Source organism: Tasmannia lanceolata, unplaced genomic scaffold (assembly GCF_043159265.1).
Source record: "Tasmannia lanceolata isolate RefF3 unplaced genomic scaffold, GAP_Taslan_0.1 ptg000005l, whole genome shotgun sequence".
Lineage (NCBI taxonomy): Eukaryota > Viridiplantae > Streptophyta > Magnoliopsida > Canellales > Winteraceae > Tasmannia > Tasmannia lanceolata.
The window spans coordinates 9904377-9965324 of record NW_027518682.1 but is presented as its reverse complement, the minus strand read 5'-3'; the positions used below and the strand labels follow the sequence as shown (position 1 = coordinate 9965324).

At 38.0% G+C, this 60948-nt stretch overlaps 5 protein-coding genes and 2 long non-coding RNA genes across 7 annotated transcripts in view; 3 read left to right on the top strand and 4 right to left on the bottom strand.

The window, feature by feature from the left end:
- Window positions 1-1972: 1972 nt before the first annotated feature.
- LOC143876595 (uncharacterized) lies at window positions 1973-10246 on the top strand. Its single transcript, XM_077378297.1, has 27 exons — window positions 1973-2708; window positions 3050-3188; window positions 3297-3368; window positions 3465-3536; window positions 3631-3702; window positions 3822-3893; window positions 4103-4174; window positions 4252-4323; window positions 4423-4494; window positions 4602-4670; window positions 4812-4883; window positions 6644-6715; window positions 6838-6909; window positions 6980-7051; window positions 7142-7213; window positions 7285-7356; window positions 7527-7598; window positions 7705-7776; window positions 7879-7950; window positions 8035-8106; window positions 8182-8253; window positions 8340-8411; window positions 8473-8546; window positions 8631-8762; window positions 8830-9168; window positions 9254-9624; window positions 9721-10246. The coding sequence occupies exons 1-27, from the start codon at window positions 2609-2611 to the stop codon at window positions 10063-10065; spliced, it is 2937 nt and encodes a 978-aa protein (XP_077234412.1). The 5' UTR covers window positions 1973-2608; the 3' UTR covers window positions 10066-10246.
- A 1984-nt stretch (window positions 10247-12230) lies between these two features.
- LOC143876594 (guard cell S-type anion channel SLAC1-like) lies at window positions 12231-15934 on the bottom strand. The gene is made up of 3 exons (XM_077378296.1): window positions 15344-15934; window positions 13145-13953; window positions 12231-13000 (listed from the first exon to the last, which is right to left on the bottom strand). The coding sequence occupies exons 1-3, from the start codon at window positions 15818-15820 to the stop codon at window positions 12613-12615; spliced, it is 1674 nt and encodes a 557-aa protein (XP_077234411.1). The 5' UTR covers window positions 15821-15934; the 3' UTR covers window positions 12231-12612.
- A 515-nt stretch (window positions 15935-16449) lies between these two features.
- Window positions 16450-17472, top strand: LOC143877429 (uncharacterized). The gene is made up of 2 exons (XR_013250618.1): window positions 16450-16855; window positions 17074-17472. It is a non-coding gene; the product is annotated as an uncharacterized LOC143877429 (long non-coding RNA).
- A 2623-nt stretch (window positions 17473-20095) lies between these two features.
- LOC143877428 (guard cell S-type anion channel SLAC1-like) lies at window positions 20096-24317 on the bottom strand. Its single transcript, XM_077379470.1, has 2 exons — window positions 23797-24317; window positions 20096-21721 (listed from the first exon to the last, which is right to left on the bottom strand). Exons 1-2 carry the CDS (start codon window positions 24259-24261, stop codon window positions 21017-21019), a joined length of 1170 nt encoding a protein of 389 aa, XP_077235585.1. The 5' UTR covers window positions 24262-24317; the 3' UTR covers window positions 20096-21016.
- A 3244-nt stretch (window positions 24318-27561) lies between these two features.
- Window positions 27562-48458, bottom strand: LOC143877427 (protein TPX2-like). The gene is made up of 18 exons (XM_077379469.1): window positions 48343-48458; window positions 47990-48171; window positions 45098-45253; window positions 42736-42901; window positions 42191-42299; window positions 39087-39137; window positions 38803-38903; window positions 38643-38721; window positions 38471-38533; window positions 38274-38360; window positions 38007-38104; window positions 34400-34478; window positions 34254-34319; window positions 34099-34161; window positions 33464-33541; window positions 33152-33196; window positions 32872-32978; window positions 27562-28004 (listed from the first exon to the last, which is right to left on the bottom strand). The coding sequence occupies exons 2-18, from the start codon at window positions 48153-48155 to the stop codon at window positions 27986-27988; spliced, it is 1533 nt and encodes a 510-aa protein (XP_077235584.1). The 5' UTR covers window positions 48156-48171; window positions 48343-48458; the 3' UTR covers window positions 27562-27985.
- Window positions 48459-55215: 6757 nt separating this feature from the next.
- On the bottom strand, window positions 55216-56453 carry LOC143876593 (uncharacterized). Its single transcript, XR_013250427.1, has 3 exons — window positions 56298-56453; window positions 56141-56182; window positions 55216-56015 (listed from the first exon to the last, which is right to left on the bottom strand). It is a non-coding gene; the product is annotated as an uncharacterized LOC143876593 (long non-coding RNA).
- Window positions 56454-60846: 4393 nt separating this feature from the next.
- The window catches only part of LOC143877425 (putative aminotransferase ACS12), a 10076-nt gene continuing 9974 nt past the window's right edge, over window positions 60847-60948 (top strand). Inside the window, exon 1 of the mRNA XM_077379466.1 lies at window positions 60847-60948. This exon is cut by the window's right edge and continues 556 nt beyond it. The gene's annotated coding sequence lies outside the window, so the exon portion shown is untranslated.

Genomic DNA, 60948 nt, shown 5'->3' with positions numbered 1-60948 from the left:
GCCCTCACAAGCTCCTCCCAAGGGATAGTTTGGAGAGGGAGGGAAGGGCACAGGTTGGCGGAGAAGACTTCCCGCACAGGCACCTTATAAAATCCCCTGATGTACACCTCATGGGGATTTTATATGTTGTCTGCATGTAATCACACGTACTTTTAAAACATTTAGTGGACCTACATGCTTGAATGATGCAAACCATTCTTTTATTTGGCCGTGCCTATAAAATCATCCCCGTAGAATGCTCCTAACCATCTAATATATCCAAGAATGACATTACTGAAATCTCTTCAGATCGGAGGGTTGGTATAATCCTACAGAGCACAACCTATTTAAGACCCAACCGGCTAATGGTTAGGATGATCCAACTACGTGGACCTCACTCCATTTAAAAAAATACGTGCAAGTAGGTGCGGACCGCCTATAATATCTCATGACTCACTATCAACCTCGTATCAAGTTATCGTGGTAGAAGGGGCTCCCCCATTTGAAATTAATAAGGCTTCTCTCAAACCTGTAACTACATTAAAACACAAAGAAGGCAAAAGTTATACCTGATTCATAATATTTTTAAAACACAGCATGGGGACCATACTGTGCAATGATTTCTAACCTTTTTCTTTAATCTTTAAACATGGAGGGAGCCGTCACGGATCATATGATGTGTTCAATCAATTCATTACCTGCAAAATTGAGCTCTATTTATATAGTCACACTGTCACGCACCCTTTTCTTTCTTTCTCTCTATTTCTCTTGCCCTTCTGGCTCTCTTGCCACTCTGGTGTTTCGGTGTGTTGCTCAATGCGTGACCCAGAATGTTCTTTGGGGCACGTGCCATACACACAGACTCTATTACCAATCCTACTTTTCTTTTTTTCCTGCTTGTGTTGGGACTTGAACAATGTCTCTCTTCTTTCAATCATTATCAAGAAACTTTCTCATTAAAAAAAGGTTTATCGAAGCTAAGTGTTAATCAATGTATTTAAACTCAATGTATATTTATATTTTTAAACTCAAATGGGCTCCTCAGAACAGTGAGTGGGGGCCCACGAGAGGACACTGCGGAGGTAGACGGCAAGTGCCGGCGGAGCAATTGCAGGGACGGTGTCAGATGTCATTCTGCGCCATTAATTGGCACAAGGAACTGACACGTGTCCGAGCTCTTTATGAGGCTTTGTAGGTGTCTCGGCTAGCTAAAACCCTGAAAAAGGTTCTGTTGCATTGGGGAGCGAGGGAACTACGCTCTAATCAATGTACGAAAATATCCTTACTTTTTTATTATATATTAATCCAAGGGCATAAACTGATAAACGAATTTGCATGGAGTCTTAGAGGCTATTTTGGTAAATTCAAGCTTTAAGGGTATTTTGGTAAATTACTAGGCTTCGCAAACGTCATGAATCTTCTTTGACTTGAAGTCAACAACATAAAGAGTGTTTGGATTGCATTTCTAAGCCGTTGATTTTGTTGTCCATTAAATACGCGAAGTTAATTTTCTGGGTATCCGTATGCTGTTCTATAATATCAACGGTCTTGATTAAAATACGCGTCCCCTTGTTGGACCCGAAGATTGTCATCCCACCGTTGATCATGAAACTGACTATTTACTCTTATGTCTGTCTCGCCCCCACGCCCCCTCTTGTATCAAAGTTTAAATGAAAACTATCTAAAGGGAGATGATCAATTCGCATCCCTCTAGGATAATTCGCACCCCTTTGCTTTGTTTGGTTGCTTGAACCGTTGGGAAGAAAAAAGTTATTCTTGTGGTTATTTTGGTTCAACGGATTTCGTGCGGGATTATTTTGGTTCCTGGGATCTTTTTTTTCCAGTTTTGGGTTTCATGCGGGGTTATTTTGGTTCATGGGATGCTATTGTGCCCACTATATCACCAGCAACCAAACGTGGGTTTCCTGCATAAGTTCCACAAAAGTCTGAAGAACCAAAAAAATTAAAAATTCCGGCACCAAAAGGAGCATATCGGGCGTATAAAGTTCCAGCGGGCGAATTATCCTACAGGGTGCGAATTTATCATCTACAAGATCTAATTGAAGAGAAAAAGAAATAAAAATCAAACGGAGGATTTGGTTGGTTCTGAGTCGCAGCTCCCAAGGTGGACAGTGTGAAAGCGGCTTCTCCTTACTGCTTAACGTCTTTAAGCAAACATTAATCGTAAAATGGAGCTTTATCCGACTCTACGATTGCTCTGTTTTTAGCTTTCTGCAACAAGCTTCTTTTTTTTCTTTTTTCTTTGGTGGGGGCTTAAAAGTTAAAAGACCTTTCGTTTTTCTATATACAGATTTTGTTAATTCTCTCCAATCTGCCCTAAACCGGCTCTCCCCGTACGGCCGGTTAAATCATTTCGAGAACCGGGAATACGGCCTTTGTCTATTTACACCTTTTCCGCGTCTCATCTCCGTACCCGGTCGCCTCACCGCCGTTTCTCTCCCTCAATAAAATTCATTTTTTTTCTTTTTAAAATACTCTCTTCTCATTTTCGTTTTTGACATACAACTGTCCCTCTGAAGTCTCAAACTCAGGTTTCTTCTATGTGGTAGAGAGGACTGTTTTGAGCATTTTCACCGACGTTTCTTGTTTTTCTTTGTTTTATGCTTCCATGGAGAAGAGATTGCTGCAGAAGAAGAAACTTATCTTCTTTTCGGTAATGGCGGTAGTTTCGTCTCTTATGAATGCCTCTTCTCAGATACCAAATGAAGGTATGTACGTTCGTTTATTCTATTCATCTCCTCGTCACCACTCATACTTTCTTTGAAAAGCTTTACAATCCGAGTAGGTTTCTTTTCTGTTTTGCTTCTTCATTTTTGCCTTGTAATGAAGAGCATGTGTTTCATATCCCTACTGTTTTTGGAAAGATCCTTTGAAGCTGAAACTTTAGAAAGATTTCTATAATTTTTTCGAATCTCTCTGATGTTTAGTAGTCACTGTTTCATATGGATTCCTGTTGATTGTGGCCAACATTATCTTCTTCAGCCTCTTTATACTTTTTTATTGTTGTTTATTATAGTTGAGTGGGATGAATAGATGATTGATTGTGCAGGAAAAGCTCTGATGTCCATGAAGGCTTTCTTTAGCAATGGTGCAGATGAGCTACTTGACTGGAATGACGGTGGGAACGATGATCATTGTTGGTGGCGAGGCGTTAGTTGTGACAATGTCTCATTCTCTGTTCTATCCCTGTAAGTTTAGTTCAGGTTTTCTTTTTTTTCTTTTTTACGTGGTTTCTATAGGTTATTTTTTTTTCAAGTTACCATTTTATATAATATGGACTTGTCTTTTCTGTGAAGGAATCTCTCGAATTTGAATCTTGGTGGGGAGATTTCGCCTGCAATCGGGGATTTGTTGAGCTTGCAATCAGTGTATGGATTTCTTGTAATTATTTTGGCTATGTGCCGTCGTTTATTTCCTGGCTTTTATAAATTTATAAGAAAGTGATTGTTTCTCGTAATGTGCAGAGACTTCAAGGGGAATCGCTTGACAGGGCAAATTCCTGATGAGATTGGGAACTGTGTTTCTCTACAAATCCTGTAATCTTTCTACTCTCTGTTGAAAATAAGAAGGTAGTAGAGATTTTTCTCTTCTTAGATGACTGGATGAATAAGGGTGGTTTTGTGAATGCAGGGATTTATCCATGAATTTGCTCTATGGTGATATTCCATTCTCAATATCCAAGCTTAAACAACTTGAAGAATTGTCAGTTGCTTCTCTAGAATGCTTATTTATGTTGATTGATTATTTAGTCAACCATGGCTTGCAACTATGTTTGGTATTGAAGCTTCTTAACTTGTTTTAAGTGCAAATTTTCAATGCAGGACTTTGAAGAATAATCAGTTAACTGGCCCCATTCCTACAACCTTATCTCAGCTCCCAAATCTGAAACAAATGTGAGTTTTTTTGCCCCTTTTACGATTACTAGCGAACTTCATACATTTTTTTGTGTTAATAGTACGTGTTAACTCGAGAAGTTTTTAATTGTGGAGAATCAATAGGCTATGGGACTATTTGTGTTGGCTTCTTTTAAAAAAAAAAAAAAAACTATTTGGATGTTGGTATTATATAGTTGGTAATGGGTTTTGCTGAAAAAATTGTACAGTGATCTTGCCTCAAATAGGCTTACTGGTGACATACCTAGGCTCATATACTGGAGTGAAGTGTTGCAATACTTGTGAGTTCTTGCTAACTACAATGTCTCCAATTCTGCATTTTTTCGTACTTATTGATCTGTTGCAATGTGTGTTTTAGGGGTTTGCGTGGGAATTCATTGACTGGAACATTGTCTCCCGATATGTGCCAATTGACTGGCTTGTGGTACTTGTGCGTGGTTATTTTCCTATCCCACATCCATCGTTCTCTCTCTAGGTAGCATGACTTATTTGTCCCTTGTTTGAACTACCATCTACTGTTGTGCTGCAGTGATGTAAGGGGCAATAACCTTGCTGGGACAATACCTAGTGCCATTGGAAACTGTACCAGTTTTCAAATATTGTATGTTTCTTCACAAATAGCATCTATTTGTATTGACTGCCATAGTTGTATAGCTTGGATAATCTTTCTTCATTTGCTCATGTTCTGTTGTTTATCATGGATTCCAGGGATATTTCTTACAACCAAATTACTGGAGAAATTCCTTACAATATTGGTTTTCTTCAAGTGGCTACCTTGTATGTACACTTCTCTTTCTGTTCATGTTTTCTTACTTTAGTTTTAAATCTTAAGAAACAAGGGTATACCTTTCTGCTGGTTTTCATTTGCATGCAAATTTAGCATTATTTTTGCATTGTTTAAGACCTTTTTTTTATCAGGTCGCTTCAAGGGAATAGGCTTACTGGGAAGATTCCAGATGTGATTGGTCTGATGCAAGCCCTTGCTGTTTTGTAAGTAATTTACACTTTGATACCGTTCGGATCAAAGATTGTAATCCTTAGGGTTGTTGAAGAAAAACACAAGAAGTAGAACTCTTGCTAAATGCTTAGAAAAGCCTTTTTTTTTTTTTTAAACCAAAAACTATCATCCCCTCTTTGCTCATTCTCATTGATATATTTGGAGATACAAGAAGTAAATGAGATACATGGAAAATGACTTACCAATAACTTCTATACCCCTATTCTCAATACCCTATAATAACTTCTAGGACAATTTTCATGACAATACCATTTCTGAAGTAGTCAAAATACAAACCCAATGAGTCTTAACAAAGTCCCCATAAATCATTAAAGAAAGACTTAACTAACACGTACTAAAAACTAGACATAGTAATTGCTTATCTAAATTCCGATGCAAAACCCAAGACCAAGTTAAACCACATGGATGTGCCACATGGATGCCAAATGACATTATCCTAAAGTGCCACTTGGATATGCCACTGTATCACACTTGGTATTGTCAATACTCGAATTTACCCTTCATGGATTCTTTGGACAATAAGCTGTAGTTTAAAATTTTCTTATATTTGTCATATCACCTAAATCTTCTTGCTAAATGCTATAATGTGAGCCTGAAGACTTTGTGACGTTCAAGGATTTCCTCATATATTAGGCCTTGTAGAAGTACTTCCAGGGTTTGATGGTAATACAATTAAACAGAGAATAAACAAAAACTACAATTTGACAGCACACAAGATTTACGTAGTTCATTAGGTTATGTGACTAATTCCATGGCTCGCTTACACTCTGCATAGTTGTTTTTTTTTTTTTTTTGAAAGTTTTTTTTTGTTTCCACTATATGCATAGTTTACCTGTACAAGATATAGTTTACAACCAAGACCTTGTATAAAATCCCAATCCTGATCTCAGAACAACAGTCCCACCATGGCACATAAACAATGCGATCTTCACATGTTGAAAATCCCTCTAATTTGTATTTCAGGGCTTCGGTAATCCATGAGGGTTGACATTATACAGAGGGCCATTTGGGCATGCATTGTAAATTGTAGGGGGGGCATCGAAATGTAATGGAATAGAAATCGAGACATTAATCTAACATCTTTGGTCTTCCCACACCATTGACAAGTACATTGACAGGGGGCATTTTGCTTTAAAAGGATCCATCTGTTGTATTTTAACTAAGTTTGTGTTGGAAACCAATTATTACATGCTGGTTATAAGGAGCCTTTTGGGGCTGTATTGTAATTATTGCATACTGGTTATAAGGAGCCCTTTTGGGACGTATTTTAATTGTAGGGGGCACAAAAATGTATTGGAATATAATTCATGACATAAATTAATATATTTGGTCTAGCTACATTGACAAGTGCAATTTCCAGGGAGGCCTGCTTTCCAGGGATACATTTTTTATAGTATATTGAAGTTTGTGTAGGAAAATATTTAACGATTCTATTCTTCATCAAGGCCGATGAAGAAAATACATGCTGGTTGTGATTTTAAAATGTAATATTACTGAGCCTCAATGGATAGATCATGTCGGTTTTTTTATAACCTTCGGTTATTGTTGGAAACTTTTTCCACTATTTCATTCTAGGGATTCAAGAACTTTTTCCAGCAGTGTGATAATACACAGCTGATCTGATCTTATATTTTATTCTTTAACATTTTCATCATTTTGTTTCTTCCCATTTTTGTTTGCCACTGCCATTATACTAACATTATAAAGTTTCATGAATTTGCTTCTTGTTCAGGGATTTAAGTGAGAATGAACTTGTTGGGACAATTCCTCCAATACTTGGAAATCTGTCCTACACTGGCAAACTGTGAGTTTTAGTCATACTTCTCATCCAATTACTTTTAGCCTTTTGCACTTCTATTCATTGATTGTATTTTTTTGGGCTCTTGATGTTCTGAAAGCTACTATGGTTGATGGTTCCCTTCCCAGGTACCTACATGGCAATAAGCTTACTGGGTCAATTCCGCGGGAGTTGGGAAACATCTCAAATCTTAGCTATTTGTGAGTGTTCTTTTACACATACTGTTTTTCAGTAGGTTTTCTATATGTAATTGTTCCTTTTCATGTGCAGGCAGCTGAATGATAATCAACTAGTTGGTGGCATTCCAGACGAGCTCGGCAAGCTTGAAGATTTGTTTGAACTGTGAGTTTATGTAGTGACTGTCGATCTCTTTGTTTTGCATCCATTTAACTTGGCCGTATAGAAACAACTTTTGAATCTTGATTATGTTAGGAATCTCGCTAATAACAATTTGGAAGGACCTATTCCACGAAACATCAGCTCTTGCAAAGCTCTAAATCAATTGTGAGTCATTCTGCTCAAGCAACTTTCACTGGATTTGGGTCTAGTTCTGATTTTGTAGCTTCTCGTTTCAGTAATGTGTATGGAAATCGATTGAATGGTCCGATTCCTTCGGAGTTCCAGAAGCTACAGAGTTTAACATATTTGTAAGTATTAATCGACTCCATAATTTCTAGGTAGGTAAATTTAGTTTCTCCTCCTTTGTATGGTCTACTGCGGTATACAAGGTGGTTGTGTTCCAGATCCAACTAAGTCATGAAGTCAATGTAGATATTCAATTTATGTCTTCCTTTGAAGTTCATATTTAAAACTGCAGAAACTTCTCATCAAACAATTTCAAGGGAACGATTCCAGTTGAGTTAGGTCACATAATCAATCTTGATACACTGTAAGTTTGGAGTTTCTTGTTTGATCGAATTGTATAAAGATATTTGTTTATAGATTCTCCATCTTGATTAATGGACCTTGTTTTTACATCATCTTTCATAATCAAGAGATCTCTCCAACAATGATTTCTCGGGACATATTCCAGCTTCTGTGGGTGATCTTGAGCACCTTCTTCAATTGTAAGATTATATTGTGAGATTGTTGACTTTTGCCCATTTTTCTGTTATCTTTCTTGGGCACATCTATTCTGACACTGTTATATACATATATATACGCTGTAGGAATTTCAGTAAGAACCATCTCAACGGACCAATACCTGCCGAATTTGGGAACCTTAGAAGCATTCAAGCTGTGTAAGCTACTTAAGTATACAGTCATGCAAGTGTTACATCTGATTCCTATAACTGATTAACTGAAACTTGGTTTCAACTTGGCAGTGATATATCTTACAACCAGCTCTCTGGTGGGATCCCTGAGGAATTGGGTCAGTTGCAGAATGTTGAGTCTCTGTAAGATCACTACCCCTTGGGAAATTTTCTTTATGTATTTCTAGAATCTAATGTTTAGTAAATCTTGTATTTTAGGATTCTGAACAATAATAATATACATGGGGTGATCCCAGATCAGTTAACCAATTGTTTCAGTCTGCTGACTCTGTAAGTTTATTTGCCTTTTTCTTTTCTAATTATAACTTGACTGAGTTCCTTTTATAGTCCTTAGCTGATCATATACTTGAATTCAGGAACCTCTCCTTCAACAACTTGTCAGGAGATATTCCTTTTTCCAAAAACTTTTCAAGGTTTCCATCAGAAAGGTAGAGAAATTAGTGATATTCTTCACTGTGTTCGTTTTAATTCTAACTCTGTGTTTTTTAGTTTCCTAGGGAATCCTTTTTTATGCGGCAACTGGTCAGGATATTTCTGTGGAATATATCCCAGGGTACCCAAAGGTAGTCCTTGGAAACACTTCATTTCGTGCATTTGTCCTCCTCAACTCATTTAACTTTCCATATCTTGTGTTTTCTCTATTGCAGCCATTATCTCCACAACTGCAATTGTCTGTATAACGCTGGGCTCCGTCACACTACTATTGATGATCATAGTTGCAATTTATAAATCCAACCAACCAAAGCAATTTATAAAGGCTTCTAACAAAACTGTTCAAGGTATGTATACTTAAGCGAAGAGCATCTCTTTACATTGTGTTACTCATTGTTTCTACTGCTTGTTCAGGTCCTCCAAAGTTGGTTATCCTTCATCTGGACATGACTATTCATAATTACCAAGATATAATGAGAATCACTGAGAATTTGAGTGAGAAGTACATAATTGGCTATGGTGCTTCAAGCACGGTATATAAATGTGTACTCAAGAACTCTAAGCCAATTGCCATCAAGAAGCTATACACTCATTATCCTCATAATTTGCGAGAGTTCGAAACTGAGTTGCAGACAATTGGTAGCATCAAGCACAGAAACCTTGTCAGCTTGCTTGGCTACTCACTCTCCCCTCATGGAAATCTTATCTTCTATGATTACATGGAAAATGGCTCCCTCTGGGACCTACTTCACGGTTGGTAGCTTTGACTCACTATTTATTTTCTTCTTGTATCTCCGTCGATCTTAAAACATTGTTATTCTGTAATATCCCCTAACAGGCCAGTCTAAGAAAGTGAAGCTTGATTGGGATACACGTCTGAGAATAGCAATAGGTGCAGCTCAGGGTCTTGCTTACCTTCACCATGATTGCAACCCTCGTATCATTCATAGAGATGTTAAGTCCTCTAATATTCTATTGGATGACGACTTCGAACCTCACCTATCTGACTTTGGGATTGCGAAATGCATCCCATCAGCTAAAACCCATGCTTCTACCTATGTGATGGGCACAATTGGCTATATCGATCCAGAATATGCTCGGACCTCACGACTCACTGAGAAATCTGATGTTTATAGTTTTGGGATTGTTCTACTGGAGCTACTCACTGGAAAGAAGGCTGTAGACAACGAGTCCAATTTGCACCAACTGGTAGGTTTATGCTTTTTTTAAGTTTCAAACCCTTGTTAGTGGTTGTCGGTTTGATGTGTCATCCTTGAGATTGTGATTTCTGTTATCCCATTTCAGATTCTCTCTAAAGCAGATGATAACACAGTTATGGAAACAGTGGATTCGGAGGTATCTGTTACCTGCACTGATCTCAACCTAGTAAGGAAGACCTTCCAGCTTGCATTGCTTTGCACAAAAAAGCACCCTTCCGATAGGCCCAACATGCTCGAAGTTGCACGGGTTTTGATCTCATTACTTCCTGTGGCTCCCTCCAAACAATGTTCGGTGTCTCCGAAGGTTATTAATTATGCCCGATGTGTTGTTGACACAGAAGGAAAGCAACATGTCAAGCCCAACGACAGCTTCTCTGATGAGCAATGGTTTGCGAGGTTTGGAGAAGTTATATCCAAGAGCACCCTTTAAAATTGTGTTCCTACTAAAGGAAGAAAAAGTCCCAAATTTTGTTTTTGGCGGGTTACTAACTGTATACTCGAAAATCTTCTAACATGTTTTTGTAGTTCTCCAGTTGGAGCAGACCTTTTTCTGTAGATCTCCAGTTGGAGCAGGACCTGAGACGCGCTTAATGTGATATCTTTTATACTGATAGTGTTAGCTTATAAATCACCAGTATTGTTATTTTCACCATTTTTATTTCCAATGTTAGTGTTGGTGTTGCAATTTGTGGGATGAAACCAAAGGTTTTATATTTGAGTTTCGGTTTCGGTCATCAGCACATAGGAAGCATTTCGGTGTAGGTATGAAATTTCTTAAAGGAATCTTGTTGTTTTTTCTCGTTTTTACAAGTAGAGTTGTTTTTTCAGGTTTTTTTTATTTCAACCGAAACATGATTAACACTAAACTGGACAGCTAATTTTTTTAAGAAAGTTCTGGTGATATTTTTGCCTCCTGCATGCGTTGAAAATTAGTATGATAATGGGAAATACTTTTTTTAAAGTAGGAAGTAAGATTAATTAAAATTACATAGCGAACTTTAAAAAATGTATTTTAATTGAAACTAGATATAAAATTACATCCTAAACATGGATCGGAGTTAAAAAAAACAAAGAGAAGCTTGTTTGTGTTGAAAAAGGCTAAAATAGTTCGGAAAACATGGAGCGTGTGAGGTTGTGTAGGGATCTTCAAGTTTAATCTTGTGGAATTTTGAACTTGAATTTGCCTCCTGTATGTTCTATGAGGAAAGGATCAGAGCGAAAGGTCTCGGGTTCAAACCTCCTTATAGCAAAAATCCATATGGAATAGTCAGCCCAAAGTGGGCCACATGTGCCACGTGTTTGCGCCTTTCTCCAACAAGCTTAAGCTTTTGGAGAAGATGGTAAGTTAACATGGTATCAGAGCCAAAGGTCTCGGGTTCAAACCTCCCGGATAGCAAAAATCCATATGAAATAGTCAGCCCAAAGTGGGACCACATGTGCCACGTGTTTGCGCCTTTCTCCAACAAGCTTAAGCTATTGGAGAAGTTGGTAAGTTAACAATGGATACGTGTTGGGTTGGTTTCTTCTTATTCTTTGACCGTGAAGATAAAACCAATACAGTTTAATAAGCCTAGTAGGAGGCAACAACGAACCATATCATTCCTAGCCATTTAACATTTACCCACAGTACCTATCCGGAAGAGTGCTATCATATATCTCTATCCTACTTTTGTAATAAGACCCTATCAAATAACAAAAAACTAACTTAGTGTACATTCTAAGTACACAACATAGAGAAAATTCATGTTGTTTCCCTGGTTTTTCGATTCTTTCTTCTATATAATTCTCTTATGTTAAGATAATATAGGATAATACTAGTCTTAAGGATGTTAGCAGTGTCCATTGAGAGTTTGTAGTAAATTTGCTTGTGCTCATTATTGTTATGATCTCACCTTAAGTCTTTGAAAACTTCTGAATTTTGATTAAAAAAAAAATTTGAGATTTTAGTATAAAACTTTATAATAACATAATTGAAAGCGTTGGATCACATCTTGAAACATTCTCCCATTTTTTACCATTTAAAATATTTTAAAGGGTGATTTGGAATAGAAACTCAAGTGTTGAATAAGGGTTGACTAAAGATGTCTTGGACCAAATATGAAGGCTCTTTTTGAAGGGTTATTACAGTTCCATGGTGGAGGACATGAGGGTGATTGGCTCGGCAGCTGTCAGATTTTGGTTTGGATTTGGCATGCCAATCCATGTTTGGTTGCCAAAATGCATTGCTCCTATTTATTCCCTTGGATTTCTCTCATGTAATGATTGCTTGTCTATTTCTTGTCTCCTTATTCCAAAAGCAAAGAATTATGGTTGGATTTTCTATGGAATGATGCTCTCTATCTCTCCCTCATCTCTCTCCATATATTGGTAATGACACAGCTTACTTTTCTCCTAATCTCCCATTATTTGCCGCGCAACGAAACTCTAGTACACAATTTCCAAAAGTAATTCTAGGCAAATCCAAATTCTTGTTTCTTCCCTTTGACTTCCTATTCCACTACTCTCCGAGCCAATCCAAGCAACCAAACGTGGGCTATCACAAGCCAATTAAAGAAGAAAGGATAAGCTGGGTTTGTGCTGTCACTAAATCATGGTTGTGCCGATATTATTTCCCTTTGTGAAAGTGAGCTAAATATACTTTGACAGATTTGAAAGAAAATAACTGATTAGCATAGGAACATAAGGCGTAGAGGTGGTAGGGGTAAATTAGAACTACGTTTCAGTAGGTCCCAAACAGAAGAGCCTGGTAGGGGTAAATTTGAAGGTCCCAAACAGAACACCCTATTTTTCTACAACACAACAGACAAATCCTTTATTTAATACAGTTGGGCAAAATCAGGGCCACTGTTTTGCACAATCCTAAAGGGCTGTTCATCTCACGAAGTATAAAAACCCATGAATTTATTTATATACACACCGCATTCAGCTTCCATTCTGCTTGTGTTTTTTTTTTTTTGACTCTTAGCTTTGTATGCTCTTAAGAAACCTCCTCTTCAGGTCTCTCGGAATCCTTATTGTTCTTTGTTATGGAAGAAACAAAGGAAAGAGAAGACTGTTTGGTCCATCTCCTTATGTCATAAGCGGCCTTCTTGAAGTCCTTCTTCTCCTTGCCATTCATTTTAGCAGCATTATTGTGTCTTTTCTTTGTAATGGCGATGGCAAGATCGTTTGGAAATAATGAATGCCAGACAAATGCGTGAAGGAGGGTAGAGACGAGCAACACGGAGACCATGGTGGAGGACATGAGCGAGAGTGTCACGGCCAGTCCTTTGCTTAGGATACAGGGAACATATTCCGAGTACTTTATAGTGGCCAACGATGCTGTTGTCATCGGAAAGGTGTAAGACCACCACGCTACTGAAAACCTATACAAAATGCACACAACGTTATAAACACCACAGACTCTCTTATAACCTATGTCACCCCATCTGCTCGGCCTGAGTTGCAACCCTACTAATATGGTCATTTCGGCGTGAACAAATTATTTGACATTTTTGTAGGAGTCTTACCTGAAGCCCCAGAAGAAGTTGATGCGAACGACGAGCGAAATGTAGAGAAACAAAGCAGTGAAGTAACAAGTCCTTGACACCCCATCGAACTCTCCATAGATGGCTTCCCAAGCTATGCTAGCTGCCGCCGGGGCAGCGATAAACATGGAATACACGGGGTGCAACTCCTTCGGCAATGCTTCACTCGACGGCAATCTCTGATACAACGTCACAAACACCACAAGATAATGTGCAAATCCAATGGCCCAAAAGAACTTGGCAGCCTCCTTCCACCCCGCCTTGCAAGCCAAGATAGCACCCACAAAGTTTCCCACTACCGAAAGGTGGGATGATGGGTTCGCCACCTTAGAAAGGCGCCGCTTCCCACCGGAAAGCCATTGTCCATAGATCTTGAGCTCAAGAAAGAAGACAGGTGCCATGAAGATGCACCATACAGCAGGGTGAAGTTTTCGGTGGCCTACTATAATGGGTGGTGCACCTATGGCCAGGAACATACAGACAATCCATGGCGCGAAGAAGAAGTTTACTCGGACGGGGTGGTAGTATTCCCTTTTTATGGCTTCGAAGTAGAAGATGCATTTAAGTGCGTAGGTTATGGAGATGGAGAGGATAGCGATGAGGGCGAGGATCCAGAGGAGAAGGTTGACTAGGGGGGTTATGTTAAGGAATTGTGTTGCAGGGCTTGTGGCCAAGGCACCCCACAAGATGGCTTGACTGCTTAGTCCTAGACATATACCAAAGCAACCGATTGGGAATCGAAGGAGGAAGGGCCACTTCTCGTCCTTTGGGAGAAGAATGTCTTCCGAATCCTGCATACAAGATTATAATCGCCAGTTGTTACTCTTGTTGTGATCCACAAATTGGGAACCGTTTGATCAAAATCTCACTTTTTTTTATCTAGTAGCCGGGAGGGAACCTTAAAATTTTATTAAAATGTAAAAAGAATTACAAGAGAGGACATACCACCTGACCTCTATATCCAAGAGAAAAACTCGACTTGCTTACAACGAATGTTAGGACTTAGGAATTCCCAAAATCTCACTGTTGCTTGGATCATTTTCTATTATATATAGACTACATGTTTGGCAAAATAGCCCCAATATAAAAGAGAATATCACAATATTTATAGGGCAATGATAAATTCGCACCCCCTGTTGTATGCAAACGCACCCCTTATACCATGATTTGATGTGAACAGTGCTCAACTTTAATGCTTTTTGACATCAAATCACATTATCAGAGGTGCGTATGCGTACTCAGGGGGTGCGAATTTATCATTGCCCTATTTATACTATGTTATGTTTTTTTATAAAAAAGTTACTAATTTTATTAAGAAACATATAAATGATTACTAGTGCACTTAATTCAGTAAAGATTCCCCTGTATAAAATGAGGCAATAGATGCTCGTAATTTGGCTAGACGATTACCCCAATAGGTGGCATGTCTAGGAATTAGAGAAAAAGAGAAACTACTATCATTAATCTGAACCATGAGACTGGATAGTCTCCACAGACTGTCGCAAATCTCTTTAGCCCACAAAGTTGTGTTAGACGAGTCGCTCTCTACTTCCAAACTACCCTTCACCTACCTGATGAAAATGGTCAATCCTTACGAACCTTGGCTTTTATGGACTTAAGATATGGATTGGGCCTGCAAAGGAGTAAATTATGCCACCCAAAAAAAAGGGAAATGATATATATTTTCCCCTCCGACGGATAAAATACCCCCTTTAACATTATTCGTTAAGTTTTAAAGGCAAAGAAAAACATTAAAGGGGGTGAATTTATCCTCAAGCAGTGAACCATTTTCACAGAAACCGTTAAAGAAGGGGATTTTATCCATTTAGGGGGTGGAAAATATCATTTCCCGAAAAAAAATCCTAAGAACACCTCACCTCCATCTACCTTACATACTCATATTTATATATTAATATAACTTGAAATCAGGGGCCATCGTCTTCTTCAAAGAGAGAAAGAAAAAAGAAAAACGGTTGCATCTATCAAAACAAGGGGTGTGAATACAAGTTCCTAAATCCTTTTTGCAAAATGCATTGAAGGGAATATTTGTGCTTGCATGATTTTCTGGCCAACTGCAAGCAAACCGTACTCATTTTATACTACCTTTTGTGGAAAAAGACAGAGATGAAGAAGACAAAGATTCCAAATTTACAAAAAGAGTTTCAATAGAAGAAACACTACCTTGACTTGGTCGAGTTCAGGACCTCTCAAGGCCGCAAAGTATCTTCCAGCATTTGGAACACTTTGGTTAACACATTCTTCCAACCCTCTTAAGGCATCCAATTTCTGAGAATCCACGTCCGTCTCCTTCACAGGCAAGCTAGAGTTTTGCTTATGAATGCCGGATTTCGTCCTGAAAATGCTGAAATCCCCCTTCCTCCCTTCTCCACTACTGTTGACCGCAGCAAAACCACTCAAACTCCTACCCATTCCATCTTCCCTGTTAGCCTTTGATTCTCTATTCAGTTCCGCAAATCCCGTCTCGAGCGAAACCTGCCTGCTGAAACTCCGCTGCGCTCTCTTCTGATCTCTAAATTTCATGGGTTTGTTCAATAATCTGTGTTGATCATCAGACCTTGTTTCTTCCCTAGTAGGAACTTGATGAATATCTACGAAGAGATCCTCAAGGGAGCTTTGAGAGGTTGGTTTTGTGGTCATTTTTGTCAAACGCTTGAAGAACCTCGAAAAAAGAAGCTTGGAGTAGTTGTAGAGATGGTTCTGTGATAATTAATTTATATATGTTTAAGATTCTTACGTCTGAGCAGAGAGTGTTGTGAGTCACGGGAGATGAAGGAGCACTTGTTTTTTGATGGACGAGAGTGAAGCTTTTAAAAGGGATCGAGAGGTCGTTGAGAAATATCACGAGAATGAATGGGAATCGTGTGGTGTACGGCGGAGAAGCTCAGACCTTTTTTTCCGTTGAATAATATAATGCGAGCAGGAAACAGTAGCTGTTACCACGATGGAGGAAATTAAGAGGCAATTGATGCGGGTTGATTTATATATATGCATTCCAGGAATCAGTTCTGGGAATCATTCCGGGAAATCAGTTCTGGGAATCAAGGTTTCTGGGGTTTCACAAAACTCAATTTCCATGGAAGTAAATTACCAGGGAATTCTCTAAATTACTAGGACCCACAATGAAAAACTTCTAGAGACTTTAGTTTAAACTTCTTCAATTTGCTGTAATTGTTCACAACGACCACAAATAATCAATGGTGGGAGTTAAACAAAGTGGGTGTATCTATCAAAATATTTGGCATGTAAGAGTCAGCCTGTCACGGGCGGGCTCACCCGAGCTACGTGGTTTACGGGTGATTGCGCGCTTCCGTGGGCTTGTTCACTTGCTTTCTCAATGTGGGAAAGGAAAAGAAAATAGCAGTTATTTTCACGAGAATTGCAAAATCGCACCGTTTGATTGTTTTCACGAGAAACTGGAAATACAGACGTGTAAATTGAAAAAAATGAGGTGGATATACTGCTTTCTCGCCAAACCCCGAATTATTTTCTCACCAAATACGTCGGAAAACGATTTTCCTTTTCTCTCGGGAAAATTCATCGGGCCAAAAGCCACAAAACCCTCGTCTCTCCAAACCATCTGAAGAACGACGAACCCTCATCTTCTCCGGCCATACCCCATCTTCTCCGACCATCAGCTCGTCTCCGGCAACCATTGAACATACTCCGGCGAAGGTACCTCTCTCTCTCTCTCTATTCTTTTCTTTCCTTTTTTTGTTTGCTGTTACTAGGGTTGATGTGCTTACTGAGGGTTCGTATGGGGGTTTAAAGGAGGCTTCGTTTGGTGGTTTAAATCTAGGGTTTGGCTTCTTTTTTTTACTAAAGCTGAGGGTCAGACTCTTCGTTTGGGGGTTTTACACAAGCTACTAAACTATATCTTGTTTTTTTGGAAGTTCTGGAGAGATCGATCTAGGTTGTATTGTTAATGGAGCTGGATTTTTTGGTGATGTGGATGGGTTTAATCAGTAGTGTTGTTAATCACTACTGATTAAAGTCCGGATTGTCTTGTTATGAGGATGGATCAAGATTGTGTTGTTAATCTACCACCATCTCTGCTTTGATCCACGTCAGATGGGGTAGACGTATTTTTTATGCACTGGATGTGTTTAATCAGTACATGGGAGGTTTAATCTCTGCTCTGTCCCAAAGATGGGGGAGATGTGATTTTTTATCTAGTAGATGTGTTTAATCAGTAGATGGCTTTATTCACTGCTTAATATTTACATGTTGTTGAATGAGATTGTTGCATACATGAACATTAGTTAATGAGAATATTTATCATTTTTGTTGCTTTTTTATTGCAGAAGGCTTGAACTGATTGTTGGTTATGGGTGTTATGGTGTTTTTGGTTATGTAGACCGGGCAAGTGAACAGTGAGAAAACAGGTTTCCTGTCCCAGTTTCTTTTCCTTTCCTTTTCATTTTGCCACGTCAAATTCCTTTCCTTTCTTTTCTTTTCCTGCAGCAGGAAAATAAGTGAACAGAGTCTGGGGGAATAGTCTCTCCAAAAACAATTGGCGTGGGGATGCCCTACGTCGTAAAAAAAAATGTCAACCCGTCAATGATTCAAATTCAAACTAGGAAAATGACATAAGCAAGTTGTTAGAGTTTTAGATGATTTAAAATTAATAAATCAATTCCATTATATCTTGTCCTATTTTTTAGGGAAGTTAGAAGGTGTAAAACATTATGAGATATTTTGGGGAGTGGGAGAGATTTTAGGAACGTATGGAACGTCCACTCTTTTAATATTTATCACGCCTTCTTCTTCTAATTATCTCTTCAAAAAATAATCAGTTCTCTAGAAAACCCCCACATCTTTGTTCTTAGCTTTCATATTGTATCATTCTTTTGCGATACAGGCATGACGAGTTCCTGGGATCAATTCCCTCCACGGAACAAACCCTGAAAGATAGTTGAATCTTGGGAGCCAAACGCAGGTGAATGCAGACGGGGCGTGTTGACTATAAAAAGGGCATGATTTTTTACATGCCTTGATCAATTACGCATAGGTTATTTTTATCCCTTTTTCTTGATTAATTTATTTTTACTAATTTGATTATTTGATTATTATAATTATTGGTAGATTTGAAGACATTCATATTATCAGAAAATTTCTAAATATATTTCTTGACAAATTTCTCCAACAATTTTGAAGTCAATACATATAGGAACTTTCTGCTTTTTTTTAGGACGGAGTGTGTCCCCACCCCCGTTAAATCAGTTAGTGCACGTTTCCCACCTCTCTCTCTCTCTCTCTCTCCACAAACCATAGGATGATCCAAGCGGTCCATTTGATAGGCCACATCGTAAATAGGTTGTATCCCAAAAAACCATTTCCATATGATGATCCTAGCCCTCAGATATAAAGAAAAATTGCTTATTATGGAAACCTCTATAGATTGGAGGGTTGTGATCATCCTATGCAAATGATTTTGGGGGCACAACCCATTTAAGTTATGGCCCATCAAATGGACGGATCGGATCATCATATGGTCTCGACTGTAAACTTCATTTTTAAAAAAATGGGTGGGGCCTAAATTGGGCCTTAATGTTACTGTACGAACCACACCATAGGATGATCCAAACCATGGACGGCTTGGATCATCATATGTTGTGGACGGTACGCTTCAATTTGAAAATTATCGATGGGGCCTACGATTGGGCCTTAATGTTACTGTACGACCAACACCATAGGATTATACAAACCGTGGACAGCTTGGATCATCCTATGTTGTGGACGGGCCTTAATGTTACTGTACGACCAACTCGATAGGATGATCCAAACCATTCATCTGATGGGCCACAATGTAAATAGGTTGTGCCCCAAAATCATTTCCATAGGATGATCACACCCCTACAATCTATGGAGGTTGCATAAGATGTAGTTTCTATTTAGATCATAGGGCTAGGATCAGCCTATGGAAATCAGCGCCCTTAACTTTATGTGGGAAAAATAGTAGTTTCCTTTTCTGGAACGAGTATACTGTTTTCGTTTCGATTTTCTGGGTTAGGTTTTTTTATTGGTTGACTTTCACATTGCGGTTTCTATAGCATGAAGGAGAGTTTAGTCCTTTGGGTATTAGTTTTTGATCCAGGAATTTCATTGAGGAAATTGAAACAGAGCATAACCACTTTTCTTTAGCTTCTCTTCAAATTAAAGTGTTCGATTTTGGATGTTGGTGGTGAAACACCATACCTTATTGGTAACCCGTTTACAATACAAATGAGGTGTTCTTGTGGGACTACCTTTTGCATAACCCTCATCTGGGAGAACAATTTTTATTAGCTTATGAAATTATCAGCTCCTTTTGGTCGCCTGAATTTTTTTGTTCTTGCAACTTTTGTGGAATTTCCGGCAGGAAACCCACGTTTGGTTGGTGGGCCCAAAATAATCCCAGGAACCAAAATAACCCCGCACGAAACCCTAGGAAGGAAAAAAAAAAACTCCCGGGAACCAAAAATAAGCTTGTAGAAGAATTTTTTTTCTTCCCAACAGTTCAAGCAACCAAACAACCCACCAAAGTCCGGTCAACCAAACATGGGATTTTTATTTTACTAGGATACTTCCAGGGAGTTTTTTTCCCCACCAATCTCCCAGGAAGTTTTTTGTTCCACAAAAATCCCAAGAACCAAAAAAATTCCGGCATATGGAAAAAAATTTATTTTTAGCTTGGAATGGAAATTCCAGAATTAAAAAAAGGAATAATGCATGAATCAGGGTTTCTTAAGAGGAATTTAAAAGGTTTTAAGCCAGTTTAAAAGTGTTCTAAATTAATTTCTTTCGAGTATCTGCTCTGCCTTCACCTCGGGGGCACCCTCAAGGTGAGAAGTCTACCTTCCTAGGTGGAAATTTCATTGTGCTTGTTGAGATCTTTAATTGGCACAATAATTGGCTCAATTAGATGTACGCTGAAGGAGATATTATTCTCTTATTTTGTGGAAGGGGTCAATTAGAACTACATTTCGGGAGGTCCCAAACAGAACACCCTTATTTTTTTTATAACACCATACAATTTGTAAATATAAAAATCCATGAATCTATAACCGATCGACAGTAGCTACTGTTTGTTTTTACTCTTGCTTTGTATGCTCTTAGGAAGCCACCTCTTTTGGTTTCTCCAAATCCTTACTGTTCTTTGTTATGCAAGAAACAAAGGAAAGAGAAGACTGCTTGGTCCATCTCCATATGTTGTAGGCCGCCTTCTGGAAGGGTTTTTTCTCCTTGCCATTCATTTTTGCTGCATTACCTTTCTTACCGATGATGGCGATGACGAAATCGTTTGGAAATAAGGAATGCCAAACAAATGCGTGAAGGAGGGTAGAGACGAGCAACACAGAGACCATGGTGGAGGACAAGAACGAGAGTGTCACGGCAACTACCTTGCTTAGGGCACAGGGAACAGACTCCAAGTACTTAATGGCGGCCAACGATGCCGTTGTCATAGGAAAGGTGTAAGCCCACCATGCTACTGTAAACCTGTACAAAATACACACAAAATTATAAACACCACAAACTCTTTTATAACAGCTACCAATTGGGAGTGAGTGGTAGCATTTAAGGTTGAGTTGGGTCGGGTTTCAATCATTTATACTTCATCACTCCCTCTCACTTGTGGCCCCTCTTTTTTGGGTTGGATGTACATGTAGATTTTTAATATCAAGGAATTGTTGGGTTTTGAACTCAGGACCTACTGTGAGGTAATTGTTCTTTTGGATTGTTAAGAGTCTTGTAACCAAAGAAAAAGTTGATACGAACAGCTAGCAACATGTAGAGAAACAGAGCAGCGAAGTAACATGTACTCGCCACCCCATCGAACTCTCCATAGATGGCTTCCTAAGCTATGCTAGCTGCGGCCGGGGGCGCTATAAACAAGGAATACACAGGGTGCAGCTCCTTCGGCAATGACTCGCTAGAGGGCAACCTCTGATACAACGTCACAAACACCACAAGATAATGTGCAAAACCAACTGCCCAAAAGAACTTGGCAGCCTCCTTCCATCCTACCTTGCAAGCCAAGATAGCACCCACAAAATTTCCCACCACTGAAAGGTGCGTTGATGGGTTTGCCACCTTAGAAAGGCGCCGCTTCCCACCAGAGAGCCATTGTCCATAGATCTTGAGCTCAAGAAGGAAGAGAGGTACACTGCAAATGCACCAAAGAGCCGGGTGAAGTTTTCGGTGTCCCACTAGAACGAGTGGTGTACTTATGGCAAGGAACATACAGACAATCCATGGTGTGAAGAAGAAGTTGACGCGGACGGGGTGGTTGTATTCCCTTTTTATAGCTTCGAAGTAGAAGGTGCACTTAAGTCCGTAGGTTATGGAGATGGAGAGGAGAGCGATGAGGGCAAGGAGCCAGATGAGAAGGTTGACGAGGGGCGTTATGTTAAGGAATTGTGTTGCAGGGCTTGTAGCCAAGACACCCCACAAGATGGCTTGGCTGCCTAGACCCATAGAGATGCCAAAGCAGCTGATTGGGAATCGAAGGAGGAAGGGCCACTTTTCGTCCATTGGGAGCGGCAGAATCACTTCAGAATCCTGCAGACAAGATCATAATCGTTAGTTGTTCTCTTGTTGTAATCCACAAATTGGGAACCGTTTGATCAAAATCTCTCTTGCTTGCATCATTTTCTTTACATATAGGCTATATGTTTGGGCAAAATAGCCTCAATAGATAAGAGAATAAAGAGTTGCAAAAAATAGAGAAATGAGGCTGAGAATAAAGAAAGAATAACAGAAAAGGCAGTGTTTCAAAATGCGGATGCGGGTAAAAATGCTGCCAACCCAAATTCCAGTCATGACGCCGTAGAATACACATGTGGTCATAAGACTCATAGGAGATTCAAAGGAGTTTTAATTGACTTTGTAAGGTAAAACCATAGTTATCAAAATGTGTTTCGGCAAAAAAAGGGGACGGCAAAAATTCGAGTTTAATACGGGGCTAAAAAAAAACGTAGTCAAAAAAATGGAAACACAAGAAAATGAGTTTAGAATTTTTGTCATTTACAAAATATGGTGGGGAAAAATTAGAAAGTTGGCCAAAAAGACGTGTTTAAAATGTTTAAAACGCATTTTAAACGTGTTTAAAACGTTTGCCTCAAAAGAACGGAGTTTTATTCGTTGTGAAAGTTTTAAATGGAGTTTTATACGGCACACCAATACAATGCGTTTTTTCAAAAAAACACCATTTAAAACGGAGTTTTGCTAATTATGGGTAAAACACGGACTAAGACAACAACGCAACAAAAGTATAAGGAAGTCCGACGCAGGGGAGTCCATGATGTCGGGGAGTTTGATACTATGGGAGAAAGAACCCAAATATAAACCACAAAAGGAATCAACAGATTTATATCCACCACAACACTGTATTTCTGCAAGCTACTACAAAAGAGAAATTATATGGTGCCCTCCCTTCAAGTCCCATGTGGTCCGTGTGACAAAAGTACCGCTTTGATAATTGATCCAACAGCAACCACTTAAAAAGTGCGCTGCAGTTGGATCAAATATCGAGGGCGGTACCTCCCACACCTAACTTGACGGGCGGGCACCATACAAATACTCCTTTTATAAAAAGGGAAATGATGATCCCCCCCCCCCCCTCCCCTCCCAACGTTATCCGTTAGATTTTAAAGGCAAAGAAAAACGTTAAAGGGGATGAATTTACCCTCAAGCAATGAACAACTCTCAGAGAAACCGTTAAAGGGGGGATTCTATCTGGTTAGATTTTAAAACGTTAAAGGGGATGAATTTATCCTTTAGATTTTAAAACGGAGTTTTGCTAACTATGGGTAAAACACGGACTAAGACAAGAACGCAACAAAAGTAAAAGGAAGTCCGACGCAGGGGAGTCCATGATGATGTGGGGGAGTTTGAAACTATGGGAGAAAGAACCCAAATACAAACCACAAAAGGAATCAACAGATTTATCCACCACAACACTATATTTATGCAAGCTACTACAAAAGAGAAATTATATGGCCGGTGCCCTCCCTTCAAGTCCCATGTGGGCCGTGCGACAAAAGTACCGCCTTTGATATCCAACAGCAGCCACTTAAAAAGTACGCTGCTGTTGGATTAAATATCGAGGGCGGTACCTCCCACACATTGACGATCGGGCACCATATAAATACTCATTATAAAAAGGGAAATGATGTCATCCATTATATTTTAAAGGTAATGAAAAACGTTAAAGGGGATGAATTATCCTCAAGCAATGAACAACTCTCATAAAGACCGTTAAAGGGGGGGATTTTTTAATGTGCAGTTCCTCCGTAGTCGGAGGGCCAGGATCATCCTATGGAGATGATTTTGGGTACAACCTATTTACGTTGTGACCCATCAAATAGACAGTACGTTCGGATTATCCTATGTTGTGGCCCGTACAGTACTACTTGAAAAATACTGGTCTATACGGGCATAAACCGTATAAAAACTCCCTAAATCTTTTTGCTAAATACAAAGGAGGGAACATTTGTGCTTGCATGATATTCCAGGAAATGAAATAATGCAAGCAAGCCATACTCATTTTATAGTCCTCTTTTGACGGAAAAAGACAAAGAGGAAGCAGACAAAAAGCTCAAAATCTAGAAAAAGAGTTTGAATGGGAAGATTACCTTGACTTGGTCAAGTTCAGGCCCTCTCAAGGCCGCGAAATATCGCCCAGGATTAGGAATACTTAGGTTAACAGATTCTTCTAACACTCTCAAATCATCAATCCTCTGAGAATAAACCTCCGTCTCCGTCACAGGCAAGTTCGAGTTTTGCTTATGGATAGCGTATTTCGTTCTGAAAATGCTGAAATCTCCCTTCCTCCTCCCTTCAATACCACTGAAACTTCTACCCATACCATCTTCCTTGTTACCCTTTGATTCTCTATTCAGTAGTACCGGAGATCCGGTCTCCAGTGAAACGTGCTGGCTTAAACTCTGCTGCGGTTTGAATTTCATGTGTTCGTTTGATAATCTCTGTTGATCATCAGACCTTGGTTCTTCCCCAAGAGGACCTTGATGACCTTGATGAATATCTAAGGAGATATTCTCATGGGAGCTTGGAGAAGTTGGTATTGTGGTCATTTTCATCACACTTTGTACAAGTTGTTGAGGTGGTTCTGTGATGATTTATGTATGTGTATGTTTCGTATTCTTACTTATGAGCAAACAGGGTTTTACTACTATCGGGAGATGAGGGAGTGGTTGTTAGAGCCAAGCTAAGAAATAGAGTTGCTGAGAGATATCACAACGGATGGGATGGTGTGGTGTGAAGGAGAAGCTCAGACCTTTTTGTAGAATAAAGTTATAGGAACAGGAATGAGTAGTTGTTACGAGGATGGAGGAAATTGATAGGGAATTTATTCGTTTTCATGGGTTAAGTTATGCATATACGCATTCCAAAAAAAGTGATAATTTGGATCCGTGGAAAGCAGTTGTAGGAATCAAGTTTTCTGTGCTGTTCACACTCAAATTCCACGCAAGTCACGCTCCTTAAAAAGCTATGAAAATCAATATTTTACCCTTCTTTAGATGATTCACATATAAGGGGGTGATTGGGTCGGCTGACATAAGAAAAAACTCCAATTTGTAAGAAAGAACTCCAAACCAAGGGCAGTGATGATAAATTCACCCCGTTGAAGCAGAGTTGCTAGCAAGGGCTAGCAATGGACGCTACCAATCAGCCACTAACCTTCAGTGGAATAACTTTCTCTGTTCATTGGCTAGCAAGAGCAAGGGCTAGCAATGGACGCTAGCAATAAGCCAAACTAACATATCCAGTTTATCTCGTAACATATCTAGTTTATCCTTCACAGCATTTCTCAAAGTAGCATTCCCATAAGCAGAGGATGAAGCCCTTGCTTGTTTGGAGGGTTTATGACTCACTCAAACGAGCCTTTCTAGCCGCATCTAAAATCAGTGCATCCCTACCCTATATCTCACTCAAACGAGCCTTTCTATGCGCAGAGGCATCTAAATCCTAATCTGTAGAATCAATTGGAGAATCCCCATCCGTACCCGAATTGGCTAAATCTAGTATAGTGGGTGTTGTTCCTATGCCAAATCTAAGAAATAAAAATTTGGAAAAGGCATCTCGATGAAAGAGGAGTAAGAACCATAAGGCGATCGAGCACCAAAACAATAGCATAAAAAGCTGCCACAGACACGCATGATAAGGGGTGTGGGGCCAACAGGCCACCACTTTTACCATATATTGGTTCGGACGACCCTCCCATGATATAAATTAGCCAAATATCAACCTAATGATTGAGAAAAAGTAACTAACGTCTCCTGATTTTATGGGAAGTGGACTTATCCAAATCTCTTAAATGGGAGATGATTTTTTCACCCCTCTTGGATTATGAGCCCCCCTTGTCACGTGAATTGTGGACGGTTGCAAAGTTGTCATCTTTATATTATGGGATTTGCTAGGGACCATAGCACAAGGCATTTTGCGGATCCACTGCTGCATGAGAGTGCAGCCACCTCAGATAATAAGACAAAATCTGTTGAAAAATGAAACTGTAATTTGCTCTCTCATGGTTAATATAGGCCAGGACCCACGATGAAAAACTTCTAAACTCTTTAGTTTAAACTTCTTCAATTTGCAGTATTCTCAAGGAACTGCAACGATCAATGACGGGTTAAACAAATAGGGGAAGGTAGGAAGGAGTGTTGTTATAAAAAATGGTTGGGGATAATTTTCTCCACTTTCAATTTCCATAAAGGATAGTGTGAAAATAATTTTTCTCCTATAGATTGAGAGAATGAGGGAGGTATTTAGGACTTTTAATAACACCTAAATTGATTTCCCAAAAGGGGCAATTGTAAAGTGATTTTAGACCAATGGGAGAGGGGAAATAGAAGGGCAATCTTGGAAGTGAATAATAGTTGAGAGAAATTGTAGGAATTTGGAAGGAGATTGGTTTAGGAATCTTACCCTTCCGAAGACTTCAAATTTGTCAGGTTGAGAGAGAAATTTGTTAGGGGGAATACTGTTTTCTCCCAACTTTTTAGCTAGACTTAGGGGCCGTTTGGATATGCGGATTTTAGAATCCAGATTTTTAGTTTGAAACAGTATAAAAGAGGGTTCACAATCAAGCTGTCGTCCTGGCAGCGTTTATTGGATTTTAAGTAATAAAACCAGGTTTTAGAAATCTCAGGAAGGGAAAGGTTTCTAGAACCTGGATTCTCAAACTTCCATAACTATTTCATTTTTAATCCGATTTCAGATTTCTTACGCATTCCAGAAAGCTTTAACGGCGTGTTGGGTAAAATCTAAAAAATAGATTCTACCTATTTTGTAGATGTGGGAGCGTATAAAGCACAAAAAAATCAGAGAATTGTCGTTAGTGCGACCCACGAAGAGTCCAAATCCGAGGATGTTGGAGTTGTGCTTTAGAGGTAAGTAATATCGTGTTATTTTAGTTCTTTGATCTCTAAAATTTTCCTTGTCACTCCCTTAAGGCTCATGAGCTGTGTTAGAATTCGAATCATGTGATATCCTATAATTAGCCCATCCTAAGATATAATTGGGTCTAGCTAGCATGCTTCAGTGTGTTGGTCCACGTGTTTTCAAGTCTTACTGATTCGCCTCTGTTATTGAGATATTATATATTGTTCCACTGCCTTATCTCTATTATTGACATGATATAAGAAATCCTGCTGATTCTGTAACATTCTGTTTGTACGAGCGTCAGCCTATGATCTTTGACAAATACTCGTGATTCATATGAACTATCTTCATCGTTTCTGTGATATTGAGCATTCCACTGATAACATATATCTTTGTTTCTCTGCTTATCTCAGCTTATGATTTTTGACAAACATATGCTTACTTATTTCTGCATGCTCATTGTTTTACTTTGTTATGGACACTTCTTGTGGAGGCTTAGATTATTGAGAACTATGAACCGCCCCGCCAATGGGGCAATAATGCGTTGGCAAATATGTGAATCATGATCCTGTCAAATGAGGGATATACGTTGGCCCTGTCGATAGGAGTTTGTGACACCACTGACCGTCGGTGGAAAATAGTGTCTTTGTGAACCACAGGGCTCTTTAGGGTTCTGTGGCCTTATGTGAATGTGGACTACGCATATGACCCTGAAGTGTTTTGATTCAGTATGTGACTTGTGTCTGTGATATCTTTGACTCCTATCAGAATGTGACAATGTGAAATTCATACTATTCATCCTGTGCTCACTTTGACTCAGCCTATTCAAGTTCTCCCTACATTCCTCTTAATAGATATCTCATGTGATGTACAGGATGAATACGGAAAGAAATGCAAATATTCATCTGGTGGTGATTTATATTTTCAAACAATCTGTTTTTTATCTGCCAACATAGCAAAAAATTAAGCCAGTAGTTCATGGGCTGATGCATTGAAGCTTCAAAGAAAGAGAATACACTGAATTATAATTCAAAATGGTGAAATCATACAGATGTTGATCTCCCCCATGTGTTAATTGCCAACATAACCATACTTGATTTTTAAGGCTTTGAGACCTGCACACTCCACCATGTTATACCTTATTGAAGGATGGACAATTATATTTTACGACAAATCACGCCTCTCAGGTTTCTTTTGGACTCCAACTATACAACATAGAAAGCTTGCTCTTAAGCGGCAACCATGCATTCTGTAGAAGCTGATCTCAGGTTTGGCAAACAAACAGCTTCCGCGTCATTGGGTAATCTGAGTTAGTCACAAGAAAGATGTGTACACCCACTCCAATTCGACGCAACAGAAGAAACACAATCTTATAATGTGTAAGTACTCCTTCAAGAAATTTCAATCTCTTCATTCGTATCAACGGATGCCCGAGCTCCTGTTATAATTTGCAAAACAAGTTTACTGAGTGCTCATTGTCATTTACAAAGGTGGGTAACAGTTCATGGCCATTTATGAAATTATTACAGGAGAATCCATTTAAATAAAGGATGCAAAAACTAAGGTAACCATCAAAGCCCCAGAATGACTTCTTTAAATCCTCAGATATAACATGGAGAACAATGACAATATGGCCTAAGTAACATGATCACCAACAAAAATTTCTATTTGCGGAGAAATAAAATGTTAAAATGGCATGTATTATAGCAGATTTTGTTAACTGAAGCTTCAAAAATTGACAGTACCGTCTCCATGGTCAGTTGTCATCTGATTATGTCATCATCAATGGGTGTGTGGACAGTATAGCTATTAATAAGATAACGGTGAAGTACCGTTTTCCCATTCCTCATTTTGATTCTTTAATTTGAAACCAGATGAGGCAATTTTCCAGTCTATTTAATTATTTTTAATTATGAGTGAGCAAGTTGACAAAGCATCTGTTCCACTTCAACCATAGAGCTTCAAGCAGAATTCACAGGGTCAATATCTCAGATAACACCATGATGGCATCGCCACTGTGCAAGCTTCACATCCTACAACTTCCAGACACCATTCTTTACAGTGAGTGTGTTAAGTTAGTTTAAACTTATAAAGACATCATTTTTTAAAGTGAAACCAACAGTAGGTAATTTTCGAGTCAATTAGTTCATTTTTAATTTTGAGTAAACAAGCTGACAAACCATCTGTTCCATTTTCAACCATAGCTTCACGCTGAATTCATGGGGTCAGTATCCCAGATACAACATGATGCAGTGCAGCATCACCACTGTTCAGATTTAGCCTAAAATTACAAGCCCACTACAAGCAAGTTCATAGTCACACAAAGAGAAAACAGTAAAAGCCATTTGTCCAGGTAACACAGCATTGTACAGTTATAGTACAAATTTATTTGTAATGATTTCATTTGTGGATTACATGACAATAGAGCTAAAGGATAGATTTAGTCATTTATATGAACAAATCTTTATAAAGGAACAGTGAATCTCTGATCTTGTAGATCTGTTAATCTTGGGAACTATTTAACAGAAAGATGTAAAAACCCTTTCACTCGCAACTTTTTATCCTGTCCTCCATGAGTTTTTACATGGTGCATGCAAATGCAGTGTTCATTCATCCCAAAAAGGACAGCAGGACCCACATGAATGAATGATCTGAGCCATTCATTTTTGGGCCCTGTTGTAAAGAGGCTGTGCCCAAAAAATGAGGGTTGTTGGATTATCCGTAACCCTTTCATTTGATGAGTTTCATTACATTGAAATCCAAAAATGATTTACAGATCATCCAATGACCCTCCTTTTTAGGCTCTGCCTATGTACGACAGGCCCAAAAATGAACAGTTCAGATCTATAGTAGAGTCCATATCCTTGTGCTGGTGTCATGATCTAGAGTAGAGTTCATGTCCGTGTTCCCTTACATCCATGGTTTTAAATTTCGGTTTCGGTACAAATTTCGGCCGAAATCCGGTAAAAAACGTCAAACGGCCGAAAGCCGGTAAAATAATAATATTTTAATTAAATTTGGACCGATATTTCCTAAATTTCGGCCAAAATTTGGTAAATTTAGGGAATTTCGGTTTCGGTAATGACCAAATTTCGGTCGAAATTTAAAACCATGCTTATATCGCAAAGTTCAATGGCCATATTAAGAATACAATACATAACCAGGTCAAGGTCAAGATCAAGATCTTGATGTGAAGTCCTAAGAGTCTAGATCTAGTATTGGATTCATTTCCTTTTGCTGGAGTCATGATCCATTTTTTCACATATCTCCAGATCCATCAATTTTGTTTCTAGAAACCAACTTTATACATATAAGGCCATACCACTTACGTACATCTCATACCAAATAAGATGGTGTTATCTGTACAGTTCCACAATTGTGTGAGACCTTCACCAGCATATTCCTAACTTTGACCCATGTATCCTAGACCCCTAACCAGAACATGAAGCAAACAAATGGGAAAAGAAGACATAGCCCATGAAACCCTAATTTCGACTAAAAGAGATAAAACCCTATCCCCCCATGACACAGCGACACACTAGCCCTTAACACCTGCGAGTCAATATATTGAAACTAAAAGAACTCTATACCACCACCCACTTTGAAACCCACTACCCTATGTAGTGGTATTCCATCAACAATCCAAAACTTAACCCATGGAACTCTAATGAGGAAAAATAAGTCATAACCCAATCGATTCAAACCTTCTCTTTCTTGTTTTCTTTTCCAATTACTCGTATCTGTTGATTTTATAAATTGTGTCAGGATTTGACTTAGTCAATTTGAGCTGGGTAGATCCTTTCACCTTCTTCATGAAAATTTTCTAAAGATTTATTAGCCAACCCCAACTAGTTTGGGGCAAAGGCTTAGTTGAGTCGAGTATTGAGTTCACATGGTGAGTCCTCCGGCTTAGTTGAGTTGAGTTGACTATTGAGTTCACATGGTGAGTCCTCCTGCTGACATTCTTTTCCCTAATCGTTTCATGTTTTCTTGGGGATTATTTTGTTAAGATGTGGTGCTCATTTGTCAAATATTTTGAAGTCAAAGAAACCATGTCTATGCTCTTACATGATTTGAAATCTTAGGAGCAGCACTAGTTGTATCAGGTATTTTGAATTGAGTAGCTATGAAGCTCGTGTAAAGGAGAGCATAAAAAAGGCATTAACGTGGATTACATGAGGGATCATCCTCTTTGGACTACAGGCTTGATGCAAATGAGTCATATGATGCCCTAACATGAAAACAGATGTGGACACGGGCACAGACAGAAACTGGGATATAAATCTGTATTTTCCAAATTCTGGGACACATACAGATATGGTTGTCCCATAGCATGAAATAAGACGCACGACATGTATAAATAACATAGCATAAAATTTAACTAGATTTAACTTAAGAGATAGAAATAATCGTAAATTTAAAATAGCAGCTATAAGACACATGTTTTAAATTATAACTGCAAATATGTGACCTTTAACAAGAAAAAAGCATTACATTTATTCAAAGAGAAAGACATGTTTCAAACGTTATAGTTATTTTGACCAACAGAAATATCCATAAAAGATCCAAGTATCCGTTTAAGAGTAACAGTATTATAAGTGTCATAGCGTGTCAGACACACTATGTTGGGCCTACACAATTATCCGAGTATCTTAGAATGAATCACTGCCATGAAAACTGCAAAGGTGTGACATTGGCTGTTTCTGGCACATGGTTTATTCGGTTGAATCCACTACACCCGAGAGAGGGAAGGTTCTAATAGAGAAGAAGAAAGCACGGCTGTTTACAATTATTGTTAGACCATAATATTTTTCTGTGGGTTGGAGGTGTAGTTTATTTGAGGCTCATGCACATTCTTGTGCTCTTTGTAGACTCCCAATCCCAATGGATATGTGGTGTTGGGCTGGTCAGGCATTGGAGGAGGGCCTTAGAAGCACGAAACGGGTGGGGTGAGGGCGGGGAAGCATGGTGTATAGAAGAATCTAACATTGGGAGCGTCATAGGAGCGTTTATGTACTATTCTCTTTATATGTTTTTCAAAATTCAAGTACATAAAAAAAAAAATTCTAACCAGCTTCATATATATCTTTCAAAATTTAAGTACATCAAAAAGTAGTAATTTCTAACTATCTTCATTTTCCTGCCCTCTTCACTCATGTCTTCTGAAGACGCCTTTGTGCTTGCTCCGATGAAGTATTTTGAAGAGTTGGAGGTGTTTGATGCAAGAAAGTTGGTGATGGGGGGACTAATGGAGTAGTATGAGAGCAGGTTGGGAGTGTCATGGGAGCAGTCGTGTCTTCTGAAGACGCCTTTGTGCTTGCTCTCAAGAAGTATTTTGAAGAGTTGGAGGTGTTTGATGCAAGAAAATTGGTGATGGTGGGACTAATGAAGTAGTATGAGAGCAGGTTGGGAGTGTCATGGGAGCAGTTTCCGTCTATTCGGAAGCGCCATGGGAGCGGTTTCCTTCCTAAGGAGCATCAAATTGCTATTCTAGTGTGGGCGCGGTACCCGAGGAAGATTCCTACTCCTAAGATGAGGACATCTATATCCCCGTAGCTAGCCTGTTAATGATTCAGAGATAAGATACATTGGGAGGAAAAAAAGAGTTATTCCCATCCTCATTGAACGGTTGCTTCAAATCATGACAATAAGCAGTCAAAATTGACCATGTCACAATCCGTATATGCATTGCACAACAAGCACATGATAGGAATGGACGTTTTCTGCTTTGTACCGACTTGGTCATCAGTTACAGAAATACCGAGCTTCCAGTCATTACCCTTCTTCTGTATGGATGAGTAGAATGAACTTTGAAGTATGTAGTTATGTACTGCCTGAATTTTCTCCAGAAATGATATATCCGCCCCCTTTTCTTCACTGGGCCACCCCCTTCTTGTGTAAAAAGAGTAATCATAAAAATACGCTAAAGGGGGACTGCCTGGGTAAGAAAGCGGCTAATATCTCACTTCCCATTTTCTTTTGAAATACCTTTGATCTCCTCTTGACACAACAAATAAAACAAGAAATATAATAATAAAATAAATGTTAAAACTCCAATACGCATCAACTACAGTGTGTATCCACCTATGCTAGCTAAAGTGAAAAGTTGATTAAGTAAATGCGGATAGCAATACAAGGTGAGTATTTCTCGCAACGATTAGCTCCCAAGAAAATTATTGAAGATGTATCTATTTAGCAGTTATGACTTATGATCACATTATGATATATACAGTGGAAGAAAAGCTCAAAGATCTAATCTACCTCAAGTCACTCTAATTTCAACATTCATAAGTCATTGAATTTACCTGCACATAGTTGTTCGAGGTCTGATTTTGGCCATTCCTCCATCAGTCCCACAATGAATCTTCTTTCCTTCAAGCCCTTGAAGTTTCTCTTTGCCAATATGTATGATCTACAGATTGATTTTCAAAATTATCTTCCAAGAATTAGGTGCAAGAACACTTGAATAATTCTTGCTACTCAAAATGCCTGCTGCTTAAAAGAGATGGAAGGCTACAAAACAGAAAATATTAAATTGACATCTTATACAAGGCGGCATAGTCTCATATTTTTTTTGTAACTTACGTTGTGTTCTTGTAGTAAAGAATCCGTCATATTCTCTTTTGAGCCCTTACATCAATTAACAACACAAGCACTCGTGAGAATGCTGGGAAAAAGTTGAAAATTTAAGCAATCATGCAAGAAAGAGACATAATAGAAAAATGATAACCCTGATGGGTATACGACTAGGCCGAGACAATATGGGCTGAGATGTGGTATATTGCTGAAGTTCGGATGTCAATGATGAGCATGTATTTAAGAAAGAAGGAAAAAAAAGGAACAAGTAATCACTAACATATAGAACAAAAGGCATATAAAGTAGAGAAAAATGAAAACCTTGATGGGTATATGACTGGGCCGGGACAGTTTTGGCTTAGATGCGGTATTTTGCTGAAGTTCAGATGTCAATGAGAGCTTGTGTTTAAGAAAAAATGAAAAAAAGAAGGAATAAGTAATAGCAAACATATATAACAAAAGGATTATAAAAGATTAAAAATATTAATATAGGATCAATATAACATGTTCATTGGACAAATGCTAGCTATCATCTTCTAGCACAAAAATCAGATACATGGCACAATGGTCATATGATCTGGACCTTCCATCTGTTGGATGCATCATGGATGAGCGACATTTTAGATGTCATGGTTCCATCGCTCCTACTCATATGACTCCTCCCATTGAAGGTGAACTATCAATGTTCATTTTACTGTCCATTGACAGGTCAACACTTAGACAGTGAAGTTCATTTGACCAGGAAGACTTTTGGGCCAAAGACTATTCACTTGTTTTACCAAATGAAATCCATTGGAATGTGCCACATATCAATTTTTGTGCAACCACATAATAAGTAGTGTGTGCCCAACCACAAGTTAGATTGAAATTTAAATCAACAATAACAAGAATATCCCTTCTTGCATTGGAATGAGCATTTCTGTTGTAACATACATGAATTAGTATTTAATGCCTACCTTATTAAACAGTTCTATTGGTGGATTATGCTGAAATCGCTTGTCCGAGGAGAAATTGAATTCCTGCAGGGAAGCGAAAATGCAACGTAACCTTCAAGCATTGAAACCAAAATGTAAATCATCTTAAGATGTATGATATAAACCTAACAGAATACCGTAGGTATTGTGATTTCCCTCTTGCTAGCTCGGAAGACGCCAATATCTCCTTTACTTGAAAATATCTATGTTTTGCATAATATAGAACTTGGTAAGATGCTACTGCATACAAGAACAAGATCCAAATAGTAATCATTAATATTACCTTCTTATTAAGAGGTCGAGCTCTGAATCTGGGCATTTTTTCACATTTTTCTCGCTTTAGATCATCTATGACTTCTAGTCTGAATGAACCAACAAGACATTAGTGTTTTCCAGAGTACACAACCAGCATCATCCCTATAAGAAACTTTTTGAATTCTCATACTTTGAATAAAAGCTCAGGCCCCATACTAAATACTTAGTGGCATAAGCAAGCAATTACAACAGATCTGATTGAAGAATTATTCAGTCCAGCTACCGTTAGCAATAATCAGATGATAGCATAGATTGAAATTCATTGCCAGGGTAGAACATTTTAGCCATGTCCGTAAGGGCTGTTTAGTGTTCTAGATAAAATGTTACATAACATGGTTTCTGAAAGACAAAAGACGAATCCATTGATGATTAGCAACAAAACAGCCAGATATCGCAAAAATCATACAGATAGAACAATAATAGATGGTAATCACATTATCAAAGGCCATAAATAAGTTAAAATGCAAAAGAAGAGAGAAGAATTTCTAGTGTTCTCTAATTCCCAATTTCAACAAGAGTCCAACAAAGAAAAGGCACATGCTTTGGACTTTGGAGTACAATGGGGTTCGAACAGTGGGGTTCGAACAGTGATGGTTAGAAAACAACAGCCATCCACTTAAATCTTTGTTTCCACCAAAGAATGGACCGCTGCCAATTATGCAACAAAAGAAAATTAATCCACGGACCATAGTTCCATATTATAAGAAGATGAACATAATTGGTTTTCCTTCAAGCGAAACTTACTTTAGAACCTTTGGCGGCACTTCATTTTAAGCCCAAGACAAACACAAGTTAGCCCCTTATGATAGAACATAAAAAGAGAGATTAGGAGAAGAATTGTCTGTGATTTCCCGACTCACAGTAGTTTTAGTTAATCATCAACTAATCTGCATAAGTTCCCTTAGCCAACCATTAGGGGATAGAAAAGAATACAAAATCAAAAATGACATATACATACATACATGCATATATAGATACACACACACACACACCCCAATTGATTCCCAATTTACACATAAGAATTATCTCTTCTTGATGCAGATTATACAATAAGTGGCATATTTGCCCATTAGGATTTATAGGATTTTATTTCCATGTTATTTACTTTCTAGGATTTTATTTTTATGTTTTTAGTTTTTAGGGCTTTTATTTCTTTTCATTGAATTTTACTTCCATTTCCTCTATATAGGCCTTATGTATTAGAGATTTTCAGTTTTGTTGAGATTTCTCCCCTCTACAGAATTCTTCTTATTCTTCTTCTAGTTCTCTTCTCCTTCTTCTTTCTTCTTCTCCTTCTATTCTCTTCTTCCTCTATTCTTCTTCTCTTTCTTCTATTTCTCTTCCCTTTCTTCAATTTCTCTTCCCAGGGTATCAGAACGAAGGATCCAAGTCGCTGAAGCTGTGACCGTGTTCAAGCCGCGAAGCGCCAAAACAGTGCCCATCTTTCGGCCACAAGATACCATTCAGTCGAAAACTCTGTGTGTTACTGTTGGCGTGCCAAGATCGGCTTAAAACCATCTACACCACCATAGCAAATTATCCATATCATCCTTTTCCTTCAACATTTCCTATCTTTTAGCATCCAAACCACCCAGAACTTCACCCAAAGAAAACCCAGCCTTGCTACACACCTATCATCTTCTTCTTCTTCTTCTAATTCTCTTCCTAGCCAACATCCAATACATGGCATATTTGTTCATGTTTTTAGTTTTTAGGGATTTTATTTATTTTCATGGAATCTTACTTCCATTGCCTATATATAGGACTTATGTATTTGAGATTTTCAGTTTTGATGATTGATTGATTGAGATTTCTCCCCTCTACAGAATTCTTCTTTTTCTTCTATTATTTATCTTCTCCTTCTTTCTTCTTCTATTCTCTTCTTCCCATATTCTTCTTCTCTTTCTTCTATTTCTCTTCTCTTTCTTCAATTTCTCTTCCCTGGCCTACATCACTTCCTCGGCAACCATTTTCTAAAACAAAGTGACAATTTACTTTTATGTGCTAGTCCACTGGTGAAATACTAGATTTGAGGCACAATATGAATACCGACTTGATAATCCCAAAACATTTATCTTAGGAGGATCCACATTGTAAGTATGTTACCTGGTTCATCAGTTCGCTTGGTTTGGGTATCTGGTTTGCGGTTTGCAACTTTAATACAAACTTTGTTTGCTCGGGATGGTTTGTTTCCATTCGTAAGTTTGATTTGCTATAACTCTGCCATTAGTAATGCTTAATAAAAACCTTCCAAATCCTCCCTCAATGGAAGTAAGAACCCAAGACTCAAAAGTGGAAGTAAAAAACCTTTCAAATCTTGGACAAGGTGGCATGATTGATAGGTACTCACTAGCTTGAGGATTAAGATATTTTGATCATAATGTGTAGTTAATTTATTTACTTAATAGTCTCAGTCATTCGCTCTTGTATCATATTTATGGTTTATTATTGTAATTTGTAGTTATTCTTATATTTAGCATGAGAATAGAGAATATAGTATAACTTACTCTATCTTGATCGGTTTTCCATGTATGATATTATATGTTGAGACATACTTAACAAGGAACAATAAAATGCATTATTATCCTAATTATGACAAACTGTACTACTATCTTAATAAACCAGCAAGTAGGCAAAATGTGATCATTTGTGCTCAAACTAGAAATTGATTGTAGTTTGACACTTGATATTGCATTGAACGACACAAGTCACAGTACGCCTTTTAAAGTGACCACATGAAGTAAACAAAATAACAAGAACCTATGACAAGTTTAGGAGCGCCCAAAGGAATAAAATTATTTTAACAATATTATATAGTGGTTTATCCCTCGATTAGCTGCCACATTCATAGACTAACTATGACATCCATATCTCCATGGATCAGCTTTTAAATAATTTCTAGTAATACTGTGTCAACTATCAGTCTTCCATACAAACACAAATATACTGTGCCATCTATTACTACATTACATTTAGTATAGTATTGAAACTCTGAACAGCATAACTACTATAATAAGTTTACGTGTATCCAATTGGCCAGTATTGGATCTTCTTCTACACTTAAATCCCTACATGTAGGTATGTGCATTTATGCCTGTATTACGTTCCAACACTTTCTCTGAAATTCTGCCATTCCATAGAAACCTTGTATGGCTAGTTGGATTGAACAATGACATCAATGTCCATATCCAAGCAATATGGGCCTAAATCCAATCCAATCATATGGTAACCAGTAGGATTCCTCAAGCAAATGCAGACCTGAACCCAACCTGACAAACACTGCCTCCTTGTACTAGGAGAAGATGGAAGAAATTCAGACAATCACAAAATAAATTGGAACACACAGTTTTCCCAGTGATGCTCCTCAATATGAATAAGTACAAGGGTAAAGCATGAAACAGCTACAATGTCAAAAAAGAAGTGGGTGATCCAGAAAAATAATGAAGGAAGTTTTCCAGAATTAACAAAATTAGGGTAGTTATAGGATACTTTCTTCTAGGCAGAGTCGCTTCCTAAGATACAGAAGAACTCCAAATGAATTTGAATAGAAAACACCAGGTTCTATTTTAACTTACTTTTGAGGTTGAGAAGGGATGACTGACCGATATCGTGAGTTCTTGGATCCTGTGGGTCCAATTTCTATGATAGAACTAGTCTTTTGGTTGGGCATGACCTGCAATGACAATATTATTGGGACCTACCTAGAATCCAGATAGTAATAACTCAAATATTACAAAAAAATGGATAAAATAGATAATCCACTTTTTTCCACAAAGTAAATGCTGTCTCTTGACTCATTATAGGAAAGATTAAGCATTGCCAATATAACGTCAATGTGATACTTTATCTGAATTAGTGCACAGTAATAGGGTTGATGATGGAGTAGGTACGTGTTGCATAGCCCTCTCAGATGTCTTCAAGTGAAACTCCTATAAAGCAATGAGATCAAATGGAAACTTCAGCATTGAAACTGTGCCATGACAGCCTTAAAAATGCTGTGCAAAAAGGAAAACTCAAAGAAACTGGTGTAAGTTCTTACTTGAAACTCAGGCAATCGTGGTGTGCTCTTATGTGGTAATGGCAATGAAGGAGCCTCAAGAATCTGCAGAGCCAAAAAGTAAAATATTAGGAGATATCAGTGAAGAAGTTTGTTTAAAAATTTATCAATTATCAAGGAAATTTAAATGATACTCTTAATTATAGGTACAAACTTTTCTGTTCAAAGGGCGTGCTTTAAACATGGGCATAGCAGGAAGGACTCGTTCACGAAACTCTGTCCCGTTCTTGGGCCTGAAATTTCAAAAGAAAACACGTGCCTACAACTCCTTGGACAAATTTATGCTTTCCATTTTCCATCTCAAGAAAGTATACCTCATCCTCTGTGCTCTTTGTGCTGTTTCCAGTTCTGGATCTCTTGGAATGGTGAGTTTCAGCCTAGACTGCTCGGAATTGAAATCAGCAGGTCCATTCTGCTGTTAAAGAAAACCTAGGTTAAAGCGATGACTTATGTGGCATATACTAGAATGGAATAAATTATGTTCACGCTAAAATTGGAACCAATAAGTGAGATTAGATTAGATAGATCAACTATTTACAAATAGAAGCTCTTTTTAATCTTAAGACCAGTATCATGTTTCTAAAGACATATATATTACCTTTCTCGGGACCTTGTGTATCAAGTTGGTTTGTTGCATCATGCCAATTACCTGTTTCAGAAAAGAAAATATAGATATTCTTACAGAAAAACAATAAAGATGATTGAAATTAGTATGAAGAGATTCAGATGCTGTACTAAGCCAGTTCAACCTAACCTGCCGATATGTACAAGCATTCAAACATAAATGCATTATTACATATGTAGCTCAAAATTAGGAAAAAAAATATTCTTCTCATCAACAAAATTTTGTCATTACAAAATCACATACCAGCATGTCAAGTAGCGTTCGTATACCTATATTCTTGGTTATCATCTCATATGATCGATATGATATTTTCATTCAAAACAATTGTTCCAGTGCTTACTAAAAAACCCCTAGGCTTTGTATATGAGTTATTCCCGTATCAAATCAAGTTTAGTTTGTTTTAAGCGGAAAGAACAGATGTGAGATTTATAAAACATACAGCCAGAACTAGTCATAAATTGATTATTTTTATGATTAGGAACAGTGTATGATATAAGGATTGGAGGTAAAAAATGATGACCTTTACTATACAATGAAGACAAAAGAATAAATACCACTAAAATAAGAAAATCTTACAACATTACAATACAAAACTATGAAATTATCTCTGTAAGATGCAGACAAACCCATGCAATTCATGAAAGGTGTGCAACTTTTCAATCAAGTAGTGAATGAGAAACCCTTTGGGATTCAATGTACTGGTAAGGAAAGAATTATATGACATTTGCAAGATGGCATGTGTCAAACTCATTCGGCATTGCATCTATTAAAGAGTAGAAGTCATTGCCATCCACTTTGTATGAGAGAAGAATAAACAAAGAAAGAGAAGAATTTCATGGAGGTTAGGAATCCAATGCCACGGGCAACAATGATGTTTTATAAATATTGAGTCGCAAGCAATTACAACTAAGGCATTAGGGCCATCCTAGAAGGGCTGTATTTTGATAACATGAAGCCTACTTTAAGGCCTTTGTAGGGTAGGGGAGAGGTCCTGGGGTTTTGTGGGAGGAGAATAGAGTTTAGGGTTTTCGTATGGGGATGGGATATCCGAATGACAAGGAGAGTACAATGAAAGCTTAGGGTTTGAATATATTTTCTTCCAATACTGGAATTAGGGTTTGTGGCCAAAATAAAAGGCAAACTGACTCTAATAACAGAGAGGCAATAAATCTGTCTCAGATCCGATATCGTAAGGGAGAACATATAGAAGAGAGAATACAGATTAGAGAAGGATATATAAGTCCTTCGACTTGATGTGTATCTTCTCAACCATGCTCTGATCAAGGTTTTAAATCTCGGTTTCGGTTTCGGTACGAAATTTCGGACGAAATCTTGTAAAATCAGAGAAGCGAAATTTCCGAAATGTGCGAAATTTCGGGGGAAATTTTGTACTTTTCCAACTCTCTATGAAACGAAATTCCAGGTGAAATTTTCGAAATTTCCTTCCGAAACGTTTCGGCCGAAATTTTGTACTTTTCCGAACTCTGTGCATTTCGTTTCGTTTTCTGCCAAAACCGAAATATTTCGCCGAAACGAAACATTTCGACCGAAATTTAAAACCATGGCTCTAATACCATGTTAAAGTGTAGAAACCATTATCATCCACTTCCTCGGATAGGAGAAGAAGAAGAATAAAGAAAGAGAAGAGAAAAAGAATCTCATGGACGTTAAGAATCCAACCCCAAAGCCTGAGGCTTTTACAAATATTGAGTTGTAAGTAATTATAACTAGTGGTATTAGGGCCGTCATGGATGGGGTCCTATCCTAATAACATGAAATAAGCCTACCTCAAGTCAAAAGAATTACACTAAAACTTCAATATAACTTCAATATAAAATGTCCTACAATTAACAGCATCCTTCTACTTATCTAATGAGTGGGATAGTCTCCGTTTTACCAAATAACTGCCAATGCAACGAAACCCAAATTCCCACATTCACCTTTGGACTAATGATGGGAAGCATCCAAGATGCAATGGAAAATCAAGGAATTAAGAAAATGGACCCATCATTAATGTTCAAAGGGTTTTATTTAGTTTTTAGAGTGTTATTTAAGTCTTTTAAAGTCATGTGAGATTAGTAGTCTTTTTCTATCAAAATCACTGAAGTTTTTTGAGTTGTGAGTATTTTAAATAAGCCCTACATGTATTATACAAATTTTAAGCGGGGAGAGTCTTTAAGTCATTACAGGGTGTTTTAGTCCAAAAGTCTTCGTTTTTTTTTAATGGTTTTAGAACTTTCTAGTTCTCATTATTTTCTTATATATGTAGTTTCGAGGTACTTTTCTTATCTTTCATTTTTTTTTATCTTCTCCTCCTCTCCTGTCCCCCCATCCCACCCCCCCTTGGGATTATAAATCCGACACCCCATTATCCTTCTCACTTCTTATATCCTTTAGTCCATCTCCCATCTTTCTTCTCATATCTCTTTCTTTCTAGTCTCATTTCTGTTTTTCGTTCTATTTCCCATTTCCTTCTCCACCCTCCCAGTTGAGTTCATAAAGTGCTCACAATTAAAGATAACTTCATGTTTGCAACCAACTAAAAAATAAAACAAAATATATATAATATTAACAATATATTTCAAATAAAAATACAAAATATGATCAATTAAAGCATATAAAAATTGAAATATTCCTAAAATCAAATGTGCATTAAAAAAGACAGGCATAAATTGTTCAAATGTGCACTAAATTTACAAATATCATACAACTAGAAAATAGAGAAATTAATTTTTTTTCTTAAATATTAAAAATATGATTTCTTTTGAAGTATTTTTGTATAGAAAAGTAACAAAATCTAGATTTACTTAACTTGTTCAGTTTTACTCACCTAGACCTATTTTGATGTTCATGATACACTAATTTCCTGATCATGGTAGCCAACTTGACAAACAACTAAGTGCCATTAAAAACATATATTGGAGAATTAGAGCTATCATTAAACCTTAATTGCATTGAGTGGGACCACATTCAAGTGTAGCTCATGAAACAGGATATCCTAGGATCCGTTTCATTCATATTTCAAGTTAAACAAAATTACCAAGACATTAGGAGATAAATAACAAACTCAGCTGCACCTTGCACAAGTGACCATCCTCTAGTTTTTGCCTCTTGGCAGCTTGGCTTTCATTCCCAGATGGATTCTCTATGCTTCTCTCACTCTTTTGCAACAGCAATTTTTGAATCCTAACAATTGAAGTAAAAAAAAGAAACGGATAAACAGGTAAATTTTGATAGTATGGAAGCACAACTTTAGGCAATGAAAAAGATTACTTCAAAGAACCTTAGTAATTCAAAAAATAAGTGAGAAAAGAGAAAGGAAAGAAAACTAGAAAGAACCATTGTATAAGATATCAATAGTAATAGAAGTGTTTGGTTTGTTAAACTTAATTATGAACAAGATTCGTAAAAGCAACAGGCAGAATGTCATTCATCTTTACGAGAGAACAGAAATGATGAAAGATCAAAATGAAATCAAGCTTGATAATCAATTTAACATGGAAAAAATACTTTGAGGACGGAAGCTAAAATGTCCATTTCTAACATGCATGGAGATCACCATGGAATGCAACTAAGATAAAAAATAATAAAATAAATAAGAAGGTGGAAACCTAAAATCAACCTTTTCACAAATTGGTGGGAACTTTTAGCTTCTTGTGGACGATTTTGTTTGGCCAACTGACTAGCAGTAGGTTTCATCAAGGTTGAGCCCCTCGAGAAAGAGGCCTTGACAACAGGCTTTGATTTAGCTTTGAAGATATCTTGGGCCATTTCATAAAATGTGCATCCTACACATCAAAATCGGTAATCACAATTTAAAGATAGGTTGGAAATAAAATAAAGCAATGTGGACAAAAAAAGAAGTAATTAAAAAGAAAAATGATTCAACCATGGTTAATAAAAGTTCTCATTGAATGCTCATCCAAGGTTCTTTCAACAAAATTACGGGGTAGTGAATAAAAGTTACCAAGAAGACACATTTTTAATGTCAAATTGGGTTAAAAGAGTTCATAAGAACAAAAAATCTCACCGGAATGAAGGGAAAAAAATCAAGCCTCAACATCAATTATTCAAACTCAATCTACTTCCAAAACACCCCCAACACAAATAGCATTACATTAAAAGTGAATGTGAAACGACCAGTTACTCCAAAAGTTTAAGCTGTTGGAGAAGGCTTTATTTATTCTTTTATACTTTTAACACTCCCCCGCACATGTGGCCCCTCTTTTTAGGGTAGGCCTACACTTGGAACATGTGGCCCCTCTTTTGGGTTTGGCCATTGCATGCGGATTTTGCTATCAAGGAGGTTTGAGAGTAGGCATTTGTTCTGATACCAACTATCAAAGCATTCTTCTAAGCACACAGGAACCTCTACTCTGATACCATGTGAAACGACCAGTTACTCCAAAAGCTTAAGCAGTTGAAGAAGGAGTTATTTATTCTTTTGTACTTTTAACAGTGAATATTGAAACTTTGGTGATACCCTCCACTGCATGATAATCAGTGCCACTCTATCATTAAGTGATCCAAAACACATTGGGTGGATGTTTGTTGTGCATTGTTGACCATTTTCTAGATCACTCATTGGGCAGTCAGTGAGGAATCCTCAATCCTTGAACTCTTCACAATCTAGCAACCCAACAAGAAATGTAAGGCTAGCAGCAATACAAAAGCATATAGTTTGGATCAAAGCACTCAAACGTCTTCCTGAAATCACCTTAGTTTTTACTTACTATTGACACCCACCAACCATAGGATTTGGCTGAAAATAATACTTCTACTGGCAGGATGAACTTTCTTAAGATGTATTCATGCTTTCATGGAGCTACACACAACTTGCAGGTTTTTATGAGCCAAATTTTCACTCACAAGTTGTGGCAAGCCATTAGCAAGATTCTCAAGCAGCTTTTAGTTTTATTGAGCCCAGCCAAAAGTCTCATTAGGAAAAGTAACATGTGTGTTGACAAATGATGTGATATACTCAACATGTAAAGAGTATCCAAAAAATTATTTACCCAGACCATGGATCAAACTAGGATTATTAGAAATTGATTTTCCATCTTCAGGGCCGGCACGGTTGTATTGTGACAACAAATCTGCCATTCATATCGCTACCAACCCGGTCTTCCATGAACGAACCAAGTTCCAACACATTGAAGTGGACTGCCACTTTATTCGTCAAAGAGTCCAAAGAGGAGAAATATGCACCATGTTTACTCGATCAACAGACCAGCTTACAGATGTGTTCACCAATCATTAGGGCCTGCTGAGTTAAAGGATGCTTGTAACAAGCTAGGAATGTATGATATATACATTCCAGCTTGAGGGGGAGTGTTGGACATATACACATCATTAAGGGCAGTTTAGTCATTTTGTAATATATACTTCACACACACACACACATATATATAAACGTGGGGGAGAGAAGACACGAATCTCTCTCTCCACTTTCTTCTTTCTTCTCTCATCTTCTCTTCCACTCCATCTCACCATGTAGAAATCTAAAAGTTACTGCCATGCTGAATCTCCACTGGCAAGTTTTTTGTGGCTTGGAGTTTGCAAGACGGTTATACACTGCAAAAGGTTATTAAATGACACACTGCCAAAGATTTATTTAAGAAAGGCCACACAATGAACTATTCTAATCTTTTTTTATTGCAAAAGCTGCGCAAAATCCCATTTCAGTCGGAAAAGCATGCCAATTCTTACACAATGAGAACAACATCATAATGAGACAAAATGAATGCATCAGAGATTCAGAGGAAACATGATAGCCATCAATCACGAAAGTAACTCCACTAAATGCATAATAACTTCCACTAAATGGAAAAGAAGAAGATCTGAAGAAATTGGAGCTTGCATAGAGTCAAGATAAATAAAACAAATAATGATAATAAAGCTAAGTATAATATAGAAAAAGTTCAATAAGAGATGAAATGTTACATCGATAATAGTTACACAGTTAAAGGAGAACTAGATGATACCTCTATAATTTTTATCCATTACATAAAATTGAGGGCCCAAGCCAATGTCCGGGTGAGCAGTGATTGAATATATATGTTCCGCATCTTTAGATTTTGGAATCGTATTGACATTTTCCACTAGGACATCTTCCCCCATATACAATTTCGCTACATAAGCTGAAAAGAAGAAAATTCCAGTAAAAAAAAAGGTTACATTTAAATCAGTCATCCAAAATAAACTAATGTTTATGATGATAGTACAAAGGAAAGGAGAAAAGAGTAAAGGAGAGGAGAATAGAGTATCAAAAGGAATTCTGAGAGAAAGTTTTATGTCCACCAATTCATATTAGTATACTATGAATCAAATAAATGACAAAATTAGGCAGTTTGTGCAAGAAAAGTCAACATTATTTGTTACATGATTCATTCAATTAACATGAAACCTAACTGCCATTTGTCAAACAGAATTTTCTTAATCAGATAATTTCATTGTTGTATTTTCCATCATCTTTAGAGCCTGTCAATGTATTCACAAAGTCTGAGACAATTTTTTTCACTGGTTGTTAGTTACCAAACTTCTGATGGTGCCCTTGGGTAGGGGTGCAACTCCGGCGGGCTCAACCCGAACCAGACGGGTTCAACCCGGAAAAAAGTCGGGTCGGGTTCGGGGTCAGGTTCGGGATGAGTTTTCTCAACCCGGGTTGAGTTTGGGTAGGGTTTGGGTTGAGGGCTTGGGCAACCCGACCCGAGTGAACCCGACATTTTTAATAAAAAAAATTATTTTTTAAGCTTAAAATCTTGGGTTGGGTTGATCTCCGGTCGGGTCAGGTTGAACCTCGTCGGGTTGGAACTCGGGCCGGGTCGGGTTTGGTTGAGCAAATGGTTGCTCGGGTCGGGTTCAGGTTGGCCTCAACCCGACCCAAGTTGCACCCCTATCCTGGCTCCATCATAAGTTTTGAGGGAAAAATAGTAAGATACTAATTGTCATCTTTGTTCCTTTTCGCTATACAACAATTCTTCAAGGACAACTATTGACTATTTATATCATATCCCAAGTTAATTTCGCTTTTATCTGTCTAAAAAGGGTATTTCTGACTTTTATTTGTGAAGGTTTCAACCCTGATTGGTAGGCAGATAAAGATTAGAGTTTCTTGTCCATTCGCATTTTCAAATTAACAGCTAGAAAGAAAAATATGAACTTAACGACTTATGAAGTGTGATTGTGGAAAGTTAAACACAAATCTTATCACTGGAATTCTTGGCTGTAGTTTGTGGATCACTGCAATGTTTATATCATCCATCTGCTGGTTCTTGATCAGACAGTTATGAATATCTGATCAGATTGATTTTGGGCCCCAAACTGTATAGTGTTGGAGGCTCCACATGGATGGTTCAGATTGATAAAGAAAGATGGACCCAGCACGCGCATGTATGTATGTATGTATGTATGTATGTGTCAAGAAAAACAAACAAATATAGAAAAATTGAGCAAGAAGGAAACTTAAAAGCCGCTGTTTTGTTGTTTATGAAGGGAATCTATAGTTTAATAACAACCGATTCGAAAAAAAATAACAACCGATTCGACGACGAAAATGGGCCAGAATTACTATGAAAAATGAAACCAAACATCATAAAGGGACAAACAAGACATAAGACAACAAAACCACTCAGCGTCTGCAATTTCATACAATTTGAATCATTTTGTCACCTGGTATAATCACAGATAAAGTGATTAACACTTTAGAAACACTAACAATTAGGCCATAGTCTTTCAGGAATGCTGGCTTTATTATGTGCAAGTGTATTGCATTTTGGTTAAGAGTGCTGCTATGGAGAGCGAGAGCGGAACCGAGAGTGAAACCTAACAAATCCCCGCATGCCACATGACATGAGAGGGGTAGTTTAGCCATTTTTATCGAGAAAAAAGCCAAAATTCAAGGGAGAGATTGCAAATGTCTTAAGAGGCTATTTGTTCGGCACCACTCTTGGCTCCCAAATCGGTTACCATATCAAATATTCTTTGTTTAATACTAAACCATGGACACCAACTTTGTCACGAGGAGGAGTTGGCTCCAGTTTGTAACTTCTGGTGCACCATACCGAGAAAAGAAAAAAGAAAAAGAAAGCTAATTATGGCAGCTAAAGATCAGGGATTCCATAATTTGGTTAATATTAGGTTCCTTTCTGTTTTGCAAACAGTGGAAAGTTTATTGCTGTCTTCTCCCATGGACATTGCTTCCTTCGGAAGTGAACCACGTTGTGCTGCATTTCTCTTCAATGCTTTTCCATTACAAATCAATCTAATGTTCAGCTTTTTCTTCCTAACAGGTATTACAAATGGACATTCAATGACTGCAATCTTCAACAGGAAGGCAATCAACCTTAGAGGAGTTACCATGCCAAAGAGTTCTTCCACGTCTACCAGCGTGGTAAACCAAAACCCTGAAAGCTCTGTTAGCACATGTGTATTGGAACCACAATTAACAGGTAATCTGTATTTGGTTCTTCATCGTGTATCTTACTGAATGAAAAAAATTGTTTATCTATAATACAGTAGTAATCACTGATAACAAATTAGAAGCTAAATCATCAATTCACATGGCAAGAAAATTAACAATTACCCAAATGTACCTAGTACTTGAATTCTCCCCCCCCCCCCCCCCCATAAAAAACGAACCATGGAATACAAATTAAAAGGAACATCCACTACGCAGAAATCAAGAAAGTGCCAATAATCGAAGATTAGTATCTTAGCATAAGCATTCCACATTATCCAAAGAAACCCTAGCATGTAAAGTACCGGACCCCAGCCGAAATTGGCCAACACTAACACAAAAAGGAAAAAATAAATAAATCATCACATTTGCGAAAAACAAATTTAGAAATTTCTAGGGTTTGGTTGATAAAACTTACGAGAAGGAGGGTAACTGCAGGCTGTCACGAACCAGAGCTCAGCTTCTTGAGCTTCTGAAAGAGATTCTCCTCTGCAGAAATCGAAGTAACGAAAAGCATCAAACTCGTAGTCGAGATCGATTTCAAGAAACCCTCCGTCGAAAGCATCCTCCATCTTATCGTCCATTTTATTGCAATGCAGTCTAAATTTCAAAGTAAAAAACAAGATGAGTATGCCATTGATTTCTGAATTTCTGCTTCCAAAATGAGGCAGTTCTACGAATCAATAGCCCTAAATCCAGAGAGAGAAATGGAGGGTTATCGAAAGAAAATTCACAGATTTATTTGAACAGAGATGGCAGAAAAGTAAAGACCGGTCTCGACAGAACGGAATCAGTAACGCCGAGGAAGGAGGTCTCCGAAATTTGAATGCAAGTCGTCTGACGGTATTTTTCAAGCTGGTAGACGGATATGCCCCTTCTTTCGAATGTTATTACGGTTCCAAAATCACTGAAAAACCATTTTTAAAAAAGAGGAAAATGATTGTGAGCTTGAAGCTCATATAGCTTATATGAGCTTGAGGGCTCAAATACATGTGGACCCACATTGTTAGAATGATCAAAAGCATTCATTTGAAAGGCCCTTACATAGATAGGGTGTGTACAAAAAATCAGGTCGATAGGATCATCCTAACCCTTCCAAAAGTGGAGGGCAAAATGGACAGACACCGTTTGCCACAAATCTGCCATTTTTACCCTCCGCTTTTAGCATTATCCAATGGAGCTGATATTTGGTACACACCCTATCTATGATGGGGCCTTGCAAATAAATGGTTTGGATCACCACAAAAAAAGTGGGACCCATGTGTTTGGTCCCTCAAGCTCATATAAATTATATGAGCTTCAAGCTCACAATCATTTTCCTCTTTAAAAAAAGGAAAATATGGTGAAGGTAGACACCAAAATACGACAGTTGCCAAAGGGGACACTCTTTTGAAAAATTATAAATGGGGGGTTGAAAACGGAATTTGCGGGTCAACATGAACAAAATACCCCTAGGAGTTATCAAATCTAAAAAGGACGTTAGATTTGAAATCCTTGAGCGAGATTTGACAACCATGTTTAGGTTAGAGTTGTTAAATCATGTTTACCCCTTTTAGACTTATAACCCCTAGGGGCTTTTTGGTCAGGTTTTCCCACAAATTCCGTTTTCGACCCTCTTTTATGATTTTTCAAAATACTTCCCCGGTTGGCAATTCTCATATTTTGGCCTCCCTCTTTGGCAGTATTTCCCAAAAGAAAGAAAAGACAAGCCGGAACCGTGCAACCGTTGAAAAACCAATATTGTGACAAATCCAACGTCCTTACTGGTACCGAGTGTTACGCTGGGCCTTATTCAATACAACGGCAGCTAAGGGCAGTTTCGTAATTTTGTAAAATGTTCTAGGAGTGTCTATAAAACGGCTCAGATTTGTCATTGGGCTCCATGCTACGTTACGGGCGTCGTTTCGTCGCAACATTCAAAAACTCCGCTTTTTATATCCGTTATTATAGTGGGACTTCAATTTCCGATGATACCCCAATCTTTATGACAGACTTTTTAGTTTTTACCGTTTGTCTAGAAGGACAAACTTGTCATTTCGAAATCAGGAGAGAGATGAAAATGTCCAAACGTTCTTTTCTTTGGTAAATGTCATCAGCACTACTGTATTTTAATGAGGGCTCTTTGGTAAATGTCATCAGCACTACTGTATTTTGATGAGCCTCATCACTTTATTAAAAGTACGGTATGGCCCACACCATAGGATGATCCAAACCGTCCATTAGATGGGCCACAGCCTAAATAGGTTGTGCCCAAAAATCATTTCCATAGGTTGATCCTAACCCTCCGATCTGGACCTATTGTCTCCTTGTCGTGTGAGAGAATCCTTGGTCTCCGAACGAGGTGAAAACGAATCTGGTGTCCATCAACACAGTCCTCAATCTCATTAATCAACTTGTGAACCACCCACGTGCAGAGTTGGCCTTTATCCATCCACCTAATGACATTGAGAGAATCTCCCATCACAATTAGAAAGCTCAAAATCTCTAATATCATTTATCTTGATTTTCTTGAACACCGCCCTCACTTCAGCTGTTATTAGAGTCCTTTACCTCAATGGAGCCCAAGAAAATCAATATGGTCACTGCAATCTCATCTCTATGGATTATCCTTACTCGAACCTGCCTAGGGTTATCAATGTTTGATCCATCAAAATTAATTAGCTTCAACCGATTCTACGTAGATCTGGAGGCGTCATTCTAGAGGAGACCATCTCCACCTTATCCTTGCTTGAGCAAAATCTCCTTTCAGCATTGTTGATAGATCTGTACTAGAGAAGAACTTAAAGCAAGGTAAAATAGTCACCCAAGAGATAATAATCAAAAGTGATTTTAATGTAAATTAAATGCGAGTCTTTATAGAGAAAGATGGATTTCACAACACCGGAAAATCCTCTTCTCAAATAATGAAACCAAAGTTTACACAAGCCCAAGATGAACAATCAAATAGAAGAAGAACAATGCCCAAAAGAGATGTGCTTCAATATATGATAGAAAGAACAACACTACAAGATAAACAGCAATAAAAAGAAGAAAGCTTCAAGAGGAAAGCTTGCACACAAGAGAGCTTCAATGGAGGTTTAAGTTGTGGAGAATCTGTACCAAAATGAAGTTAATGAGAATAGGCTTGGTCAAGAAAAGTAAAGAGAAGATAGCTTAAGTAAGTGGTAGTGGGTATGGGAAAGTGGTGTCTTAAATGCTTAGGGAAGTAGTGGGTTTGGAGTTCTAAGTAAAGGTTTGAATTTGAAATAGGTAGGTAGTGGAAAAAGATGGAGCAAACATGTGTGGCTCACACATGTGCAAGCTAGGCAAAAAGACCAACATGCCCATGGACACAATAGTACATATTTGCCCTCACTACAACACTCAAAATAAAAATAAAATAAAGCTACCAAAAGAAATACACTTTAAAATTTAACACTCCCCCTTAAAGTGATTTTTTGGAAACTACTCCAAGCTTATCCCGAAGTAGCTCAAATGGTCTTTTGGAAAGTGACATAGTAAAGATGTCGGCAATGTTCTCTTTGCTCCTCATTTCCGCTACACCAATTGTACCATCTAACACCTTTTACCGAATGAAATGATGCTCGATCTCAATATGCTTTGTTCTTGCATGACAAACCGAATTTGTGGCAAGTTTGAGCGCACTTTGGTTATCACCAAGAATAGTCGTCGCCTTGTGGATATGTAAATGGACATCTTCAATCAACCGCCGCAACCAAACACATTCTTGAGACGCAAGAGTGGCGGCCTTATATTCCGCTTCCGTTGTTGAAAGAGACACCGAATCTTGTTTCTTAGTACACCAAGAAACACCCGCCAATCCACACAAAAACACATAACCGGAAGTAGATCTCCGATCATCCAAGTCCCCTCCATAGTCGGCATCGGTAAATCCATTCAACACAAAATCAACCCCTTTCTTGTAAAGCAACCCAAAGTCAAGGGTAGAATTCACATACTTCAAAATTCTCTTTGCCGCTTCCGAGTGTGGTTTCTGTGGCGCTTGCATATAGCGACTAACAAGCCCAACGGAAAAAGAAATGTCCGGTCTTGTGATAGTCAAGTAGATGAGACTACCCACAAGAGCACGATATGGCCGTGTATCCAGAAGAAGCTTGCCTTCTCCCCGCCTTATCTTTATGTTGGGATCAAGAGGAGTAGATGATCTTTTACTTTGACTCATCCCAAATCTTCCAACTAATTTCTCTGCATAGCCTTTTTGAGAAACTAGAACATCATCCTTCAAGGTCTCCACCTCCAAGCCAAGAAAGTGACTTAACTCTCCCAAGTCTTTCATCTCAAAACGAATAGATAGCTCCTCCCTTAGCTTTGCAACTTCAACATCATTGTTGCCGGTAACTATCATGTCGTCGACGTAAAGAAGCACAATAACAAGCAAGCCTTTGTCTTTCTTCACAAATAAACTAGAATCGGAGTTAGATGCAAAATAACCACAAAATTGTAAGTATTCGGCGATCTTACCATACCACGCCCTTGGAGCTTGCTTCAACCCATAAAGAGCTTTCTTGAGCTTGCAAACATGAGTCGGATGATTACTTGAGTTATAACCGGGCGGTTGCTCCATGTAGATGTCTTTGTCAATCTCACCATACAAAAATGAATTTTTCACATCAAGTTGAAACAATTTCCAACTATGACAAGCGGCCAATGAAATTACAACTCGAACGGAAGTCATCTTGGCAACGGGACTAAAGGTCTCCTCATAATCCTCTCCATACTTTTGAGAGAACCCTCTAGCCACCAACCTTGCTTTGAATCTATCCACACTCCCATTCGCTTTCCGCTTCAATTTGTACATCCATTTACATGTAACCGGATTCACATCTTTAGTCTTAGGAACAAGATCCCAAGTCTCATTTTTCACAAGTGCCTTCATCTCCTCATTCATAGCATCTTTCCATTCTCTCACCCCTTTTGCTTCATCAAAGCAAGAAGGATCATTATCATCAAATGAACCGGAAAGAAAACAAGAATAAGTGTTCACCATGTTTTCATCCCGATACCGTGCCGGCTTGACAATCTTTCTTTTTGATATGCACTACACTCCTCTTCATTAGTTTCTTCATTTTGCTCATCTTCTTGAATGTGGCATGCAACATCACTCCCCCTATCACCTTGCTCTCCCATCGGCAAAGAAGAGGAAGACCCAAATTTCATTGGAACATTTGGTGTCAAAGGCAAGTTCATTGTTGCTTGAGGCTCAACCTCAACAAGGATGTGCTCACCTACACCCACGCCATTAGTGGAACCACCATCCAAACCGTAATAGGAAGAGACTTCATCAAACACAACATCTCTTGAAACAATGGACTTGTGAGTTGTAGGATCCATACACTTCCGACCTTTCTTCCTTTCATCATACCCAATGAAAATACACTTCTTCGCCTTAGCATCCAACTTGGTTCTCTTTTCATCCGGCACATGCACATAGCAAATTGAACCAAAAACCTTGAAATGCTTGACACTAGGATTCACCCCAAACATCAACTCATAAGGAGACTTCATATTAATCGAACTAAGAGGCACCCGATTAATCACATAAGTTGCACAAGACATACCTTCCGCCCATAAGGCCTTGGGTAAATTCTTTGCAAACAACCAACTTTTACAAGTTTCCACAAGATGTCTAATCTTCCTCTCCGCAACTCCATTTTGTTGAGGCGTATAGGCACAAGTGAGATCCCTTTGGATACCATTCTCACGACAAAATGCGAAAAATTCATCGGAAGTAAACTCCCCACCATTATCGGTTCTCAACCGCTTGATCTTCTTGTGGAGTACACCTTCAACGATCTTCTTGAACTCAACAAACTTAGACAATGTATCGGATTTCTCTCTTATAAAATACACCCATGTGAATCTAGTAAAATCATCAACAAATAACAACATATAACGGAAGCCGGAAAGTGAAGGTGTCCTACAAGGTCCCATTACATCACTATGGATAAGCTCCAATGGAGCCTTGCACCTTGAAAGAGACTTATCAAATGGAAGACGATGTGCCTTACCATATTGACAACCCTCACACACCTTTCCACTACCAAAGGAATTTAAATTTGATAGCCCATTCACTAGATTCTTAATCACCATGACCTTCAATTTATCCATGCTAATATTACCCAATCTAGCATGCCAAATTGAAGCACCATCATTTGTACCCATTTTATCAACATATAAAGTTGAAGCCGATAAAACAAATAAATCTTTAACCCTCTTACCGGTATAGACAACATCCGCCTTCAAGCTTGAAATATTCCGAAGAAATTTCACCTCCTTAGGCCCGAACAAAACATAATTTTCCTCATCAACCGCATTTGCAACCGAGAAAAAATTCTTCTTCATACCGAGAACATGAAACACACTCTTAAGTGTAATAAGATCCTCATTTGCACCACCAATGGTAATGACCCCTTCTTTCTCTACCAAATATATAGTGTTGTCCGCCGTGATAATAGCATCGTTGCCTTCATATTTTTGAAACTTTCAGAATTTGGATTCGTCGCCGGTAAGATGATGCCCACAACCAGAATAAACAATCCAATCATCCTCAAAATTGATGGATGCCAAAGCACCCACTGTAGTAGTTTCCGCCACGAAACATCTACCACAATCTTCTTCATTTTTTCGGTAATCAACATTTTCGGCTACATTACCATCCTTCAATTTCACACGGCAATTCTTTTGTATATGCCCAAGTTTACCACATCGGTAACACTTAATACCCTTTCGATTTTCATTGCTCATAACGGATGATCCACCTTCTTCTCCACCTTTAGTTGGAAAAAAAATTTCTTCTCTTTATATTTCTTGGAAGGCTTCTTGTTGCTTGAAAATAATGCTTCTCCTTCACTCCCAGATATTGAACAACCCGCCATTTGTCTAGCTAAAGACTCTTGTGAAGCAAGAAGATTCTCAAACTCCACCAAAGAAGGTTGCCGATCCCACCCTTGAATCGACGTAATATAAAGAATATACTCTCTTTTCAACCCATGAATAATATGCCGCTTCATTCGTGCCTCCGAAATAGGGCTCTTCCGGATCAATAAAGAAATCTCTGAACAAAGATTCTTGATCTTCAAACAGAATTGAGAAATAGAGAGACCACTTTGTGTAATATTTGCCAACTCATTCTCCAACATTTGTAGACGAGTCATATTCTTCTTGTTAAGCAGTCCATCAAGGGTAGTCTAAATCTCACTCGCTGATTTACACCCAATGATGTGCTCAAACAAGTCATGTGAAATAGATCGTTTCAAAAGAAATTCGGCTTTGGCATTCTTCATCCTCCACGCCTTCAACACATCGTCATTTTCTTGTGTATCTTCCGGAGCCACATTTGCATCTCCACAAACAACATCCCATAAATCTTCTCCCACAAGATAAGACTCCATACATGTTCTCCATATCTTGTAATCTAATTGATTTAGCAACTCAATGCCGAGTCCACTAACCCTTCTACTCATATTCATCTTCAAAGCACCGATTGAACTTCTTCAGCAAGGATATCTTGACAAGCACCAACTACCACCCTTGTGGCTCTGATACCATATAGAGAAAGACGGATTTCACAACACCGAAAAATCCTCTTCTCAAATAGTGAAACCAAAGTTTACACTAGCCCAAGATGAACAACCAAGTAGAAGAAGAACAATGCCCAAAAGAGATGTGCTTCAATATATGATAGAAAGAACAACACTACAAGATAAACAACAATAAAAAGAAGAAAGCTTCAAGAGGAAAACTTGCACACAAGAGAGCTATAATGGAGGTTTAGGTTGTGGAGAATCTCTACCAAAATGAAGTTAATGAGAATAGGCTTTGTCAAGGAAAGTAAAGAGAAGATAGCTTAGGTAAGTGGTAGTGGGTAAGGGAAAGTGGTGTCTTAAATGCTTAGGGAAGTAGTGGGTTTGGGGTTCCAAGTAAAGGTTTGAATTTGAAATAGGTAGGTAGTGGGAAAAAATGGAGCAAACATGTGTGGCTCACACATGTGCAAGCTAGGCAAAAAGACCAACATGCCTATGGACACAAAAGTACATATTTGCCCTCACTACAACACTCAAAATAAAAATAAAATAAAGCTACCCAAAAAAATACACTTTAAAATTTAACAGTCTTTGATTGTATTTCTAAACATATGAGCGTTCCTACCTTTTTAAAGAACTCAAATTGTGGCCAAAACTGCTACCCAAATGATTTTGCTTTCCTAGGCAAAGGCGCATAACACTTGCTATCCGGAAGATCAGACAAATCGTAGGGGAAGGCCCGTAAAATCCCAAATCTCCCTAGGATATTGCACCACACATCTCTCTACCAATATGCAATGAACGAAGAAGTGGTCTACTTATTCATCCTCCTCCACATTGAGAGCACAATGATCGATGATAAGGATCACACGGCTACTCAATTGGTCCACAGTCAAAATCCTATCCCAAAAAGTAGTTAACCCGTGAGCACAAATTCAAGGTGGCCAGTGCAAAAATATACTCCAAACTCTGAAGAAATATGAGAAAAGTGGGCTAGAAGCAGTATAGTGATAGAAGGACGTTACATTGAACTTCCCAAATGAGTTCTAGATCCAAGTCTCCAAACTCTGTAAAAAAATGCGAGGAAAGTGGGTTGGAAGCAATATAGTGATATAAGGACGTTATATTGAACTTCCCAATATAAAAAGATTCAAGAATTTCTAGAAGTGGAAGAATCAGTACCACAGGCATGGTGCGCGCTAGGGTGATTTTCGTTGATAGTCATGGCGCATGTATTTGCACAGCTTTAGAAACTGGACATAACTTTCTCACCTGAGTCTGACTCGTTTGAGTAAGGATCAGAGTTGCCGGATTGTAAAACTATGATGATTGCGAGGATTTCATAGAAAACTTATGAGAAATTATATATGATGAGTGGGTGCACAGACACTTAAAGTTGCTACCATGGAAGTACCACCCTTGATATTTGATCCAACAGCAGCTTCAAAAAGAGTGAGCTCTATCTCTTGGATCTGTTGGATCAAATATCAAGGGCAGTACAGTCATTATGTGTTTGTACGCCCACTCATCATATTATTTCTCGAAAACTTATATAGTTATATCCTCCTTTGAAATGAGAACGGTAATTTAATAATTTATACTTCTCTCTCTCTTAAAGTGGAAGAAGATGTGACAGAATTTAAAAAAAACCCTCTGGAAGCAGATGTGACAGAATTAAAAAAAACCCCACAAACAGCCTGTCTGAGGTGTATTATCTATTCTCAAAGTCCAAGATTAAGACCCAATTTCGTTGGCTTTTTGTGTTACTCAGAGACCCACAAGCGAACGAAATTCTTCCTAAACGCAAACATCCACATCCCTCTTCTTTTCACCCTTGTCTCGTCCAACTCATCCACCCGTTTAATAATTGTGGTGCATTCTTATCGTCCTAATTTTGTGGCCTCTTTGGATGACACCTAATTCATGATTGAGTTTGTGCCTCCAGCTTTTGTTGGCTTCCAAAATCTCCCAAAAAATGGGAGGTCATTTGCACATGAGCTAGCGGGCCCATTTCAGCTTAACTCATGTGCACGTAGAGCTGCATACACTCAGGGGAATGAGAGAAATGAATTGTATAATACTACTGTCTTCTTCTAGATACTTCGGTAGGTTCAACTCAACAAGCGTCCAAAGAATCGAGGATATGAAGGAAATGGAAAGTAGTCTAAATTTCTTTTAGAGAGATGTGGGTGTTTTATGCTCTGTTTGGTTGCCAGTTTTTTTTTGTTCCTGGGAGTTTTGTGGGAGAGTAAGTTAAATTTTGGTCCCATCCCATGTTTGGTTGCCTTTTAGCACTAGGTTTATTTTAATCCCACTCTTGTAATGATTACTTGTGGGGTGAATTTTTTAATCCCACTTTTGTAATGATTGCCTTTTCATCACATCGCAAGATAACCCCAGGAAAAAAAATAAACTCAGGAACCAAAAGTAAGCTTGAGAAGAAATTTTTTCTACCCAACAGTTCAAGCAACCAAACAAAGGTTTTTTTTTTTCCCACCATATCTCCCAGGGTATTTTTTTTCTCCCACATAACCAAACATGGGATTTTTATTTTACCAGGATACTTCCAGGACTCTTTTTTTCCCACCTATCTCCCAGGGTATTTTTTTCTCCCACATAACTCCCGGGAACAAAAAAAACCTGGCAACCATACAGAGCATTAAGCTCGCTTGGTGGGGCCTGTAACAGTGCTATCACACAATTCTCACATTAGATGAATTGGGTTTTGCTTGTTGAATCTGTGTCTTTGGTTATTTTGTTATGGGAAAAAATGAATAATTGAACTTACTTATTATGTAAATTAAATGGTAAAACTATTTAAAATTGGTTAGTTAAAAACCAAATTACCTTATGAGGTAGCCTAGGCTCTATCTGATTGGAAGTTTCATTGCAATAAAATCAGCCATTCAAAGAAGGATGAAAGGGTGAAAGTAAAACAAGAAGAAGAAGAAGAAGGTTGTAGGTAGGAGGAGTACGACCATGTCTCTCAAGGTTGGAGAACAAATCCTTGACCCGTTGCACTAGAGGATCAAACCCTTATCTTCAACATGTGGCATATGTTTAGAATGCTTGAACTCCACCACTAAATTAATGGGTACTTACTCTTCTTTTCAATCAATGGCCTACAACCACAAATATTGAAACCTAATAATATCTTTTATGATTGTGACTCCAATATTCAGTTTTAGACCCAAAATCAATACTCAATACCCAAAACAAAAATGTTTGCAAGGTGTACTCTACAACTAATACAATTCTCTTATAATAAAAGAAGTGAATCCTCCTCCAAACTTCAAAAAAAAGAAAGAGAGAAGGGGATAGAAATCTTATTCACACGCGAAGAATTGGGCTTTTGAGGGTCGTCTTTGCCGAACACAATATTTTTGGTTTTTTCCTTCTCTCAATGGAAAAACGATATTAGAAAGTTTTGTCATCTTCCTTTTGTCCCACTGATTGGGTGGCTGAGATTACTCAATCCGTGACATCTTTCAAGTCTTCAACTGCGACATCACGAGGAAAACTACCGAGTTTGATAGTCCGATGGACTACTACTAAACGGACCTAAGAAGACACTTTCAAAAAGACAAACTCATGAGGTGAGCTGTTTCTTTGGAAATGTAGCGTGTTAAGACGCGTGTTGGTAAGAGTGCGAGAGAATCAAAGCGGCCAGCCGTGTGAGGTGTGGGAGGGAGATTCTTCCCATGCGGATTTTAAACCCCTTCGACGGAGAACCCAACGTTCCCATCATACTCCGGCACATGACGAAATTACCAAAATCTACATCATCTATTCTCTAATGACTAAAATCCTGCGCTCGTAGCTTGGGAGTTGGATATTTTAGATTTTAATTCATTTTGGGCTCGGAAAAGCCATTTCTATTTTTTTAATGGCGGAAAAGGCATTTTCTGTTATTTTATAAGGTTTATAAGGAAAGTAATATAAATTAGACCCTGTTCAGATGGCAAGAAAAACATTTTGGTGAGAATTTTTTTTCTTTCGAAATGATATGGTTAATTTATATGGATGTTATGATAAATTAAAGGTCCCCCTCAAGCAGGGGCGATGGCACTTGAAAGGGAAGGGGGACAGTTGCCCCCTTAATTTTTTGGGAAAAAAAATATACCTTTATTTTTTAAATTTTTTTTATACTTACTCTCTTTTTAAAAAAATATGCCCCCCTTTCCAATCATCCCTAAGATAGAAAATAAATTTAAAATTTTAATTTTCCATTTTTACGTTCCTTCCTTCTAAAAAATATCTTTGTCCCTTCCAAGTAAATCCTCCTCCATCCCAAAACCAATTAAAATAAATACCACAAGTTTTGTAAAACATGTTTCCCGTAACCTATTCATCTCGTTCTCTATTTTTTACTCTTCCTAGGTCTCCACCCACTACTTCTACTTGTGTTTTTTTCCCTAAGAAATAGCAGATCCACCACGCCCGACGCCACCACGCGCCCTTTCTTTTGCTCTCTCTTTTTTCCTTGCTTACTATTGCAGTGTCGCCCTTTGTAAGATGTCATTTTTGTTTACCTCAATGTATGTTGGTGATGGAATATACATGAGGGTTTTTTTTGGAAACTATAATATTGCTTTCATTTGTTTGGAGAAAATAATTATAATAATTTTTGCCGTACTTGTGCAAAATTTCTGGCATCGCCCCTACCCTTGAGTAAAAATTGAATAATTTTAATTGAAGTAAAAATTGATTATTTTTTTACTCAAAACCAATAATTTCTGTAATAAAGCTGGAAATTCTTATTAGTGTAAAAGAACTGGAAAATTTTAGAAATAATTACTTTTATGCTCAAACTCAATTCTCAAAATATGAACGAAATGGGCCTTAAATGGCATAACCATAGTTGCAAACACATGATACGATAGAGAGAGAAAAATATGACGGGAAAAATTCAAGTTTAATACGGTACCAGCTCAAATAAACGTAGTAAAAAATGATCAAACAAATGAAAACACAAAAGAACGTGTTTAAAATTGTCATTTACAAAATATAGCTGGGGTAAGATTGGAGAGTTAGTTAAAAACGCATTTAATATGTTTAATAACTGTTTTAAACAATGAACCTACAAGATGCAAAAAAAATTCAAAAAAAAATGTTGTTTAAAACGAAATTTTGATAAAGGATGCTAAACTCACGCGCAGTTGCAAAAAAAAGGGTACAGGGGCTCTCCCACGGGTCAATAACCATTTAGGACATTTATGTTTGTAATTTTCTGCGGCATCGTAAATGGTTATTGACCAATGGGAGAGCCCTTGTAAGGGCTCCTGTGAGTCTAGCATTCCTCAAATTTTTAAAACACAAAATTTAAACTCTTTCAATTTTAAAATTTTAAAAAAATTGCATTAGTTAGAATTTTTTTTTCAAAAAGGAGGCACTGCTCACGAATCATGTGCCACCAGGTAAAAATATGTTAAAAAATCTAGCAATTGAGAATACAGTGGCGGAATTTTCAAATTTCATTTCATATATAGCCTGAGTGGGAAACACATGATGTTTGCTAAAGTTGATTGGTAGCATAATTTATGCTAAATTTTGCTATCTGCCGGACCATTGCATTGTGGGCCCATTAAATGGACGGTCCAGATCATTTTACGACACCCAGATATTTGAGAAGGAAAAATTGGTTGCGGATAATCTCGCCATTTTTTGTATAGGCAAGGATATTTCAGTAAAAAAGAAAGAAACAAAAAAATCCCAACGACAAGATCCCAATCGTCCGTTGAAAGAACCACCCAATGTTCTCGAAGGAACGAGAAGAAGAAAACTTGCAGCTTCTTCTCTCCTCAGACTTCTGAAAGACGCTTTTCCGAAACCG

Bases quoted from the DNA above. Each gene is read 5' to 3' on its own strand.
- LOC143876595 (XM_077378297.1), top strand. From the start codon at position 2,609: ATGGAGAAGAGATTGCTGCAGAAGAAGAAACTTATCTTCTTTTCGGTA. The intron at 2,709-3,049 runs GTATGTACGTTC...TTGATTGTGCAG, and splicing joins TTCTCAGATACCAAATGAAG to GAAAAGCTCTGATGTCCATG. The intron at 3,537-3,630 runs GTAATCTTTCTA...TTGTGAATGCAG, and splicing joins TGTGTTTCTCTACAAATCCT to GGATTTATCCATGAATTTGC.
- LOC143876594 (XM_077378296.1), bottom strand. From the start codon at position 15,820: ATGACCACAAAACCAACCTCTCAAAGCTCCCTTGAGGATCTCTTCGTA. The intron at 13,954-15,343 runs GTAGTGTTTCTT...TCTTGTATGCAG, and splicing joins CTGAACTCGACCAAGTCAAG to GATTCGGAAGACATTCTTCT. The intron at 13,001-13,144 runs GTAAGACTCCTA...CATTTTGTATAG, and splicing joins AACTTCTTCTGGGGCTTCAG to GTTTTCAGTAGCGTGGTGGT.
- LOC143877428 (XM_077379470.1), bottom strand. From the start codon at position 24,261: ATGAAAATGACCACAATACCAACTTCTCCAAGCTCCCATGAGAATATC. The intron at 21,722-23,796 runs GTAATCTTCCCA...TCTTGTCTGCAG, and splicing joins CTGAACTTGACCAAGTCAAG to GATTCTGAAGTGATTCTGCC.
- LOC143877427 (XM_077379469.1), bottom strand. From the start codon at position 48,155: ATGGACGATAAGATGGAGGATGCTTTCGACGGAGGGTTTCTTGAAATC. The intron at 45,254-47,989 runs GTAAGTTTTATC...TCTTCTTTTCAG, and splicing joins CTGCAGTTACCCTCCTTCTC to CTTATGTAGCGAAATTGTAT. The intron at 38,361-38,470 runs GTAAGAACTTAC...ATTGCTTTATAG, and splicing joins CACGATTGCCTGAGTTTCAA to GAGTTTCACTTGAAGACATC.